General features: G+C 49.3%; 3 protein-coding genes and 1 pseudogene across 15 annotated transcripts in view; 1 reads left to right on the top strand and 3 right to left on the bottom strand.

Moving 5' to 3' along the window:
• IHO1 (interactor of HORMAD1 1) overlaps window positions 1-36,826 on the bottom strand; it is an 85,095-nt gene extending 48,269 nt beyond the window's left edge. For 2 of the 13 annotated variants that reach the window (XM_071091714.1, XM_071091715.1), the window contains exon 1: window positions 1-389. This exon is cut by the window's left edge and continues 787 nt beyond it. Coding sequence is in view for 7 of the 13 variants with exons in the window: in XM_011739312.2 (XP_011737614.1) it covers window positions 23,928-23,983 (56 nt within the window). In the remaining 6 variants the exon portion in view is untranslated. The other 11 variants (XM_071091710.1, XM_011739312.2, XM_071091711.1 and 8 more) reach the window with 11 other exon arrangements.
• A 4,914-nt stretch (window positions 36,827-41,740) lies between these two features.
• Window positions 41,741-59,756, top strand: CIMIP7 (ciliary microtubule inner protein 7). Its single transcript, XM_011739302.2, has 4 exons — window positions 41,741-42,535; window positions 44,132-44,245; window positions 58,533-58,589; window positions 59,333-59,756. Exons 1-4 carry the CDS (start codon window positions 42,509-42,511, stop codon window positions 59,747-59,749), a joined length of 615 nt encoding a protein of 204 aa, XP_011737604.1. The 5' UTR covers window positions 41,741-42,508; the 3' UTR covers window positions 59,750-59,756.
• LOC139361966 (cytochrome c oxidase subunit 6A1, mitochondrial pseudogene) lies at window positions 53,950-54,555 on the bottom strand (annotated as a pseudogene).
• Window positions 59,757-60,890: 1,134 nt separating the features above from the next.
• Window positions 60,891-67,799, bottom strand: LOC105480430 (kelch domain containing 8B). The gene is made up of 6 exons (XM_024792346.2): window positions 66,014-67,799; window positions 64,550-65,059; window positions 63,283-63,447; window positions 62,720-62,944; window positions 62,523-62,624; window positions 60,891-61,772 (listed from the first exon to the last, which is right to left on the bottom strand). The coding sequence occupies exons 2-6, from the start codon at window positions 64,923-64,925 to the stop codon at window positions 61,576-61,578; spliced, it is 1,065 nt and encodes a 354-aa protein (XP_024648114.1). The 5' UTR covers window positions 64,926-65,059; window positions 66,014-67,799; the 3' UTR covers window positions 60,891-61,575.
• Window positions 67,800-70,192: the final 2,393 nt, after the last annotated feature.

The raw sequence follows: 70,192 nt of genomic DNA, 5'->3' as shown, positions 1-70,192 counted from the left end.
TCAGCTGAACATAGTGTGGCCATGGCATGCTGACTGAGAGGTGCAATTCAAGCTAAACATCTCCTTAGGGGACCAATCAATAATGATTCCATAGGAATCATTGCACAGCACCTCTGCCTGTTCTGCAATGCAATCTTCCCAAATAAGTACATTCATTATTTCTGGCCAGGTCCAATTCTGTTTACAAATAGGTTTTTGAGGGCAGTATGCCTCAATTATAGGAGCATATTTATTATGGTAAATACTGAGACCAGAAAGTATGTGTAAATGTGTCATAGAGTGATCACATCCAGGCATTATTGCCAGCCAAAACTGATAAATATGCCCAATCAGTATAATTGTTCTGTGTCAGCCCTTGTTGAAGGAATACTCACAGCAATGGTGATCACCACTATCATAGCTATCATTGAATTACTAACTGTGACTGGTGTCCTGCTTTCCTAAGGTTTTCTTCTGCCATCTGTGACAGCTTCTTGATCTGTCCCCAGGTAGGTGGCTGTGTTCAACAGGTGTTGCTCGTGACACTTGGGGTCCTCCTCAGCATCAGTCTCAACATGGCTGCAACTGGTGGGTTTTGGGATCCTCCCCAAACCTCTTCCTGGGTATCTGGCTCATAGTTAAGACTTCAACTGTCTCAAAGGCACCCAAATTGGCTGTTGATTCTGTCCTGGAGAAACACAAGCATAACCTCTACCCCAAGTTATTATTTTACCTATTTCCCAACTTTTTCTTATCAGATCTCTCCACCAAACCAGTTGTTCTGCTTCTGTCTTTGCAGCTAGTTTCTTTTTTTTTTTTTTTTTTTTTTTTTTTTTTTGAGACCGAGTCTCGCTCTGTCGCCCAGGCTGGAGTGCAGTGGCCGGATCTCAGCTCACTGCAAGCTCCGCCTCCTGGGTTCACGCCATTCTCCTGCCTCAGCCTCCCGAGTAGCTGGGACTACAGGCGCCCGCCACCTCGCCCGGCTAGTTTTTTGTATTTTTTTAGTAGAGACGGGGTTTCACCGTGTTAGCCAGGATGGTCTCGATCTCCTGACCTCGTGATCTGCCCATCTCAGCCTCCCAAAGTGCTGGGATTACAGGCGTGAGCCACCGCGCCCGGCGGCTAGTTTCTGTAGATGTTGTTCAGGGGCTGATACCATCTGGCCTTTAGGCAGGCTCAAAAAAATTTAAAGTCAATAATGCTAGATTAAATTGTATATGGGGTGACCCATAGTCCCTGTTTCTCCCCTTTTGCTTTTGCAACTACTGCTTCAGGGAGAGATTCATTCTTTCTACTATGGCTTGTCCTTGAGAATTATATGGAATGCCAGTAATGTGTTTAATATTCCATAGAGAGAAGAATGTAGCTAGAGCTTGGCTAGTATAGCCTGGGCATTATCTGTTTTAATAGAAGCTGGAATGCCCATCACTGCAAAATACTGCAAAAGGTGACGTTTAACACAGGCAGAAGACTCTCCTGATTGGCATGTAGCCCAGACAAAGTGAGAAAAGGTGTCCACACATACATGTGTATAAGATAGTCTCCCAAATGAGGAAACATATGTGACATCCATTTGCCAAAGAGAATTAGGTTCCAATCCTTGAGAATTAACTCCTGTAAAAGATGAGGAATGTACCATTTGGTAAGTTGGGCATCACTGCATGATAGCTTTAGTTTCTTTCCAGGTAATGCTGTATCTGTGTTTGAGACCAGAGGCATCAACATTGGTTAAATTGTGAAAGTGTTTGGCATTCGATATTGCAGTAGCAACTAGGCAATCAGTCATTTGATTCCCTTCAGTTAAAAGTCCTGGGAGAGGCATATGAGCCCTAATATGAGTGATGTAAAAAGGGTTCCTCCTACTCCTAACTGCTGTTTGTAATTGGGTAAATAAAGTTATCAGTTGTTCATCTGTATGAAATCGTAACTGAGCATTTTCAATTAATTGTCTGGAATGAACCACAAAGAATCCAAAATCACATTAATAAGCATATCATAAACAGTCAATACCTCAATTACAGCTACAAACTCTGCTTTTTGAGGTGAAGTATAGGGCATCTGAAAAACTTTACCTTTCGAGCCAGAATAAGTTGTTTTACCATTTGTAGACCCATCTGTAAAAACATTCCCAGCACCTTCAATTGGTTTAAATTTAGTTATTTTAGGGAGAATCCAATTAGTTAATTTCAAAATTTGAAACGGTTTTGTTTTAGGAAAATGATTATCAAGAATACCCACAAAGTCAGCTAAATGGGTTTGCCAAGTAAGACTATTTATAAAAGCTTGCTGTATTTGTGCCTTAGTGAGAGGGACAATAATTTTTCCAAGATCATATCCATGTAATTTAACAATCCAAGTTCTCCCATTTCCCATCATAGTAGCGATTTGATCCAAATAAGGAGTTAGAGTCTGTGAATTAGTATGTGAAAGAAAAAGCCATTCTACTAAGTCGTGCTCTTGGGCAGTAACACCAGTAGGTGAATGATGAGTTGGAAAAATTAGCAAATCTAGAGTCTTCTCTGGATCTATTCTATTTATTTGAGCCTTATGGACTTGCTTTTCAATCAGCTGTAACTCTGTCTCAGCCTCTGTTAATTGTTGAGGGCTAGTGAGACTAGGATCTCCTCTGAAGGTAGAAAATAGATTACTCATGGCATAGGTAGTAATGCCTAGAGCAGGTCGTACCCAATTAATATCCCCTAGTAATTTTTGAAAGTCATTTTATGTTTTCAATTGATCCCTACATATGGTTACTTTCTGTGGCACAATAGTAGTGTCATTTGCTAAGGTCCCCAAGTAGGAGTAAAGGGTATTAGTCTGAATTTTGTCAGAAGCTATAAATAAACCAGTGTGAGAAATTGAATTTTGCAAGCAATCATAACATTGGAGTAATATTTCTTGAGTGGGGGCAGCACAAAATATATCGTCCATACAATGAATAATGTAACACTGAAAATTTTTTATGAGTAGGTTCAATTGCTTGCCCTACATAAGTCTGGCAAATTGTTGGACTGTTTAACATGCCTTGTGGCAACACTTTCCAATGAAAACGCTTAGCAGGCTGCAGGTTGTTTACTGCAGGAATTGTAAATGCAAACCGTTCACAGTCTTGCTCAGCTAAGGGGATAGTAAAGAAACAGTCTTTTAAATCTATGACTATTAAAGGCCAGTTTTTTGGAATCATAGCAGGAGAAGGCAATCCTGGCTGTAATGTCCCCATAGGTTGTGTAACTGAATTAATGGCTCCTAAGTCAGTTAATATACTCCATTTACCTGATTTTTTCTTAATAACAAAGAGTGGAGAATTTCAAGGGGAAAATGTTGGAGTTATGTGTCCTTTTTTCTAATTGTTCAGTAAGCAAGTCCTCTAAAGCCTCCAGTTTCTCTTTACTTAGTGGCCATTGTTCTATCCAAATTGGCTTATCTGTTAACCATTTTAAAGGTATAGGTTCTGGAGGCTTAACAATGGCCGCCATCAAAAATGATATCCTAAACCTTGGCAGGAACTTTGTCTTTCCGCTTGAAGTGGTTCCTTCAAACCTTGCAAATTCTTTCCTAGTCCCATACCAGGGACATACCCTGTTTCATGCATCATACGTTGACTTTGAGGGCTGTATAATTGCTCAGGAATTAGAACCTGTGCTCCCCATTGTTGTAATAAATCTCTTCCCCATAAATTTATAGGTACAGAAGTTATAATTGGTTGAATAGTCCCGGGTTGTCCATTGGGCCCTTCACAATGCAAAATATAACTGCTTTGATATACTTCAGGGGCTTTACCAACTCCAACTATGTTAAATTGAGCAGGCTGAATTCGCCACGTGGACGGCCAGTGCTGTAGAGAAATGATTGAAATGTCTGCTCCTGTATTTACCAAACCTTTAAATTTTTTCCCTGAATAGTTATTTCACAGGTAGGATGTTTAACAGTAATTTGATTCACCCAATAACCTGCTTTGCCTTATTTGTGCTTCCAAATCCTCCTGTTCATTTAATTTCACTTTTCCCCATTTCTGCATACAGCACAATCAGGAGTTGTGCTATACGCTCTCCTGGCTCTGCTTTCCAGGGAACAGAAGTAAATACAACAATTTGAATTTCCCCATTGTAATCTGAATCAATGACTCCTGTTTGTACTTGCATTCCTTTTAAATTTAAACTAGATCTACCTAGAAGTAATCCTATCATCCCCGCTGGCAAGGGTCCACAGACCCGTTGGAACTTTTTGCAGGGGTTCCCCAGGCAGAAGGCTCACAGCTTTTGTGCAGCATAAATCTGAGAGGTGAAGCTAGCTGAACTTCCTGGGTTGAGTGGGGACTTGGAGAACTTTTCTGTCTAGCTAGAGGATTATAAATGCACCAATCAGCGCTCTGTGTCTAGCTAAAGGACTGTAAATGCATCAATTGGCACTCTGTAAAAACACACCAATCAGTACTATGGGTCTAGCTAAAGGATTGTAAACACACCAATCAGCACTCTGTGAAAATGCACCAATCAGCACTATGTGTCTAGCTAAAGGATTGTAAACGCACCAATCAGCACTCTGTATAAATGCACCAATCAGCACTCTGTGTCTAGCTAAAGGATTGTAAATGCATCAATCAGCATTCTGTAAAATGGACCAATAAGCACTCTGTAAAATGGACCAATCAGCACTCTGTAAAATGGACCAATCAGCTCTCTGTAAAATGGACCAATCAGCAGGATGTGGGTGAGGCCAAATAAGGGAGTAAAAGCTGGCCACCTGAGCCAGCAACAGCAACCTGCTTGGGTCCCCTTCCATACTGTGGAAGTTTTGTTCTTTTGCTCTCCACAATAAATGTTGCTGCTGCTCACTCTTTGGGTCTGCACCACCTTGAAGAGCTGTGACACTCACCACAAAGGTCCATGGCTTCACTCCCAAAGTCAGCAAGACCATGAACCCACCAGAAGGAAGAAACTCCAGAGACATCTGAACATCTGAAGGAACAAACACCGGACATACCATCTTTAAGAGTTGTAACACGGCCGGGCGCGGTGGCTCAAGCCTGTAATCCCAGCACTTTGGGAGGCCGAGACGGGCGGATCACGAGGTCAGGAGATCGAGACCATCCTGGCTAACACAATGAAACCCCGTCTCTACTAAAAATACAAAAAAATTAGCCAGGCGAGGTGGTGGGCGCCTGTAGTCCCAGCTACTCGGGAGGCTGAGGCAGGAGAATGGCGTAAACCCGGGAGGCCGAGCTTGCAGTGAGCCGAGATAGCGCCACTGCACTCCAGCCTGGGCGACAGAGCGAGACTCCGTCTCAAAAAAAAAAAAAAAAAAAAAAAGAGTTGTAACACTCACCGTGAAGGTCCATGGCTTCATTCCTGAAGTCAGTGAGACCAAGAACCCACTGGAAGGAATACATTCTGGACACATTTTGGCGCCCAATGTGGGGCCTTCGCCAAGCGATGAGTACCATCAGACCCCTTTCGCTTGTTACTCTGTCCTATTTTTCCTTGGAAATCAGGGGCTAAATACCAGGCACCTGTCTGCCAGTTAAAGGTGACTAGCATGGCCACCGGAATAAGGACATGGGTGTCAGGCTTTCTAGGAAAGGGCTCTTTAACAACCCCTGACTCTTTGGAGTGGGGAACATTGGTTTGCCTGGAACCAGCTTCTGCTTTTCCTGTACTTCTGGGCTGAGCCAACAGTTGACAGAGATAAAAGTCATTCAGCTCTGGGGTCCTGACAAGTTGGTTGACCCAGCGGCCATGAGTGGAACCCTCAAAGTCATGTCGCCCAAGCAAGACTCGCCCATCTAACCTATCTATCCTGACCCTTTCCTCCTGGGTCCTAATGCTTGTCAGATAAACTTTCTCTAGCCTCTCTTCTCTGAGGCTAGTCCTGCTTCTAAAAACTACTCCCTGTCTCTGGTGTTTTTCTAGTTTCTCCTGTAAGAATGATTTCTAGTATAAACTCCAGGACTCTATTCCCTTCTTAAGGCATCCAGGCTCACCAATCAGAAAGACATAATTTTTGCCCAAAGTCCTGCCATAAGGGGTACTATCTGGAATTTTAGGATCTCTCTTCAGACTAGCAGGCCTAACAAAAGCTATTCCTGAAGCTAGGATATGGGGAGCTTCAGAAATGATATCCTTTCTATTCAAGTAAGGATAAAAGGCGTCACTCTTCCAAACCTGGAGATCCCTCCCTTCCCTCAGGATATGGCCATCCACTTCATTTTGGAGGCTTCACATCTTTGGGTTTTTTTTTTTTGAGACGGAGTCTCACTCTGTTGCCCAGGCTGGGGTGCAGTGGCTGGATCTCAGCTCACTGCAAGCTCCGCCTCCTGGGTTTACGCCATTCTCCTGCCTCAGCCTCCCGAGTAGCTGGGACTACAGGTGCCCGCCACCTCGCCTGGCTAGTTCTTTGCATTTTTTAGTAGAGATGGGGTTTCACCGTGTTAGCCAGGATGGTCTTGATCTCCCGACCTCGTAATCCACCTGTCTCAGCCTCCCAAAGTGCTGGGATTACAGGCTTGAGCCACCACGCCCAGCCAGGGCTTCACATCTTTATAGGATGGGGTAAAGTCCCAGTACTAACAGGAGAATGCTTAGGACTCTAACAGGTTTTTGAGAATGTGTTGGTAAGGGCCACTAAATCCGATTTTTCTCAGTCCTCTTTGTGATCTAGGAGGACAGGCAAGGGTGCAAGTTTCCAAGAATGTGTGGGTAAGGGCCACTAAATCCAACCTTCCTTGATCCTCCTTATGGTCTAAGAGGAAAACTACTGTTTCTACTGCTGCGTTGGTGAGTGCAATTATTCCGATCAGCAGGGTCCAGGGACTGTTGTGCGTTCTTGGGCAAGAGGTGTTTCTGCTGTGCATTGGTGAGCGCAACTATTCCAATCAGCAGGGTTCAGGGACCATTGCAGGTTCTTGGGCCGGGGGTAGCAACAAACAAATGAAAACCATGGGCAGTTTTGTCTTTCAGATGGGAAACACTCAGTCATCAACAGGCTCACCCTTCAAATGCATCCTAAGCCATTGGGACCAATTTGACCTGCAAACCCTGAAAAAGAGGTGGCTCATTTTTTTCTGCACTATGGCCTGGCCCCAATATTCTCTCTTTGATGGGGAAAAATGGCCACCTGAGGGAAGTATAAATTACAATACTATCCTGCAGCTTGACCTTTTCTGTAAGAGGGAAGGAAAATGGAGTAAAATACCTTCTGTCCAAGCTTTCTTTTCGTTGAAGGAGAATACACAACTATGCAAAGCTTGCATCCCACAGAAGGACCTCCATATCCTAGCCTCCCTATAGCTCCCCTTCCTATTAATGATAAGCCTCCTCTAATCTCCCCTGCCCAGAAGGAAACAAGTAAAAAAATCTCCAAAGGACCACAAAAATCCCCAGGCTATCGGTTATGTCCCCTTCAAGCTGTAGGGGGAGGGAAATTTGGCCCAACCCGGGTACATGTCCGCTTCTCCTTCTCTGATTTAAAGCAGATCAAGGTCATTCTAGGGAAGTTTTCAGATGATCCTGATAGGTATATAGATGTCCTACAGGGTCTAGGGTAAACCTTTGATCTCTCTTGGAGAGATGTCATGCTATTGTTAGATCAAACACTGGCCTTTAATGAAAAGAATGCGGCTTTAGCTGCAGCCCGAGAGTTTGGAGATACCTGGTATCTTAGTCAAGTAAATGATAGAATGACAGCTGAAGAAAGGGACAAATTCCCTACCAGTCAGCAAGCCATCCCCACTATGGATCCCCACTGGGACCTCGACTTAGATCATGGGGACTGAGTCACAAACATCTGTTGATCTGTGTTCTAGAAGGACTAAGGAGAATTAGGAAAAAGCCCATGAATTATTCAATGATGTCCACCATAACTCAGGGAAAGGAAATCCTTCTGCCTTCCTCGAGCGGTTATGGGAGACCTTAAGAAAATATATTCCCCTGTCACCCGACTCACTCGAGGGTCAATTGATCCTAAAAGATAAGTTTATTACCCAATCAGCCACAGATATCAGGAGAAAGCTCCAAAAGCAAGCCCTGAGCCCCGAACAAAATCTGGAGGCATTATTAAACCTGGCAATCTCAGTGTTCTATAATAGGGACCAAGAGGAACAGGCCCAAAAGGAAAAGCGAGATCAGAGAAAGGCCGCAGCCTTAGTCATGGCCCTCAGACAAACAAACCTTGGTGGTTCAGGGAGGACAGAAAATGGAGCAGGCCAATCACCTGATAGGACTTGTTACCAGTGTGGTTTGCAAGGACACTTTAAAAAAGATTGTCCAATGAGAAACAAACTGCCCCCTCTCCCATGTCCACTATGCCAAGGCAATCACTGGAAGGTGCACTGCCCCAGAGGACAAAGGTTCTCTGGGCCAGAAGCCCCCAACCAGATGATCCAACAATAGGACTGAGGGTGCCTGGGGCAAGCACCAGCTCATGTCATCACTCTCACTGAGCCCCGGGTACATATAACCATTGAGGGCCAGGAAATTGACTTCCTCCTGGACACTGGCACAGCCTTCTCAGTGTTAATCTCCTGTCCCAGGCAACTGTCCTCAAGGTCCATTACTATCCGAGGAATACTGGGACAGCCTGTACCCAGGTTTTTCTCCCACCTCCTCAGTTGCAATTGAGAGTTTCATATGCCTTTCTTGTTATGCCTGAAAGTCTCACACCCTTATTAGGGAGGGATATATTAGCCAAAGCTGGAGCTATTATCTACATGAATATGGGGAACAATTTACCCATTTGTTGTCCCCTGCTTGAGGAGGGAATCAACCCTGAAGTCTGGGCATTGGAAGGAACAAACTCAAGCTCCAGCCTTAAGCCATCCCACAAGACAAAACTTCTCTTTATACATCAGAGAGAGCAGGGATAGCTCCTGGAGTCCTTACTCAGACTCGCGGGACAACCCCACAACCAGGGGCATACCTAAGTAAACAACCAGGGGCATACCTAAGTAAAGAAATTGACGTAGTAGCAAAAGGCTGGCCTCACTGTTTACAGGTAGTTGCAGTAGTGGCAGTCTTAGTGACAGAGGCTATCAAAATAATACAAGAAAAGAATCTCACTGTCTGGACTACTCATGATGTAAATGGCATACTAGATGCCAAAGGAAGTTTATGGCTATCAGACAACTGCCTACTTAGATACCAGGTGCTACTCCTTGAGGGAACAGTGCTTCAAATACGTACGTGCCATCAACCTTGCCACTTTTCTCCCAGCAGATGGGGAACCAATCAAGCGTGACTGCCAACAAATTATAGTCCAGACTTATACTGCCCGAGATGATCTCTTAGAAGTCCCCTTAGCTAATCCTGACCTTAACCTATATACTGATGGAAGTTCATTTGTGGAGAATGGGATATGAAGGGCAGGTTATGCCATAATTAGTGATGTAACTGTACTTGAAAGTAAGCCTCTTCCCCCAGGGACCAGCGCCCAGTCAGCAGAACTAGTGGCACTTACCCAAGCCTTAGAACTGGGAAAAAGAAAAAGAATAAATGTGTATACAGAAAGCAAGTATGCTTATCTAATCCTACATGCCCATGTTGCAATATGGAAAGAAAGGGAGCTCCTAACCTCTGGGGGGAACCCCCATTAAATACCACAAGGAAATTATGGAGTTATTACATACAGTGCAAAAACCCAAGGAGGTGGCAGTCTTACACTGCCAAAGTCATCAGAAAGGTGAAGGAGAAAAGACAGAAGAAAACTGTCAGGCAGATGCTGAGGCCAAAATTGCTGTCAGGTGGAACATCCCATTAGAAATACCTATGGGGCCAGGCGCGGTGGCTCACGCCTGTAATCCCAGCACCTTGGGAGGCCGAGGTAGGCGGATCACGAGGACAGGAGATCGAGACCATCCTGGCAAACACGGTGAAATCCCGTCTCTACTAAAAATACAAAAAATTAGCTGGGTGTGGTGGCAGGCACCTGTAGACCCAGTCACTCGGGAGGCTGAGGCAGGAGAATGGTGTGAACCTGGGAAGTGGAGTTTGCAGTAAGCCAATATTGTGCCACTGCACTCCAGCCTGGGCGACAGAGCAAAACTCCATCTCAGAAAAAAAAAGAAAAAAAAAAAAGAAATACCTACGGAAGGACCCTTGGTATGGAACAACCCCCTCCAAGAGATTAAGTCCCAGTATTCCCCGACTGAAACAGAATGGGGACTTTCACGGGGGCATGGTTTTCTCCTCTCAGGGTGGTTAACAACAGAAGAAGGAAAGGTACTTATACCGGAAGCCAGTCACTGGAAAATACTTAAAACCCTCCATCAAACTTTACATACAGGTATTAAAAACACTCATCAGATGGCCAAATCCCTATTTACAGAGCCAAATCTCCTCTGGACCATCCGACAGGTAGTCAAAGCCTGTGAGATGTGCCAAAGGAATAATGCTTTGGTCCATCATAAGGCTCCTTTGGGGGAACAAAGAATAAGTCACTATCCCGGAGAAGACTGGCAGTTAGACTTCACCCATATGCCTAAGTCAGAGGGATTTCAATACTTGTTTGTGTCTGTGTTGATATCTTTACAAATTGGATAGACACTTTCCCCTGCAAGTCAGAGAAGGCTCAGGAAGTGATTAAAGTCCTAACTCATGAAATAATTTCTAGATTTGGGCTTCCCCAAAGCTTACAGAGCAAAAATGGTCTGGCTTTTTTTTTTTTTTTTTTTTTGAGACAGAGTCTCACTCTGTTGCCCAGGCTGGAGTGCAGTGGCACGATCTCAGCTCACTGCAAGCTCCGCCTCCCAGGTTCATGCCATTCTCCTGCCTCAGTTGGGACTATAAGCACCCGCCACCATGCCGGGCTAATTTTTTGTATTTTTAGTAGGAGACGGGGTTTCACCATGTTAGCCAGGATGATCACAACGATCTTGTGATCCGCCCGCATCAGTCTCCCAAAATGCTGGGATTACAGGCGTGAGCCACTGCACCCGGCCAATGGTCCAGCTTTTAAAGCCACGATAACTCATGGAATTTCCACCTTCACTGTGCCTGGAGGCCACAATCCTCAGGGAAGGTCGAGAAGGCAAATGAAACACTCAAGAGGGACTTAAGGAAACTAACACAAGAAATTCATCTCCCATGGCCTACTCTTTTGCCCACGGCCCTGTTGAGAATCCGAAATTCTCCTCACAATATGGGGCTCAGTTCATATGAAACGCTGTATGGACAACTTTTTCTCACAAATGACCTCCTACTTGATCAGGAAACGGCCAACTTGGTCAAAGACATAACTTCTTTGACAAAATATCAATGAAACCTTAAAAATCTACCTGAAGGATGTCACAGAGAAAAGGGAACAGAGTTGTTTCAACCAGGAGATCTAGTGTTGGTCAAATCTCTCCCATCTACTTCCCCATCTATGGATTCTTTGTGGGAAGGACCATACTCGGTAATCCCCTCTACCCTCACTGTAGTTAAGGTGGCAGGAGTGGAATCTTAGATTCACCACACCCGAGTTAAATTTTGGACACCCCCTGAGGAACCTGCAGGACTGTCAGCTCAGGAGTCCCAAGATCAGCCAGATCAGTCTCGATATGCCTGCAAACCGTTGGAGGACTTGCATCTCCTATTTCAGAAGGAAACATCCCAGACTAAAAAGGCTCCTATAGCTGATCCTGAGGAAAAACCCCTTCCTCTTTAAAAAAGTTAAGTGAAGGCCGGGCGCGGTGGCTCAAGCCTGTAATCCCAGCACTTTGGGAGGCCGAGACGGGCGGATCACAAGGTCAGGAGATCGAGACCATCCTGGCTAACACGGTGAAACCCCGTCTCTACTAAAAAATACAAAAAAAAAACTAGCCGGGCGAGGTGGTGGGCGCCTGTAGTCCCAGCTACTCGGGAGGCTGAGGCAGGAGAATGGCATGAACCCGGGAGGCGGAGCTTGCAGTGAGCTGAGATCCGGCCACTGCACTCCAGCCTGGGCAACAGAGCGAGACTCCATCTCAAAAAAAAAAAAAAAAAAAAAGTTAAGTGAAAACCTACATAATCTTTAACACTTCTCCTTGCCCCTTTAATGGAATCCTTTTACTATTTCATCATATTATTAAGCAGCATACTAACTATACTCTTTGTGATAGAACTACATACTATAGCTCCTGCCAAGACGAAAATCATAATCACATCAACCTTTTTTCTATCTTCCTTCCTTCTGACAGCAATTTACTCCTACCTTTAACTCAGACTAGATAAAATGATCTCGTCTTCTGGAACACCCTCTTTACCTTCCTATTTACTCTTTGCCTATCCATCCCTCCTGCTTCCTCAGGCACCTCATACAATTGCCCCTCCCCTTACACTAGCTCCTAATTACCTCTTCAAGATTCTCAACTTAACCCACTCTCTGTTAAACCAGTCCAATCCTTCCCTGGAAAATGACGGTTGGCTTTGTAGCTCTCTATCTATCAGCACAGAGCCATAAAACTAATACCCCTACTTATAGGGTTAGGAATGGCTACTGCTATAGGAACCAGAATAGCCGGTTTATCTACTTCATTATCCTACTACCACACACTCTCAAAGGATTTCTCAGGCAGTTTGCAAGAAATAATGAAAACTATCCTTACTCTACAATCCCAAATAGACTCTTTGGCAGCAGTGACTCTCCGAAACCACTGAGGCCTAGACCTCCTCACTGCTGAGAAAGGAGAACTCTGCACTTTCTTAGGGGGAGTGTTGTTTTTACACCAACCAGTCAGGGATAGTACAAGATGGGTCCACCCAGCGTTTACAGGAAAACGCTTCTGAAATCAGACAATGCCTTTCAAACTCTTATACTAACCTCTGGAGTTGGGCGACATGGCTTCTCCCCTTTCTAGGCCCCATGACAGCTGTCTTGCTATTACTCGCCTTTGGAACCTGTGTTTTAACCTCCTTGTCAAATTTGTTTCCTCTAGAATCGAAGCCATCAAGCTACAGATGGTCTCACAAATGGAACCCCAAATGAGCTCAACTAACAACCTCTACCGAGGACCCCTAGATCAACTCACTGGCTCTTTGGCAGGCCTAGAGAGTTCCCCTCTGGAGAACACTACTGCTGCAGGGCTCCTTCTTTGCCCCTAACCAGCAGGAAGTAGCTAGAGTAGTCATTGCCCAATTCCCAACAGCAATTGTCCTGTTTAGAGGAGGGATTGAGAGGTGAAGCCAGCTGGACTTCCTGGCTTGAGTGAGGACTTGGAGAACTTTTGTGTCTAGCTAGAGGATTGTAAATGCACCAATCAGCGCTTAGTAAAAATGCACCAATAAGCACTATGTGTCTAGCTAAAGGATTGTAAACGCACCAATCAGCACTCTGTAAAAACACACCAATTAGCACTCTGTAAAAACGCACCAATCAGCACTCTGTAAAATGCACCAATCAGTTCTCTGTAAAATGGACCCATCAGCAGGATGTGGGCAGGGCCAAATAAGGTAATAAAAGCTGGCCACCTAAGCCAGCAGCGGCAACCCACTCGGGTCCCCTTCCACACTGTGGAAGCTTTGTTCTTTTGCTCTTCACAATAAATCTTGCTGCTGCTCTCTTTGGGTCCACATCACCTTTTTTTTTTTTTTTTTTTTTTTTTTTAAGACAGAGTCTTGCACTGTCACCCAAGCTGGAGTTCAGTGGCGCTATCTTGGCTCACTGCAAGCTCTGCCTCCTGGGTTCATGCCATTCTCCTGCCTCAGCCTCCTCAGTAGCTGGGACTACAGGTGCCCACCACCACACTCTGCTAATTTTTTGTATTTTTAGTAGAGATGGGGTTTCACTGTCTCAGCCAGTATGGTCTCAATCTCCTGACCTCGTGATCCACCCACCTTGGCCTCCCAAAGTGCTGGGATTACAGGCATGAGCCACCGTGCCCAACCAGGTCCATACCACCTTTAAGAGCTGTGACACTTGCCACAAAGGTCTGTGGCTTCACTGCTTAAGTCAGCGAGACCACGAATCCACCAGAAGGAAGAGACTCCAGACACATCTGAACATCTGAAGGAACAAACTCTAACACTAACCGCAAAGGTCGGCGGCTTCATTCCTTAAGTAAGCAAGACCAAGAACTCCCTGGAAGGAATAAATTCTGGACACAAATCTACTGTGGCATTACCGGGTATGGTGGGGGACAGGCATTATACAGGGATGAGGGAATGGCCTGAGCCAGAAATGCCCTGGTTTGGAACAGAGCCTGGGATGGGACCCTCATGGCATTTCCCAAAATTAAAAGGAAAAGGCTCAAATGTAGCTATAATATTTCCCTGTTGATCTAGGGGGTGTATCCTAACAGGTAACTGCCAAGCCTCTATATCACACTCGTGTCTAGCTCACTGAATTCCTGCGTGAATAGAACTGAGAGGGGTTGCTCAAGGCACTGCTGAGTCACTGGGGCAACCACTTTTCACCCAGTGTCCTCTGGAAAAGAAAGATCTGGGGCCGGGCACGGTGGCTCAAGCCTGTAATCCCAGCACTTTGGGAGGCCGAGACGGGCGGATCACAAGGTCAGGAGACCGAGACCATCCTGGCTAACACGGTGAAACCCCGTCTTTACTAAAAAATACAAAATCCTAGCCGGGCGAGGTGGCGGGCGCCTGTAGTCCCAACTACTCGGGAGGCTGAGGCAGGAGAATGGCGTGAACCTGGGAGGCGGAGCTTGCAGTAAGCTGAGATCCGGCCACTCCAGTCTGGGCGACAAAGCGAGACTCTGTCTCAACAAAAAAAAAAAAAAAAGAAAGATCTGGAGGGTCAGGCCACTCTTTTTCTTCAAAATAAGGAGGGGGTGCAGAAGAGTAGGGATGAACCTCTTCCTCCTTTGCCACTTTAGCTTTAGCTGGCAAACAAACCTGCTCTGTTACCTCTTCTGTTACTCCTCATGATTAGTGTGAAAAGGTTCCAAGATGGAATGAACCAGAGCCCACACTTGTCCCATTGTTGCCCTGATGCTTCCGAGCTCCCCTTCTTACTCACCACAGGGATTGCTTAAGAGTACTCAGGTGTCCTCCAGCTTAGTTCCACATTCTCCAACTGTTGCTATGGCGACCCTTTGGCCAGGATTCGAGCCCCACGTATGGGCACCACTTGCTGAGACCAGCTCAGTTGTTGAGACCCTAACCCAGTGGTGCTAGAGGAATTAAAGACACACACAGAAATATAGAGTGTGGAGTGGGAAATCAGGGGACTCACAGGCTTCAGAGCTGACAGCCCCGAACAGAGTTTGATCCACATATTATTGACATCAAGCCAGTGATAGGCATTATTTCTACAGATTATAGATTAACTAAAAGTATTCCTTAAGGGAAGCAAAGGGATGGGCCAAAACAAAGAGAGGGGCTCTGGCTAGTTATCTGCAGCAGGAACATGTCCTTAAGGCACAGATCACTCATGCTATTGTTTGTGGTTTAGTATTGCCTTTAAGCGGTTTTCTGCCCTGGGTGGGCGAGGTGTTCCTTGCCCTCATGCCAGTAAACCCACAACCTTCAGTGTGTGCGTCAAGGCCATCACGAACATGTCACAATGCTGCAGAGATTTTGTTTATGGCCAGTTTTGGGGCCCATTTATGGCCAGACTTGGGGGTCTGTTCTCAACAATGGGGTTTCACCATGTTGGCCAGGCTGGTCTCAAACTCCTGACCTCAAGTGATCCACCTGCCTCGGCCTCCCAAAGTGCTGGGATTACAAGCATGAGCCTCTTTTTTTTTTTTTTTTGAGACAGATCTTGCTCTGTCGCCCAGGCTGGAATGCCATGGCATGATCCCATCTCACTGCAACCTCTGCTCAGGTGATCCTCCCAACTCAGCCACCCTAGTAGGCATGCACCACCACACCCAGCTAATTTTTTTATTTTTTGTAGAGATGGGGTTTTGTCATTGTAAGGTACATGGATGTGCTTTAGTCAAGGAATAGGAAGAGGCAGATATTCAGGCCTGCATGACTCAGTGAGTTTGGTGTGCAAGCGCATAACTCTACTTGTTATATAACCTGTTTGTGTAAGTTCATACTTGGCTCTATGCCGCTATTGTCTGAAAAAGGTATAACTGCAGCCAGGTGCAGGGGCTCATGCCTATAATCCCAGCACTTTGAGAGGCCAAGGTGGGTGGATCATAAGGATAAAGTCAGGAGCTCAAGACCAGCCTGGCCAACATGGTGAAACCCCATCTCTACTAAAAATACAAAAATTAGCCAGGCATGGTGGCACGTGTTTGTAATCCCAGCTACTTGGAAGTCTGAGGCAGGATAATCGCTAGAACCCAGGAGGCAGAGGCTGCAGTGAGCCAAGATCACACCACTGCACTTCAGCCTGAGTGACAGAGCAAGACACTGTCTCAAAAAAAAAAAAAAAGGTATAACTGTCCTGCTGACATTGTACAGGGATCTCTTGGGGGTTTGGCTTGGCTTGGCTCAACATGACTTGACATGGTGGGCATGCTGGTGCCCAGAGAAAGAGAGAGAGCCGGAGCTGTCCTTTGCAGACTGACAGGAGCGAACCAGGATACACCTCAGCTTGCTTGTGCCAAGAGAAAGAGTTAAGCTGCTGACCCTGAAGGGAAGGGAGAGCCAGCTGCACAGCTGTGCATGGAGGCAGCCAGCTCAAGCAGACAAGACAGGGCGGACAGTGTGAAAGTAAGCTGCTAATAAGAAAGCCAGTGTGAGAGTAAGCTGCTAATCAGAAAGCTGCAGAATAAAACCATATTCATCTGTCTACAGACTCCAAAATATTCTTTCTGCTTATCCACCAACTCCCCTTGGACTTCAGCATGGGCTGTACCCAGACCCCGGGAACTGACAGCCATGTTGCCCAGGCTGGTCTCAATAATATTACTATCTGAGCTCTGCCTTCTGTCAGATCAGTGCCAGCATTAGATTCTCACAGAAGCACAAACCCTATTGTGAACTGCACAATGCAAGGGATCTAGGTTGTGCACTCCTTATGAGAATGTAATGCCTGATGATCTGCCACTGTCTCCCATCACCCCCAAATGGGACCATCTAGTTTCAGGAAAACAAGCTCAGGGCTCCCACTAATTCTACATCACAGTGAGCTGTATATATTTTTTCTTTTTTTTATATTATACTTTAAGTTCTAGGATACATGTGCACAACGTGCAGGTTTATTACTTATGTATACATGTGCCATGTTGGTTTGCTGCACCCATCAACTCGTCATTTACATTAGGTATTCCTCCTAATGCTATCCCTCCCCCAGCCTCCCACCCCCCAACCAGCCCTGGTGTGTGATGTTCCCCGCCCTGTGCCTATGTGTTCTCATTGTTTAACTCCCACCTGAGTGAGAACAAGCGGTGTTTGGTTTTCTGTCCTCCTGATAGTGTGTCCAGAATTGGTGGGTTCTTGGTCTCACTGACTTCAAGAATGAAGCCACAGACCCTCGCAGTGAGTGTTACAGTTCTTAAAGATGGTGTGTCCGGAGTTTGTTCCTTCAGATGTTCACATGTGTCTGGAGCTTCTTCCTTCTGGTGGGCTCGTGGTCTCGCTGTCAGGAGTGAAGCTGCAGACCTTCGTGATGAGTGTTACAACTCTTAAAGGCAGTGCATCTGGAGTTGTTCATTCTTCCCAGTGGGTTCGTGGTCTCGCTGGCTTCAGGAGTGAAGCTGCAGACCTTCGTTGTGAGTGTTACAGCTCTTAAAGGCAGCGTGGACCCAAAAAGTGAGCAATAGCAAAATTTCTTGTAAAGAGTGAAAGAATAAAGCTTCCACAGTGTGGAAGGGGACCCGAGCAGGTTGCCACTGCTGTCTCGGGCAGCCTGCTTTTATTCCCTTATCTGACCCCACCCACATCCTACTGATTGGCCCGTTTTACAGAGGGCTGATTGGTCTATTTTGACAGAGAGCTGATTGGTCCATTTTACAGAGAGCTGATTGGTCCGTTTTACAGAAAGCTGATTGGTCAGTTTTGACAAAGTTCTGATTGGTGCGTTTACAATACTTGAGCTAGACATAAAGGTTCTCCAAGTCCCCACTAGACTCAGGAGCCCAGCTGGCTTCACCTAGTGGATCCTGCACTGGGGCTGCAGGCAGAGCTGCCCACCAGTCCCGAGCTGCACCTGCACTCCTCAGCCCTTGGGGGGGGTCAATGGGACCGGGTGCCACGGAGCAGGAGGCAGTGCCCATCGGGGAGGCTCGGGCTGCACAGCAGCCCACCCCTGAGGGGGGGCTCAGACATGGCAGGCTGCAGGTCCCAAGCCCTGCCCCGTGGGGAGGCAGCTGAGGCCTGGTGGGAACTCAAGCACAGTGCCAGTGGGCCAGCGCTGCTGGGGGACCCAGCACAATCTCCACAGCTGCTGGCCTGGGTGCTAAGCCCCTCACTGCCTTGGGCTGGTAGCGCCCGCTGGCCTCTCCAAGTGTTGGGCCCTCCAAGCCCCCACCCGTGCCCGCCAGAACTCATGCTGGCCTGTGAGCACCATGTGCAGCCCCGGATCCCACCAGCACCTCTCCCTCCATACCTCCCTGCAAGCAGAGGGAGCTGGCTCCAGCCTCGGCCAGCCCAGAGAGGGGCTCCCACACTGCCGTGGCAGGTTGAAGGGCTCCTCAAGCACCACCAGAGTGGATGCCGAGGCCAAGGAGGCATCAAGAGTGAGGGCTGCTAGCATGTTGTCACCTCTCAATAGTTTCCTTAGAATGATGGTTTCCAGCTTCATCCATGGACATGAAGTCAGCCTCTTTTATGGCTGCATAGTATTCCATGGTGTATATGTGCCACATTTTCTTAATCCAGTCTATCATCGATAGACATTTGGATTGGTTCCAAGTCTTTGCTATTGTTAATAGTGCCACAGTAAACATACATGTGCATTTGTCTTCATCGTATAATGATTTATAATCCTTTAGATATATGCCCGGTAATGGGATTACTGGGACAAATGGTATTTCTATTCTAGATCCTTGAGGAATCGCCACAGTCTTCCACAATGGTTGAACTAATTTACACTCCCACCAACAGTGTAAAAGTGTTCCTATTTCTCCACATCCTCTCCAGCATCTGTTGTTTCCTGACTTTTTAATGATGGCCATTCTAACTGGCATGAGATGGTATCTCATTGTGGTTTTGAGTTGCACTTCTCGGATGACAAGTGATGATGAGTATTTTTGCATATGTCTGTCGGCTGCATAAATGCCTTCTTTTGAGAAGTGTCTGTTCATATCCTTTGCCCACTTTTTTTTTTTTTTTTTTTTGAGACGGAGTCTCGCTGTGTCTCCCAGGCTGGAGTGCAGTGGCGTGATCTCGGCTCACTGCAAGCTCCGCCTCCCGGGTTCACGCCATTCTCCCGCCTCAGCCTCCCAAGTAGCTGAGACTACAGGCGCCCACCACCATGCCCGGCTAGTTTTTTGTATTTTTAGTAGAGACGGGGTTTCACCATGTTAGCCAGGATAGTCTCGATCTCCTGACCTCGTGATCCACCCGCCTCGGCCTCCCAAAGTGCTGGGATTACAGGCTTGAGCCACCGCGCCCGGCCCTTTGCCCACTTTTTGATGGGGTTGTTTTTTTCTTGTGAATTTGTTTCATTTCTTTGTAGATTCTTGATATTAACCCTTTATCAGAAGTGTAGATTGCAAAAATTTTCTCCCATTCCATACGTTGCCTGTTCACTCTGATTGTGTCCGGAATTGGTGGGTTCTTGGTCTTGCTGACTTCAAGAATGAAGCTGCGGACCCTCGCGGTGTGTTACAGTTCTTGAAGATGGTAGTCTGGGAGTTTGTTCCTTCAGATGTCCAGATGTGTCTGCAGTTTCTTCCTTCTGGTGGGTTTGTGGTGTCGCTGACAGGAGTAAAGCTGCAGACCTTCGTGATGAGTGTTACAGCTCTTAAAGGCGTCGTGTCTGGAGTTGTTCGTTCTTCCTGGTGGGTTTGTGGTCTCGCTGGCTTCAGGAGTGAAGCTGCAGACCTTTGCAGTGAGTCTTACAGCTCATAAAGGCAGCGTGGATCCAAAGTGTGAGCAGCAGCAAGATTTATTGTAAAGAGCCAAAGAACAAAGCTTCCACAGTGTGGAAGGGGACCCAAGCAGGTTGTGGCTGGCTGGCTCAGGCAGGCTGCTTTTATTCCCTTATCTGGCCCCACCCATATCCTGCTGATGGGTCCATTTTACAGAGAGTTGATTGGTCCATTTTACAGAGAGCTGATTGGACCGTTCTGACAGGGTGCTGATTGGTGCATTTACAATCCCTGAGCTAGACACTGAGTGCTAGACAGAAAAGTTCTCCAAGTCCCCACTAGGTTAACTAGATACAGAGTACCAATTGGTGTATTTACAAACCCTGAGCTAGACACAGAGTGCTGATTGGTGTATTTACAAACCTTGAGCTAGACACAGAGTGTTGATTGATTATTTACAATGCCTTAGCTAGACATAAAAGTTCTCCAAGTCCCCACTAGATTCAGGAGCCCAGCTGGCTTCACCTAGTGGATCCCGCAAAGGGGCTGCAGGCAGACCTGCCCACCAGTCCCAAGTTGCGCCTGCACTCGTCAGCCCTTGGGCGGTCAACAGGACTGAGCCCAACGGAGCAGGGGGCGGTGCTTGTTGGGGAGGCTCAGGCGGTGCACCGGGAGCGGTTCAGGCATCGCGGGCTGCATGATGATAATTTCTTTTGCTGTGCAGTTCTTTAGTTTAGTTAGATCCCATTTGTCTATTTTGGCTTTTGTTGCCATTGCTTTTGTTGTTTTAGTCATAAAGTCTTTGCCCATGCCTATGTCCTGAATGGTATTGCCTAGGTTTCCTTCTAGGGTTTTTATGGGGTTAGGCCTTACATTTAAGCAATTCTCGTGCCTCAGCCTCCTGGGTAGCTGGGATTACAGGAGCCCACCACCACACCCGTCGAATTTTTGTAATTTTTTGGAAAGACAAGGTTTTGCCATGTTGGCCAGGCTGGTTTCAAACTCCTGACCTCAAGCAATCTGCCTGCCTCGGCCTCCCAAGGTGCTGGGATTACAGGTGTAAGCCACTGTGTCCGATCATAATTATTTCATTATATATTACAATGTAATAATAGAAATAAAGTACATGATAAATTTAATGCACTTCAATCATCCCAAAATCATTTCTCCATATCCTGGTCTGTGGAAAAATTGTCTTCCTCAAAACTGGTCCCTGTTACCAAAAAGTTTAGGGACTGCTGCATTAAAACACACACGCGAATCATTCCTTTATCAAATGTTAAATTTAAAGCAATTAGATAACATATAAGTACATATTCTGAGCCAAAGAAACCTTTATAATATTAATACAAACTACTTGTTTCTATTTTGATATAAACATACTATTTTTAAAACAAAAAGAAACTCTAATAGTTCAGGATAGAGAAGGGTGATTATTTTTACTCAGAAATGAAACCAGCCCCAGTCCCATACACAGGTGTTTTTGGATAAACATAGAAATTGACCCTTCTCCCGTTAAAGCTTGAAACTCCCATTTGTTTTTTCTGAGTTCCTTCCTCAGGAAAGGACCTTCAGGCCTCTCAAAAAAGTATCAAAGAACTGAAACTCACCAGATCACTGCACCAGATGCCTCCTTGCTCCTGCTAGTTCTTGTTTTCTTACAAATTGTTACATTTCCTCCCAGCTAAATAAACCCTTAATTTTAGTTAGGGAGAGGGATTTGAGACTAAGTTCCCATCTTCTCTGCTGCCAATTAAAGCCTTCTTCCTTGGTAATATTCCTCATCTCATGATTGGCTTTGTGTGTGGTGAGCAGCAGGACCTAGACTGAACCCCTGGTGTTTTGGTAACAGAACTATTTCCTGAGGTAAACTAAGAAATGGGTTACAGGCCGGGCGCGGTGGCTCAAGCCTGTAATCCCAGCACTTTGGGAGGCCGAGACGGGCGGATCACGAGGCCAGGAGATCGAGACGATCCCGGCTAAGACGGTGAAACCCCGTCTCTACTAAAAAAATACAAAAAAACTAGCCGGGCGAGGTGGCGGGCGCCTGTAGTCCCAGCTACTCGGGAGGCTGAGGCAGGAGAACGGCGTAAACCCGGGAGGCGGAGCTTGCAGTGAGCTGAGATCCGGCCACTGCACTTCAGCCTGGGTGACAGAGCAAGACTCCGTCTCAAAAAAAAAAAAAAAAAAAAAAAAAAAGAAATGGGTTACAAACATATAATATGGGTAACATAATCATTGTTCAAAATAGTTCTCTGTGATTTTCCTTTTGGGCCAAAGAGAATAATTAGCTGGGCTTGGTAGGCCAGGAACAGTTTTGTGAGCCTACTGAAATTATGTAGGATTTATATCTTTATGAAGGCCAGGCACGGTGGCTCACACCTGTAATCCCAGCATTTTGGGAGGCTGATGCCATTGGATCACCTGAGGTCAGGAGTCCGAGACCAGGCTGGCCAACATAGCGAAATCCCGTCTCTACAAAAACTACAAAAATTAGCTGGGTGGCACATGCCTGTAATCCCAGCTACTGGGGGGCACTGAGGCAGAAGGATTGCTTGAACCTGGGAGGCAGAGGTTGCAGTGAGCTGAGATCGTGCCACTACACTCCAGCCTGGGCAACAGAGTGAGACTCTGTCTCAAAAAAAAAAAAAAAAAAAAAAAACCAGAAGGCAAAAGCTTCATGACACTGGATTTGGCAATCTTGGATATGATACCAAAGGGACAAGCAGCAACAAAAACAAAAAAGTCCAACAGACAAATTGGACTTAATGAAGATTTGCTGGGCATGGTGGCTCATGCCTGTAATCCCAGCACTTTGGAAGGCCAAGGAGGGCAGATCACCTGTCAGTTGAGACCAGACTTTCCAACATGGTGAAACCCCATGTCTACTAAAAATACAAAAATTAGCTGGGCATGGTGGCGGGCACCTGTAATCCCAGCTTCTTGGGAGGCTGAGGTGAAATAATCACTTGAACCCAGGAGGCGAAGGTTGCAGTGAGCTGAGACCACACCATTGCGCTCCAGCCTGGGCAACAAGAGTGAAACTCCGTCTCAAATAACAAAAAAAAACAAAAAACTATGATCTGGAAGTAATGATAGTTTTTCACTACTCCCTACCAACTGTAAGCATTTTTTTTTTCTTTTTCAGAAATTAAAAAAAAAAAAAAAAAAGCAGTGCTCTAGTTTCTGATCAATTGATAAAACTTCAGGAAGGTGTTAAAGAGGAAAGAAACTATCCGGTGATAAAAGCATACCATAAGCAATTACAAATCCCTTAAATACACACTACTTCTCAGGCATACTCACCAAGTTAGCAGTGACAGGCTTATTGCAGGATGGTAGACACCAATGTTAAGTACCTTAGTGGAGTAGTTGAAAGGGCAATACCTCAATGAGCCTTGTCAATACCTAGAGTGGCTCTTAATCTCCACAGTACCTATAAATTGCACTGTACAACTGAACATATATCTGAACATTGTCTCGATTTTGCTCCTTGCTATTTCAGTAGCAGTTGCTGCAACTGGGCTGAGTATCCAGATGTTGGACCTTCTCTGACACTAACTGGCCCAATGCTGGATACAAAGTCATTACTCAGTTAACACACAGAGCTGGATTGGTACCATTTTTGTAATGGACAGAATAAAAAAAAGCACAAGAAGATGCAGCAGAGACAGAGAAGAGGAAGAGAAGAAGAGGCTGTATAGGGTACCTCCATTATTATAACCTAATAGGAAGGGAACCCTCTTTTTTTTTTTTTTTGAGATCGAGTCTCACTCTGTCGCCCAGGCTAGAGTGCAGGGGCGCAATCTTGGTCTACCACAAACTCCACCTCAAGCAATTCTGCCTCAGCCTCCCCAGTAGCTGGGATTACAGGGGCACACCAGCTCCCCCGGCTAATTTCTGTAGTTTTTTAGTAGAGACGGGGTTTTGTCATGTTGGCCAAGCTAGTCTTGAACTCCTGACCTCACGTGATCCACCTGCCTCGGCCTTCCAAAGTGCAGGATTTACAGACATGAGCCACCACGCCTGGCCAGGAACGCTTTTTCTATGAAATCAATGAAACTAGAAAATCCTCTTAAGGATCAGAGAATATAACCAGAAAACTTACCCAGAGCCTGAAGGAATACTGAGCATCTCTTTGATATTCCAGACATTAAAATTCATTTCTTACAGTTATACCTATTAGAAAGAAAAGATGAATATTAAGAAAGTTAATAATTTTTTCCAAATATTACTAGTGACTATTATGTGTACATGAGGACATTCCAGCAGCTATATTCCCATCCAATTTGTGGAAAAAAAATTTTTTTTTGAAATGGAGTTTTGCTCGTCACCCAGTCTGGAGTGCCGTGGCTCGATCTCAGCTCACTGTAACCTTTGCCTCCTAGGTTCAAGCAATTCTCCTGAGTAGTTGGGATTACAGGCACCTGCCACCATGCCCGGCTAATTTTCGTATCATGCCACTGTCTCAAAAAAATTAAATAATAAATGGAAACACAAAACCATTTATATTTGCACCCCCAAAAAAGAAATACTTAGGTATAACAGTGACAAAATATATACAACATATATATGAGGAAAACTACAAAACTCTGATGACAGAAATCAAATTAGAACTAAATGGAGAGGCCGGGCGCAGTGGCTCATGTCTGTAATCCCAGCACTTCGGGAGACCGAGGCAGGCGGATCACTAGGTCAGGAGATCAAGACTATCTTGGCCTACACGGTGAAACCCCATCTCTACTAAAAATACAAAAATTACCCAGGCATGGTGGGACGTGCCTGTAGTCCCAGCTACTTGGGAGGCTGAGGCAGGAGAATTGCTTGAACCCGGGAGGCAGAAGTTGCGGTGAGCCGAGGTTATGCCACTGCACTCCAGCCTGGGGCGACAGAGTGAGACTCCATCAAAAAAAAAAAAAAAAAGCCAGGCGCAGTGGCTCACACCTGTAATCCCCGCACTTTGGGAGGCAGAGGCAGGTTGATCATCTGAGGTCAGGGGTTTGAGACCAGCCTGGCCAACATGAAGAAACTCTGTCTCTACTAAAAATACAAAAAATTAGCCGAGCGTGGTGACAGGTGCCTGTAATCCCAGCAACTCAGGAGGCTGAGGCAGGAGAATTGCTGGAACTGGGGAGGCGGAGGTTGCAGTGAGCCAAGATCTCTCCACTGCACTCCAGCCTGGGCAACAAGAGCAAAACTCCGTCTCAAAAAAAAAAAAAAAAAAAAAAATTTATATAATAGAGATGGGGTCTTACCACATTTCCCAGGCTCGTCTCAAATTCCTAAACTCAAGGGATATGCCTGCTTTAGCTTCCCAAAGTGCTGGGATTAGAGGCCTGAGACACCTCACTCAGCCCCTTTATACTTTTTTTTTTTTTTGTAGAGACAGGGTTTCACCATGTTGACCAGGCACACTTTTTAAGTAGCATACAAAATTGTGTGTGTGTGTGGCCGGGCGCAGTGGCACATGCCTGTAATCCCAGCACTTTGGGAGGCCAAGGCAGGTGGATCACGAGGTCAGGAGATTATCCCGGGTAACACGGTGAAACCCCGTCTCTACTAAAACTACAAAAAAATTAGCCAGGCATGCTGGTGGGCACCTGCAGTCCCAGCTACTCAGAAGGCTGAGGCAGTAGAATGGCGTGAACCCAGGAGGCAGAGCTTGCAGTGAGCCAAGATTGCGCCACTGTACTCCAGCCTGGGCGACAGAGCAAGACTCCCTCTCAAAAAAAAAAAAAAAAAAATTGGCCGGGCGCGGTGGCTCAAGCCTGTAATCCCAGCACTTTGGGAGGCCGAGACGGGCGGATCACGAGGTCAGGAGATCGAGACCATCCTGGAGAACACCGTGAAACCCCGTCTCTACTAAAAAATACAAAAAACTAGCCGGGCGAGGTGGCGGGCGCCTGTAGTCCCAGCTACTCGGGAGGCTGAGGCAGGAGAATGGCGTAAACCCGGGAGGCGGAGCTTGCAGTGAGCTGAGATCCGGCCACTGCACTCCAGCCTGGTGGACAGAGCGAGACTCCGTCTCAAAAAAAAAAAAAAAATTGTGTGTTTGTGTGTATATGTTCCATTAATTTTTTTTTTTCTTTTTTTTTTTTTTTTTTTTGAGACGGAGTCTGGCTCTGTCGCCCAGGCTGGAGTGCAGTGGCCGGATCTCAGCTCACTGCAAGCTCCGCCTCCCGGGTTTACGCCATTCTCCTGCCTCAGCCTCCCGAGTAGCTGGGACTACAGGCGCCCGCCACCTCGCCCGGCTAGTTTTTTGTATTTTTTAGTAGAGACGGGGTTTCACGGTGTTCTCCAGGATGGTCTCGATCTCCTGACCTCGTGATCCGCCCGTCTCGGCCTCCCAAAGTGCTGGGATTACAGGCTTGAGCCACCGCGCCCGGCCCTTTTTTTTTTTTTTTTTTTTTAGACAGAGTTATGCTCTGTCACCCAGGCTCTGTCACCCAGATTGCAATGGTGCAATCTCGGCTCACTGCTACCCCGCCTCTGAGTTCAAGTGATTCTTGTGCCTCAGCCTCCCGAGTAGCTGGGATTACAGGGATTACAGGTGTGTGCCACCATGCCCAGCTAATTTTTTGTATTTTCAGTAGAGATGGGGTTTTGCTATGTTGGCCAGGCTTGTATCAAACTCCTGGCTTCAAGTGATCCGCTGAGGCAGGAGAATCGCTTGAACCTGGGAGGCGGAGGTTGCAGTGAGCCGAGACTGTGCCACTGCACTCCAGCCTGGGCAATCGAGTGAGACTCCACCTCAAAAAAAAAAAAAAAAAAAAAAAATTAGCAGGGTGTGGTGGCACAAGCCTATGGTCCCACCTACTTGGGAGGCTGAGATGGGAGGATCATTTGAGCCCAGGAGGTCAAGGCTGTAGTGAGCTAAGATTGTGCCACTGTTCTAGCTTGGGTGACAGAGAAAAAAAAATCTCAAAAAATTATCTCTCAAACTATGTCAAAAAATTTTAAAAAATTTATTTATTTATTTTTTTTGAGACAAAGTCTCGCTCTGTTGCCCAGACTGGAGTGCAGTGGCACGATCTCAGCTCACTGCAAGCTCCGCCTCCCGGGTTCACGCCATTCTCCTGCCTCAGCCTCCCGAGTAGCTGGGACTACAGGCGCCTGCCACCACACCCGGCTAAATTTTGTTTTTGTATTTTTAGTAGAGACAGGGTTTCACCGTGTTAGCCAGGATGGTCTCGATCTCCTGACCTCGTGATCCGCCCGCCTCGGCCTCCCAAAGTGCTGGAATTACGGGCCTTGTGAGCCACCGCACCCAGCCAGAAAATAATTTAAATAAATTTAAATAAACAAACAAGCTAGACATAGTGACATACACCTGTAGTCTCAGCTACTCGGGAGGCTGAGGCGGCAGGATCACTTGAGCCCAGGAGTTCAAGGCTTCAGTAAACTATGATCCCAAAACTTCACTCCAGTCCAGGCAACAAAGCAAGACCCTGTCTCTAAAAAAAAAAAAAAAAGAGAGAAAAGAAAAGAAAAACCTCAACAGAAAGAAAAAATGCTCTGAGAACACAGGGCTGGCTGATGCATGATCTAGTTTCAACATGAAACAAGGTAACAAGGTAATAACATAACCAGTCATCAAGTAACAAACTAAAGCAGATGAGCTTTGCTTTTCCTACCCCCTTTCATCTGTCCACCTGTATTCCACACATTTTTTGTCAGAGGCATTTTTTTTTTCTTTTTTTGAGACAGAGTGTTGCTCCGTCACCCAAGGTGGAGTGCAATGGCACAATCTCGGCTCACTGAAACCTTTGCCTCCTGGATTCAACTGATTCTCCTGCCTCAGCCTCCCAAGTAGTTGGGATTACAGGCATCTGCCAGCACATCTGGCTAATTTTTGTAGTTTTAGTAAAGATGGGGTTTCACCATGTTGGTCAGGCTGGTCTTGAACTCCTGACCTCAGGTGATCCACCCACCTTGGCCTCCCAAAGTACTGAGATGACAGGTGTGAGCCACTGCGCCCAGCGTGTCAGAGGCATTTGAACCAGAGCAACTCTATCTTGAATAAGAGCTAGGGAAAATGAAGCTGGGACCTGAGCTGCATTCTCAGGAGGTTAGTCATTCTTAGTCACAGGATGAGACAGGTCAGCAACGATACAGGTCACAAAGGCCCTGCTCATCACAAAGAATGCATTAAGTAGCTGGCCAAAATTTGACAAATCCAAGATGGCAATTAAAGTGACCTCTGGGCCCGGCACAGTGGTCATACCTGTAATCCCAGCACTTTGGGAGGCCAAGGTGGGTGGATCACTTGAAGTCAGGAGTTTGAAACCAGCCTGGCCAACATGGTGAAACCCCGTCTCTATTAAAAACACAAAAATGAGTCCAGGCGCCGGAGGCTCACGCCTATAATCCCAGCACTTTGGGGGGCCGAGACGGGTGGATCAAGAGGTCAGGAGATCTCGGCCGGGCGCGGTGGCTCAAGCCTGTAATCCCAGCACTTTGGGAGGCCGAGACGGGCGGATCACGAGGTCAGGAGTTCGAGACCATCCTGGCTAACACGGTGAAACCCCGTGTCTACTAAAAAAATACAAAAAACTAGCCGGGTGAGGTGGCGGGCGCCTGTAGTCCCGGCTACTCGGGAGGCTGAGGCAGGAGAATGGCGTAAAAACCCGGGAGGCAGAGCTTGCAGTGAGCTGAGATCCGGCCACTGCACTCCAGCCTGGGCGACACAGCGAGACTCCGTCTCAAAAAAAAAAAAAAAAAAAAAAAAAAAAAGGTCAGGAGATCTAGACCATCCTGACTAACATTGTGAAACCCCGTCTCTACCAAAAATACAAAAAATTAGCCGGGCATGGTGGCGGGCGCCTGTAGTCCTAACTACTTGGGAGGCCGAGGCAGGAGAATGGTGGGAACCTGGGAGGCAGAGCTTGCAGTGAGCCAAGATCGTACCACTGCACTCCAGCCTGGGCGACAGAGCGAGACTCCATGGAAGGAAGGAAGGGAAGGAAGGAAAGGAAGGAAGGGAGGAAGGAAAGGAGGCAGAGAGGGAGGGAGGGAGGGAGGGAGGGAGGGAGGAAGGAAGGAAGGAAGGAAGGAAGGAAGGAAGGAAGGAAGGAAGGAAGGGAGGGAAAGGAAAGGAGAAAAGGAAGGAAAAAGAAAGAGAAAGAAAGGAAAGAAAGAGGAAGGAAGGAAGGAGAAAGGGAGAAAGAGAGAAAGAGAGAAAGAAAAGAAAGAAAAGAAAGAAAGATAGATTAGCCGGACGTGGTCGCACGTGCCTGTAGTCCCAGCTACTCAGGAGGCTGAGGCAAGCGAATCGCTTGAACCCAGGAGGCAGAGGTGGCAGTGAGCTGAGATTGCACCACCACTGCACTCCAGCCTGGGCAACAGAGCGAGACTCCATCTCACAAAAAAAAAAAAAAAAGGCCGGGCGCGGTGGCTCAAGCCTGTAATCCCAGCACTTTGGGAGGCCGAGACGGGCGGATCACGAGGTCAGGAGATCGAGACCATCCTGGCGAACACCGTGAAACCCCGTCTCTACTAAAAAATACAAAAAACTAGCCGGGCGAGGTGGCGGGCGCCTGTAGTCCCAGCTACTCGGGAGGCTGAGGCAGGAGAATGGCGTAAACCTGGGAGGCGGAGCTTGCAGTGAGCTGAGATCCGGCCACTGCACTCCAGCCCGGGCTACAGAGCGAGACTCCGTCTCAAAAAAAAAAAAAAAAAAAATTGACCAGGTGTGGTGGCTCACTCCTGTAATCCCAGCTACTCAGGAGGCCGAGGCAGGAGAAAACCTTGAACCAGGAGGTGGAGGTTGCAATGAGCGGAGATCGTGCTACTGTACTCCACACTCCAGCCTTTGTAACAGAGCAAACTCTGTCTTAAAAAAAAAAATTACGGCCAGGCATAGTGGTTCATGCCTGTAATCCCAGCACTTGAGATCAGCAATTCGAGACCAGCCTGGTCAACATGGCGGAACCCCATCTCTACTAAAGATATACAAAAATTAGCCGGGCATGTTGGCACGCGCCTGTAATCTCAGCTACTCAGGAGGTTGAGATGGGAGAATCGCTTGAAACCAGGAGGCGAGGTTGCAGTGAGCAGAGATCGCACCACTACACTCCAGCCTGAGTGACAGAATATCAAAAAAAAAAAAAAAAAAAGTGACCTCTGGTCATCCTCACCACATGTCATAGCTAATTATAACGCATTAGCATGCTAAAAGACACTCCAGCCAGCACTATGACAGTTTACAAATGTCATGGCAACATCCAGAAGTTACCCTATATGGTCTAAAAGGAAGAGGAACTCTGTTCTTGGAAATCTCCACCCCTTTCCCAGAAACTTGATGAATAATCCACCCCTCATTTAGCATATGATCAAGAAATAACCATAAAAATAGCCAACCAGCAGCTTTTGGGGCTGCTCTATGGAGTAGCCATTCCTTTAGTTCTTTTTATTTTATTTATTTTTTTGAGACGGAGTCTCGCTGTGTCGCGCAAGCTGGCGTGCAATGGCGCGATCTCAGCTCACTGCAACCTCTGTTTTCTGGGTTCAAGTGATTCTTCTGCCTCAGCCTCCTGAGTAACTGGGACTACAGGCACCTGCCACCACGCCCGGCTAATATTTTGTATCTTTTTTTTAGTAGAGACAGGGTTTCACCATATTGGCCAGGCTGGTCTTCAACTCCTGACCTTGTGATCTGCCTACCTTGGCCTCCCAAAGTGCTGGGATTACAGGCGTGAGCCACCGCGCCCGGCTCAGTTCTTGACTTTCTTGATAAACTTGCTTTCACTCTACTCTGTAGACTTGCTCCCAATTTTCTTGTGAGAGATCCAAGAACCCTTTCTTGGAGTCTGGATTGGGACCCCTTTCTGGTAACATCTTCCCCAAAAAAGCATAATTTCTTTTTTTCTTTTTTTTTTTTTTTTTTGTTGAGACAGAGTCTTGCTTTGTCGCCCAGACTGGAGTGCAGTGGCCGGATCTCCGCTCACTGCAAGCTCCGCCTCCCGGGTTCACGCCATTCTCCTGCCTCAGCCTCCCGAGTAGCTGGGACTACAGGCGCCCGCCACCTCGCCCAGCTATGTTTTTGTATTTTTTTAGTAGAGACGGGGTTTCACCGTGTTAGCCAGGATGGTCTCGATCTCCTGACCTTGTGATCCGCCCGTCTCGGCCTCCCAAAGTGCTGGGATTATAGGCTTGAGCCACCGCGCCCGGCCAAAAAGCATAATTCATCTGTGTTACTTTCCTCCATAAACTCTCAGAAAAAGCCCCTTTCAGATTATAGCTCTTCATCACCAAAATTCTTTCAGAAGGAAAGTATAAAATTTTGGGGTGATCCCTTCACACAACTAGTAATCATTAACCTCAGTTAAGGGAACTACAGTTGTCCCTCTGCATATGTTGGGGATTGGTTCCAGGACACAGCCCGATCCCAACAATATACCAAAATCTACACACACTCAAGTCCAGAAGCCAGCCCTGCAGAACTAGCATATATGAAAAACTGGGCATCCGTATATGCAGCTTTCACATGCTGAATCCACATAGCTGAATGCTATGGTTTAAATGTCCCCTCCAAAAACTTATGTTGAAATTTAATTACTGTTGTGATAGTATTAAGAGGCAGCATTGTTAAGAGGTGATTAGGCCATGAGTACTCCAGCCTCATGAATAGATTAATGTAAGTGGGTAAACTAGAGTGCATTCAGAAGTGAATTCATTATCACTAGAGTGGGTTGCTATAAAAGTGAGCTCCAGATACTGGTACCTTGATATTGAACTTTCCAGCCTCAAAAACTGTGAGAAATAAATTTATTTAAGTCACCTAGCTGTGGTATTCAGTTATAGCAACACAAAATGGACTAAGACAATGTTCAAAGCCAAGATCCTCATAATTTCCCCTAAACACTCTCCTCCTGTGGTCTTCCCGTTTTATTTAAGGACGATTTCATCTTCCAGGTGCTTAGGCCAAAATCTAAGTCCTCCTCAATTCCCTTTTCTTAGTCTCACATCCAGTCTGTCAGCAAATACTAAACTAATTCCTTCAAAATATATCTAGAATTTGACCACTTCTCACTCCCTCCTTTCTGGCAACTGGAGGGTTGCCAGATAAAATAGAATACCAAGTAAAATTTGAATTTCCCAATGTTAGATGAGACATACAAAAAATATTGTTTACCTGAAATTCAAATTTAACTGGGTGTCTTGTATTTTTATTTGCTAAATGTGGCAACCCTACTCCACTGCCACCAGCCTGGATTATTGCAATGGCCTCCTAACCACTCTCCCTGATTTCACCCTTGTCCCACGTCAGTCTCTTCCCTACAAAGCAGTCAGAGTTACAGTAACCCTAAGTCAGATCACATCGTCCCTCTACTCAAATCCTCCACTGCTCTTACCCTACTCAAAATAAAAGCCAGAATTCTCTATGATTATCTACAGGGGCATCTGTAATGTCCCCATAGCCCTCCACCATTCCCATCTATACCCTGTTGCATGCCTCTTACGGGGCTCCTCACTGTTGTTCTCCCTTGCTGGGCACAAGCAGTTTCATGTCGCTTTTGCACGCTGCACCCTCATTTTGGTGCACTCCTCCCTCAGATATCAGCATGACAGACAACTCCATCTCCTTCAAATTACTTATTCAAACTTATAACCTCTAGAACAGGCATGGTGGCTCACACCTGTAATTCTAGCACTTTGCAAGGGCGAGGCAGGACGACTGTCTGAGCTCCGGAGTTCGAGACTCACCTGGGCAACATGGTGAAATCCCATCTCTACTAAAAAAAATACAAAAAATTAGCTGGACGTGGTGGCGCACACCTGTAGTTCCAGCTACTTGGGAGGCTGAGGCAGGAGAATCGCTTGAACCCAGGAGGCGGAGGTTGCAGTGGGCCGAGACTGCGCCATTGCACTCTAGCCTGGGTGAGAGAGCGAGACCCTGTCTGAAAAAAATAAAAAAAAAAAAATAACTGGCTGGGCGTGGTGGCTCACGCCTGTAATCCCAGCACTTTGTGAAGCTTATGTGGATGGATCATGAGGTCAGGAGATTGAGACCATCCTAACACAGTGAAACCCCATCTCTACTAAAAATACAAATATATATGTGTGTGTGTGTATACATATATATATATATACACACACAAAAAAAAAATTAGCTGGGCATAGTGGTGGGGCGCCTGTGGTCCCAGCTACTTGGGAGGTTGAGGCAGGAGAATGGCGCGAACCCAGGAGGCGGAGCTTGCAGTGAGCGGAGATTGCGCCACTGCACTCCAGCCTGGGCGACAGAGCGAGACTCTTGTCTCAAAAAAAAAAAAAAAAATTAAGAAAAAGTAACCTCTTGCCAATCACTATGGCTCTCCTGTGCTTTTTTCTCTGCCACACATCATCATTCTAATACACTATATATTCTGTTAACTTGTGTTTTCTGTCTCTACAGATATCCATGTTTACTAGAATGTAATATTAAGCTCTTCTGAGGACAAGAATTTTTGCTTTATTTACTACTATAGCCCTAGAACCTGAAAATCATTCCTGGAACATAATAGCTCAGAAAACATTTATTGTTTAATGAGTTAAAAACTTGAGAACTAAATTACAACTAGATTTTGTGGAGCAAAATATGCCAAGTAGTCACAAATTTAAAATATATGATTTTCTTTCCTTTTGAGATGGGGCTTCACTCTATTAACCAGGTTGGAGTGCAGTGTTGCGATCTTGGCTCACCACAACCTCCACATACCAGGCTCAAGCAATCTTCCCACCTCAGACTCCTGAGTAGCTTGGACACAGGCACACGCCATCATACCTGGCTAATTTTTCTTTTTTTTCTTTTTTTTTTTTTTTTTTTTTGAGACGGAGTCTTGCTCTGTCACCCAGGCTGGAGTGCAGTGGCCGGATCTCAGCTCACTGCAAGCTCCGCCTCCCGGGTTCACGCCATTCTCCTGCCTCAGCCTCCAGAGGAGCTGGGACCACAGGCGCCCGCCACCTCGCCCGGCTAATTTTTTGTATTTTTTAGTAGAGACGGGGTTTCGCCGGGTTAGCCAGGATGGTCTCGATCTCCTGACCTTGTGATCCGCCCGTCTCGGCCTCCCAAAGTGCTGGCATTACAGGCTTGAGCCACCGCGCCCGGCCAGCTGGCTAATTTTTCATATTTTTGGTAGAGACAGAGTTTTACCATATTGCTCAGGCAGGTCTCACACTCCTGAGCTCAAGTGATTCACTCGCCTCCACCTCCCAAAGTGCTGGGATTTACAGGCATAAGCCACCACACCCGGCCCAATTTTCTTTGAGACGGAGTCTCACTTTGTCGACCAGCCTAGAGTGGAGTGACATGATCTCAGCTCACTGCAACCTCCATCCACCAGGTTCAAGTGATTCTCCTGCCTCAGCCCACCAAGTAGCTGGGATTACAGGTGTGTGCTACCACACCTGGCTAATTTTTGTATTTTTAGTAGAGACAGGGTTTTACCATGTTGGCCAGGCTGGTCTTGAACTTCTGACCTCAGATGATCCACCCGCCTTGGCCTCCCAAAGTGCTGGGATTACAGGTGTGAACCACCACGCCCGGCCAATCCAGCCCTTTTTTTTTTTTTTTTTTTTGAGACAGAGGCTTGGTCTGTCGCCCAGGCTGGAGTGCAGTGGCCGGATCTCAGCTCACTGGAAGCTCCGCCTCCCGGGTTCCCGCCATTCTCCTGCCTCAGCCTCCCGAGTAGCTGGGACTACAGGCGCCCGCCACCTCGCCCGGCTAATTTTTTGTATTTTTTTAGTAGAGACGGGGTTTCACCGTGTTAGCCAGGATGGTCTCGATCTCCTGACCTTGTGATCCGCCCGCCTCGGCCTCCCAAAGTGCTGGGATTACAGGCTTGAGCCACCGCGCCCGGCCCCCAATTTTTTTTTTTTTTTTTTTTTTTTTTTTTTTTTTTTTTTTTTTTTTTTTGAGACGGAGTCTCGCTCTGCCGCCCAGGCTGGAGTGCAGTGGCCGGATCTCAGCTCACTGCAAGCTCCGCCTCCCGGGTTCCCGCCATTCTCCTGCCTCAGCCTCCCCAGTAGCTGGGACTACAGGCGCCCGCCACCTCGCCCCGCTAGTTTTTTGTATTTTTTAATAGAGACGGGGTTTCACCATGTTAGCCAGGATGGTCTCGATCTCCCGACCTCGTGATCCGCCCGTCTCGGCCTCCCAAAGTGCTGGGATTACAGGCTTGAGCCACCGCGCCCGGCCTGGCCCCCAATTTTTTTAAATTGTAGTAAGCGGCCGGGTGCAGTGACTGAAGCCTGTAATCCCAGCACTTAGGGAGGCCGAGGCAGGCGGATCACGAAGTCGGGAGATCAAGACCATCTTGGCTAACACAGTGAAACCCCGTTTCTACTAAAAATACAAAAAATTAGCTGGGCGTGGTGGCATGCATGCCCTTGTGATCCCAGCTACTCGGGAGGCTGAGGCAGGAGAATGGCGCGAACCTGGGAGGTGGAGCTTGCAGTGAGCGGAGATGGTACCACTGCACTCTAGGCTGGGCAACAAAGCGAGACTCCGTCTCAAAAAAAAAACAAAAAACAACAACAAATATGGTAAGTACACCCTTATTCTCAATATGTCTAAGAACCAGCTGGGGCTTAATGTACTCAAATTCAGGTTCTTTTGTGCATGTATTTATCTCCACGCTACCTGTATAGGCTTTTAAATTCCCAGAGGATGGAAATCCCATCTCCCTAAAGCTCTCTTTGAAGATACCAGTAAGAGGTATTCATTATAAGGTGGAACACCGGTCATTCCAAGGTAAATGAAAACTGAAATACACAGATTAAAAACTTTCACCTCTCACTCACTTTCCTATTAAAGGAAGCATAAAAGGGGAGAAAAAGTTGAGTGCATAGAAGGAATGGAACTGCGTACAAGGGAAGGGCCCTGGCAGGGTGGGTAACAAGGGAGGAACACGTGAGGGGGAGAGAATCACCCCCAGTGGCATGGACTACCCCATCTGACCAATCTTTTCTAATTTTTTTTTTTTTTTTTTGAGACTGAGTCTTGCTCTGTCGCCCAGGCTAGAGTGCAGTGGCGCGGTCTCGGCTCACTGCCACCTCCGCCTCCCGGGTTCTAGTGATTCTCCTGCCTCAGCCTCCCAAGTAGCTGGGATTACAGGCATGCGCCACCACGCCCGGCTAATTTTTGTATTTTTGGTAGAGACGGGGTTTCGCCATGTTGGCCAGGCTGGTCTCGAGCTCCCGACCTCAGGAGATCCACCTGCCTCAGCCTCCCAAAGCGTGGCGTGAGCCTTCGCCGACGGCCTACTGCAAGAATCTTGAGGCTGCGATATGAGGCCCTCCAGGTGCCCCTCCCATTCCTCCACTGCAGAAAGTTCTAGCAGAATAAAGCAGGTCTCTTACTCAGACGTCAGGCCCCCTGTGGCCCCCGCCAGGCCCGCATCAAACACCAATGGCCGGCAGTCCTCTCTAATTTTCCGCCTCTTCTCTACCTGGAGACACGCTCTGAGCTCTTAGATCAAATCCTTCTCATGTCTTTCCAGAGGCCTCACAGGGTTTTCCCTACTCATAATCAAAGAGAAATCCCAGCGGGCTTCTCTGGGTTTCCGCTCACTCTGGCCCCTCCCCCCCCGGGCCGACGCGGTCTCAACTCCAGGCGGGGATCTGGACAGGAGGTCGCAGAACCCTGTGAATCGAATGAAAACTGCTCTCCAAAGATAAGCGCGGAAGTGAAGCCTCCTTCAAGAGCCAGAGCTGCCATCGCCATTCGGAAAGAAACGGCAGGGGAGGGACTATAAGACCAACGTCCCGGGAAAGCCCGGGAGGACCCCTGGAATCCTGAACCCAGACCCACGGCCCCATCCGGCTTCTCAGCCCCTCCCCCCGCCTTCCCCCAGCCCACCCTACCCAAACCCCTCCTGTCCCCACCTCTTGCTGCTGGCGCGCGCCCGACCTGGGGCTGCCCTGACGTGGCTTCGAGGTGGCCGCGTCCAGCTGCAGCTGCCACAGCACGCGCGGCCCCGCCCCCAGGTCCTCTTCTGACCAATAGGGATTCCGTCCCGTCCCAGGGCCCCGCCCCGCCACGACAGGCAGCTAACGGTTTTAACTGTCCTAATGGCAGCACGCGCGGCCCCGCCCCCGGTGTCTCGACCAACTGGGATTCCTTCCCTTCCCTGGGGCCCCGCCCTCGCCGCGACAGGCAGTTAACGGTTTTAACCGTCCTAATGGTCTCAAATGCGCTGATCGTGGGCCCCGCCAAGCCACCTGCCTGGTGCCACACCGCCGCATGCCACACCCAGCCCACATGCACCCCATGCAACGTTCCCTCACACCCCCACACTGACACCGGAATGGCCACCCTCGGCCCACCTGGCGTGCAGACCTGCTCACTTGTCGCTCGATCTACACCCCATTGTGTATGACCAGAACAAGGAGGCCCTGGTCCCCAAGAATGGCGAGGCGCCACCTGTGAGGACAGCATGTGGGGTGGACCTGGTGGCCAGGGGCCAGAGCACGGATGATGCTCGGGTGGTCTGAGCAAGGGCAGGACAGGAGGAGCAGCTGGGACGAGAGGCGCTGTGGGCAGATGGGGACATCGAACGGGGCCCCTGGAGGAGAGAGAAAAGAGGCAAGAAATCGTCTGAGGTTCCTGGCCCGCCGGATGCTGGAGTGGCCTGAGGGCAGGGACAGTGGGGGTAGGCAGGAAGCATCTATGAAACTCTGCCTCTGGTGCTTATTAGCTGACTTTGAAAGCAAAAAACATGCTTGAGACCAGTCTGGGCAGCATGGCGAAACCCCAGCTCTACAAAAAAATTAGTCCGGCGTGGTGACACGTGTCTATGGTCCCAGCTACTCAGAGGCTGAAGCGGGAGGATCGCTTGAACCCGGGAGGTAGAGGCTGCAGTGAGCCGAGATCGCGCCACTACACTCCAGCCTGGGCGACAGAATGAGACCCTGTCTCAAAAAACAGGATGCGATCACCAATGGAGTATAAATGGAAAAGAGATTGGATTGAGCACCAGGACACACCAGTTTAGAGGCCTTTGGAGATGAAGGAAAAGCAGCCAAGGAGTTGGAGCAAGCCTGGTCGGGAGACGGGGAAAGAATACCATGAGAATGAGGCATTCTGGAAGGCACCTGGAACTGCTTCAAAGACGAGGCAGAGATCAGCTATGACAAATGCTGCGGATGTGTTCAGGAAAGACAAAGACTGGTTAGAATTAACGTTGGGTGACCTTGGTAGGAGCAGTTACAGTGATATAGTGACAATAAAAACCTGATTTGTGGGCCGGGCGCGGTGGCTCAAGCCTGTAATCCCAGCACTTTGGGAGGCCGAGACGGGCGGATCACGAGGTCAGGAGATCGAGACCATCCTGGCTAACATGGCGAAACCCCGTCTCTACTAAAAAATACAAAAAACTAGCCGGGCGAGGTGGCGGGCGCCTGTAGTCCCAGCTACTTGGGAGGCTGAGGCAGGAGAATGGCGTAAACCCGGGAGGCGGAGCTTGCAGTGAGCTGAGATCCGGCCACTGCACTCCAGCCTGGGCTACAGAGCGAGACTCCATCTCAAAAAAAAAAAAAAAAAAAAAAAAAAACCTGATTTGTGTTTGGATTAAAAAAATCAGGAGGAGAGATTTGGCATATCCATACAATGGAAAACTACTAAGCAATAAAAAGGAATGAACAATGGATACAACAACATGAATAAATTTCAAAATAATTATGTTGAGTGAAGGCCAAACACAAAAGAACACATACTGTAGGATCCCATTTACATAAAATTCGAGAAAATGCAAATTAATCTATAGTGACAGAAAGCAGAGGTGTGGCGTTGCCTGAGGCAAATGAGTGCCATAAGGAAAGACTGCGACTAGGCAGAAGGAAACTTGGGGTGATGGACGTATTTACTATCTTCTTCTTTTTTTTTTTTTTTTTTTTTTTTGAGACGGAGTTTCACTCTCGTTGCCGAGGCTGTATTTATCTCCATGCTACCTGTATAGGCTTTTAAATTCCCCGAGGATGGAAATCCCATCTCCCTAAAGCTCTCCTTGAAGACGCTAGTACAGCATCTTTTGAACCTGGGAGGCTGAGGTTGCAGTGAGCCGAGATCGTGCCACTGCACTCCAGCCTGGGCAAAAGAGCGAGACTCCCTCTCAAAAAAAAAAAAAAAAAGTAAAAACGTGGCCAGGCGCAGTGGCTCACGCCTGTAATCCCAGCACTCTGGGAGGCCGAGGCGGGCGGATCATGAGGTCAGGAGAGAGATGGAGACCATCCTGGCTAACACGGTGAAATCCCGTCTCCACTGAAAACACAAAAAATAGCCGGGCATGGTGGTGGGCGCCTGTAGTCCCAGCGACTCAGGAGGCTGAGGCAGGAGAATGGAGTGAACCCCAGGAGGATCGCTTGAACCCGGGACGCGGAGGTTGCAGTAAGCCGAGATCTCGCCACCGCACTCCAGCCCGGGAGACAAAGCGAGACTCCATCTCAAAAAAAAAAAAAAAAAAAAAAAGAATACGAGGCATTAGCCAGGTGTGGTGGCGCACGGCTGTAATCCCAGCTACTTGGGAGGCTGAGGTACGAGAATCACTTGAACTCAGGAGGCGGAGGTTGCAGTGAGCAGAGATCATGCCATTGCACTCCAGCCTGGGCGACAGAGCAAGACTTCACCTCAAAAAAAAAAAAAAAAAGGCCGGGCGCGGTGGCTCAAGCCTGTAATCCCAGCACTTTGGGAGGCCGAGGCGGGCGGATCACGAGGTCAGGAGAGAGATGGAGACCATCCTGGCTAACACGGTGAAACCCCGTCTCTACTAAAAAAAAAAATACAAAAAACTAGCCGGGCGCGGTGGCGGGCGCCTGTAGTCCCAGCTCCTCGGGAGGCTGAGGCAGGAGAATGGCGTGAACCCAGGAGGCGGAGCTTGCAGTGAGCTGAGATCCGGCCACTGCACTCCAGCCTGGGCGGCAGAGCGAGACTCCGTCTCAAAAAAAAAAAAAAAAAAAAAAAAAAAAGCCGGGTGTGGTGGTGGACACCTGTAGTCCCAGCTACTTGGGAGGCTGAGACAGGAGAATGGCTTGAACCCAGGAGGAGGCAGAGGTTGCAGTGAGCCTAGATCGCGCCGTTGCTCTCCAGCCTGGATGACAGAGTGAGATTCTGTCTCAAAAAAAAAAAAAAAAAAAAAAAAAAAAAAAGGCCGGGCGCGGTGGCTCACGCCTGTAATCCCAGCACTTTGGGAGACCGAGGCGGGTGAATCACAAGGTCAGGAGATTGAGACCATCCTGGCTAACACGGTGAAACCCCATCTCTACTAAAAATACCAAAATTAGCCAGGCATGGTGGCGGGCGCCTGTAGTCCCAGCTGCTCGGGAGGCTGAGGCAGGAGAATGCCGTGAACCTGAAGTGAAGTCCAGTGAGCTGAGACCGTGCCACTGCACTCCAGCCTGGGCGACAGAGCGAGACTCCGTCTCAAAAAAAAAAAAAAAAGGCCGGGCGCGGTGGCTCAAGCCTGTAATCCCAGCACTTTGGGAGGCCGAGACGGGCGGATCACAAGGTCAGGAGATCGAGACCACCCTGGCTAACCCGGTGAAACCCCGTCTCTACTAAAAACTACAAAAAAACTAGCCGGGTGAGGTGTCGGGTGCCTGTAGTCCCAGCTACTCGGGAGGCTGAGGCAGGAGAATGGCGTAAACCCGGGAGGCGGAGCTTGCAGTGAGCTGAGATCCGGCCACTGGACTCCAGCCTGGGCTACAGAGCGAGACTCTGTCTCAAAAAAAAAAAAAAAGTAAAAGCTTTACAGACAGAGTTCAAGCTCCATTCTGTCCTCCCTGATACCGTTCCCCTTGCTCCCCTCCCCAGGTGATTCCTTTTCTTTTCCTGCCATTCTCCTGCCTTAGCCTCCTGAGGAGCTGGGACTACAGGTGCCCACTACCACACCCAGCTAATTTCTTATTGTATTTTTAGCAGAAACGGGGTTTCACCGTGTTAGCCAGGATGGTCTTGATCTCCTGACCTTGTTATCCGCCCGCCTCGGCCTCTCAAAGTGCTGGGATTACAGGTGTGAACCACTGCACCCGGCCGCCAGTCGATTTATATCCTATATTTGTTTCCCATCATTCCTATGCATGCTTTTTTTTTTTTTTTTTTTTTTGAGATGGAGTCTTGCTCTGTCGCTTAGGCTGGAGTGGAATGGCATGATCTCGGCTCACTGCAACCTCCGCCTTCCAGGTTCAAGCAATTCTCCTGCCTCAGCCTCCCGAATAGCTGGAACTACAGGTGTGTGCCACCATGTCTAGCTAATTTTTGTATTTTTAGTAGAGATGGGGTTTCACCGTGTTAGCCAGGATGGTCTTGATCTCCTGACCTTGTGATTCACCCGCCTTGGCTTCCAAAAGTGCTGGGATTACAGGTGCATGCCACCATGCCCAGCTAATTTTTTTTGTATCTTTAGTAGAGACGGGGTTTCACCATCTTGGCCAGACTGGTCTTGAACTCCTGACCTCAGGTTATCTGCCCACTTTGGCCTCCCAAAGTTCTAGGATTACCGGCGTGAGCCACTGCAGCCAGCCCATGCTTTTTATTTTTAATTATTATATTTTAAAAATTATTTATGTAAAAATAGAGACAGCGTCTCATATCGACCGGGCTGGTCTTGAACTCATGTACTCAAGCAACCTGCCCGCCTTGGCCTCCCCAAGTGCTAGGATAACAGGAGTGACCCACCACACCCAGCCAGTTCATATGTTTGTATCCATAAATCATAGCATTGTTTTGTATATTTGTATTATTTATTTATTTATTTGAGACAGGGTCTCATTCTGTCTCTCAGGCTGGAATACAGTAGCACAGTCATGGCTCACTGCTGCCTCGCCGTCCTGGGGTCAAGCAATCCTCCCACCTCAGCCTCCTGAATAGTTGAGACCACAGGTGCGCATCACCACGTCTGGCTAATTTTTGTATTTTTTGTAGAGATGGGATTTCACCATGTTGCCCAGGCTGATCTTTAACTCCTGGGCTCAAGCAATTCGCCCACCTCAGCCTCCCAAAGTGCTGGGATCACAGGCATGAGCCACCATGGTTACTAAAGGGGGTGAACTGTTTAAGTCCCTCTTTTACAAATAAGAGAGAATTCAGTCAATAATTTGTCCAAGGGTAGCTCAGAATGGAACCATAATGTCAAATCTTTGCAAGTTCCTTCTCTATTCTTCTGTTATACTCTATTCCTTTACTCGGCCCTTGAAACATTCACCTGTCATGATTAGCATTCCCAGTCACCACAAACTCCTAAGAGATAAATTGGCAAAGCCTATTCTGAAGCAGTAATTTTATCCTAAAAGCCACCAAACTCTTTAACATTTCTTCTGACTCCATGGAATGCTTTCTAAATTTATATTCCTGGCAGTATGAATGCATAGGTTTTTAAATGCAGGATTTGCCCGCATTTAAAATGTTCTTTGAATATTTCATTGGCTGCGAATCCATTAGACTCTACCATGGAGCCCTGTGTGTTTCTATACATAAGGGCTCTTTCAGGCTGTTAATGCCAAGGGGCAGGTTTTTCTCATAGAGAAGAACTCGGGCAGCAAGGACAAAGGGGCAACAGGCCATGTGCTGCCTCAACAAACAGCAGCAGCATTATGCAGTCACAACCTTCCCTTGTCACTAAGCAACAAAAGAATTGACCTCCAGAGATTCTCTTTCCTGAAGACATCCTCCAAAAAGACAAGAGGGAAGTTTGCCTTTTCTGCTCCCTTCTTGGAAAGATGCAAAGTGCGTTAGTAGGCTCCTGGGTAAGAGTGCACTTTATGTTAATCCTGGCCCCGGCCCTCTGATTGTACCCAAAATCTGACTGAGTCATGACAGTGAAGTGAAGAGGTTTTCATCTGGCATCTAACCTGGAATAGGACCCTGAGCTTCCCACTTCCTCTCCACCATCTTGAGGTCACCCCTGGAAGCTGCCTAGTCTTCCTAACACTTTGCCCCCTTCCATGCATCATGGTCTCCTGCAAGCTAGTGGAAACTCCTAGTCCTCTAGCCACCCCATTTATTCCTAGTTAATTGTTTGAGCCACTCAAACTTTTGGAGTTTGGCTGCTCTCTAGTCTGGGAACATTTTGAGGGCAAATACTGTGTTTTTGTCCATCTGTATTTCCCATGCTCAGCCCCATGCCTGGAAGACAATAAAGGTTCGATAAATACTGTTGAACTAACCTGAATAGAGAGTGAGGGGTTTCTGACAGAGAAGGATAGACAGACAAAGTGATCCATGTCTTTGGATGGAAAGATATGAGGCTTTCTAGTCCTGTTAAATAGCCCATTGTCATGGCCAGAGGGCAGGCTTAGGACGGGTTCTTCTGCTCAGGGTTATAATTGTAGAGGGCCAGACACACCCATCCTCTCCAGGGAGAACTTAGGACAAAGAGGCTGGGCCATAGGAGTTCCCAGACATGATCATCCACAGAGTGTCCACGTAATGACATCAGCACAGTACAGCCCCTTTCTTGAACCTCTGATAGTTGCTTATTTCTGTCTCCTGACAGTTCCTCTCTCTGAAATCCCCTCCAGGCCAGGCGTGGTGGCTCATGCCTGTAATCCCAGCACTTTGGGAGGCCAAGGTGCGCAGATCACGAGGTCAGGAGTTCGAGACCAGCCTGGCCAACATGGTGAAACTCTGTCTCTACTAAAAATACAAAAATTAGCCAAGTGTGGTGGTGGGCACCTGTAATCCCAGCTACTCGGGAGGCTGAAGCAGGAGAATTGATTGAACCAGGGAGGCAGAGGTTGCAGTGAACTGAGATCACACCACTGCACTCCAGCCTGGTGACACAGCAAGACTCCGTCTCAAAAAAAAAAAAAAATCAGCCTGGCATGGTAGTGGGCGCCTGTAGTCCCACGTACTTGGGAGGCTGAGGCAAGAGAATGCCTTGAACCTGGGAGTCAGAGGTTGCCGTGAGCTGAGGTTGTGCCACTGTACTCCAGCCTGGGCAACAAAGCAAGGCTCCGTCTCAAAAAAAAAAAAAAAAAAAAAAACTGTGGGGAGAACAACAAAGGGGATTTCTTCTCCGGCTCTTTAGGGAAGGACCACACCCCTGATCAGTGGCCCTGCCCACAACTCTCTCCTCTGAATGAATGGCACTCCTTCCCTACACATGCATAGCCCAAGTGGGTCATTACAGCTGAGTTCAACTGTCCCAATGATGGATGAAGACACTTCTATACTGGCCCATCTCCAGGAGTGTCCTAACTCCTTAGATTCTTTCTATTCTGTCAGGAACTTCCAGAAGGGGCTTCTGGTCTGGCTTTCCTGGAACCCTCAGTTGGGGACCTGAGGTCTAGGACTCATGGTCGAGATTTGAGTGAGTTATCCTCATTCCTGTCTTGTTATAGCACAACAATGGCTTCTATGGGCACTACAGAAGCCAATTCAAGAGTGAAAGTGCTAGAGAATACCGCCTTGCAGCCAAGCCCCAGCCTCCAGCAGTGTTCCTGCAGCGATGTCAGGTACAAGGCAGACCTGAAGGCAGTGGGGGTGACTGGACCAGTTCTTGCCTCTCCCAGAACCCAAGAGCATCATCCCATCCCTTCCATGGCTGTATTGACACCTATCCCTGGGACGAGCTTTACCTTTCTTCTCTGAGATGTCAGATCTTTCCCCTACAGACAGGGTAGAAAAGAGTGAGTGCCAAACTGAATCGTCTTGCTCACTGCCCTTTCTAGATGGACAAAGGGTAAGGGCCTAGCTGGGGTGGGTAGCTACAGGCAGACAGCCTCTAGAACCCAGGAAGTAAGCTTTGAGTTTTGCTGACAACTATCTTCACATTCAGATTCCTTAATGCTAAGAAAGCCCATGGTCCATCCCACAGCCAGCTTCACAGTCCAGGGCCTTGGAAATTAGTAGGAGGCCTCCTCTGGTCAGGGAAGTAGTACAGGAGGCAGCTGGGTACTGGCCTACACATTTGGCCAGGGAATACTGGAAAGGAGTGATGGCACAGGTAGCCTGGAGTGGCTATAACAGGCTTCTGGAGAACAGGAAAGGGATACAGGGCCATAGGCCCTTTACTACTTACAGGCCTGGAGACAAGGAAGGGGCACCGTGTATCATAAATCAGGGTCATGGCTGGGCAAGGTGGCTCATGCGTGTAATCCTAACACTTCGGGAGGCCAAGGCAGATGGATCACTTGAGGTCAAGAGCTCGAAACCAGTCTGGCCAACATGGTGAAACTCCATCTTTACTAAAAATACAAAAAAAAAAAAAAAAAATAGGCCAGGCACAGTAGCTCACGCCTGTAATCCCAGCACTGGGGTGGATCACCTGAGGTTGATAGTTCAAGACCAGCCTGACCAATATGGAGAAACCCCATCTCTACTAAAAATACAGAATTAGCCTGGCTTGGTGGCACATGCCTGTAATCCCAGCTACTCAGGAGGCTGAGGCAGGAGGCTGGCTTGAACCCAGGAGGTGGAGGTTGCAGTGAGCCAAGATCAGATAGTGCCATTGCATTCCAGCCTGGGCAACAAGAGCAAAACTCCGTCTCAAAAAAAAAAAAACAAAATTAAACCGGGCATGGTGGTGCACACCTGTAATCCCAGCTACTCAGGAGGCTGAGGTAGAGAGAATTGCTTGAACCCAGGAGGCAGAAGTTGCAATGAACCAAGATGGCACCACCACACTCCAGCCTGGGTGACAGAGTGAGACTCGGTCTGAAAAAAATGAAATAAAATTTAAAAATCAGAGTCATAATAGTAAAAAGCATACTCAGCAGAACTCAGAAGGTTATGTTTACAAAGGATTGCTTGTGACAGCCTCAGATAAAGGCAGTCCCACAGGCTGGTAGCAACCAAGTGGTTAGTACTACTGAGCAAAAGGGACAAGGGGGAGGCATGACTTCTAGAATCGAGAAGGAGACAAAGGTATGGAAAGGGTCATCCTGGCAGGAGCAGTAATCCTAGGTAGAGAGACATAACCAGGTGGGAAGTGCCTAGGAGGGAGCCAAGAGAAGAAACACTTCCTCTCTCTTTTCCTCCATCTCCTCCCAGGGCTCCCTGGTGGCCAGAACAAAGGGAGTGTAGTGTTGAGTGCAGTCAGGTCGGCCTCCAGAGCAACAGCTGGGTAGAAGAAGGCCCAGAAGGACGTGAAGGGGTGCCTGAAACAGGTACCACCCACTGCACCTTCTTGCTTCCCAGGCTTTTGCCAGGTCCTATTTGATCTGCCATCTGGATTTTCTATGAATTGCTTTCCCAAGCTGAGACTAGGGTCCTGGAAGCTGCTATTTTATGGAAACTGAACTTCCTCAGCATATGCACTTGCAAGGGCTGCCTGCTACAGCCTACCAAGCCAGGCCCAGATGCAGCTCCAGACTGTCAATCCAGGGCTACCTCCCTTTTGAGACTGATGGGATGTGGGAAGTACAGAAAGAGAAGCAACCCAGAGACTTCCTGTTGTATGTTTGTCATTGCCCTCAGTGGCAGCTCTCCTCCCAGAGATTGGAACATCCTATCAATCTGGTAAACTCATTCCTCAGAGGCCGGGCGCGGTGGCTCAAGCCTATAATCCCAGCACTTTGGGAGGCCGAGACGGGCGGATCATGAGGTCAGGAGATCGAGACCATCCTGGCTAACACGGTGAAACCCCATCTCTACTAAAAAAATACAAAAAACTAGCCGGGCGAGGTGGTGGGCGCCTGTAGTCCCAGCTACTCGGGAGGCTGAGGCAGGAGAATGGCGTAAACCCGGGAAGCAGAGCTTGCAGTGAGCTGAGATCCGGCCACTGCACTCCAGCCTGGGCGACAGAGCGAGACTCCATCTCAAAAAAAAACAACAAAAAAAAACTCATTACTCAGAAACAGACATGTAAGGGACATGTTTTGGCTGCAGATCAATGTAAGGATATTCTACACAAAAAATTTACTAGCATTAGCAGCAGCCCCAAGTAGCGTAATCTGTGTCTTGGATTCAGGTTATATAAATGTCAAATATCATGGTTCTTCCTAGGTCTAAAGTTGTTTTAATTAATAGGACTGCTCAGAGAAGTTGCACATTTTCATTTTGCATTGACTGAGAGGTACCAGGTTTCAGCTGGCAGATTCTAGCTATCGTTTTTTTCTTTTTTTTGAGACAGAGTCTCACTCTGTCGCCCAGTCTGGAGTGCAGTGGCTCGATCTCTCCTCACTGCAAGCTCTGCCTCCCAGGTTCACGCCATTCTCCTGCCTCAGCCTCCCAAGTAGCTGGGACTACAGGTACCCACCACCATGCCTGGCTAATTTTTTTTGTATTTTTAGTAGAGACGGGTTTCACAGTATTAGCCAGGATGGTCTCAATCTCCTGACCTTGTGATCTGCCTGCCTCGGCCTCCCAAAGTGCTGAGATTACAGGCAGATTCTAGCTATTGTTTAAAGCCTTTCTAAGATGTAGCATCCACTCTCCTTTGGTTTGTAAAATTTTTGTCCATGACATACAGATGCAAGAAAATTATTTTTTCTTTTTTTTCATTTTTTCTTCTAAAGCAGATTAATCTCTTTCCAGCCTTCAACTGCCTGATTCTTGGGAAATATAATTCTGGTCCTCTTAGTTCCTCAGGTTGGACAAGAGTTCTGTCTGGTTGGGTGCAGTTTCTTCACCTACAGTGCCATGATTGCTAGGCCCCTGCTGCCATCCCATCCCTCAGTTTACCAAGGAGCCTCCTCTCTTAGTGCAGACTGCCCAGCCCGCACAGGGGCTCTTAGCCCTACTACATGCAAATACTGCCCCTTCCAAGGAAACCCACCTCTCTTCCAAGGCTTCTTTTTTTTTTTTTTTTTTTTTTTTTTTTTTGAGACGGAGTCTAGCTCTGTCACCCAGGCTGGAGTGCAGTGACCAGATCTCAGCTCACTGCAAGCTCCGCCTCCCGGGTTCACGCCATTCTCCTGCCTCAGCCTCCCGGTAGCTGGGACTACAGGCGCCCGCCACCTCGCCCGGCTAGTTTTTTGTATTTTTTTTAGTAGAGACGGGGTTTCACTGTGTTAGCCAGGATGGTCTCGATCTCCTGACCTCATGATCCGCCCGTCTCGGCCTCCCAAAGTGCTGGGATTACAGGCTTGAGCCACCGCGCCCGGCCCCAAGGCTTCTTAAGATGGAATCCCAATCCTAGCTCTACCTTTTCAGAAACCATGGATTTTACCACCTCGATGGAAAAGGAGCCTTGAATGATTAAGAAACAAAGATGCTAGTGATCATTCTTTGCAGGGCAAGAATACCCAGAATTGCCTGGGTAGAGAGGAAATGATTGTGCTTCTCACCAAGCTCCCACAGTTTTGAGAGAACAAAACTCACTGGGCGTCAATAAATTATCCTGCCACTATAGGAATAGTGAATTTCCAGTCAGAGGTGCCTCCGACAGGAAAGACATATACATTCTAGGGCTAAGTGCAATTTGGTAGCTGAGGATAGACACGGGAGAAATTTGGGGGTCAATTGAAACTTGCCCCAGACTCCTAGATTTTAATTGAAACTTTCATTGAAATAATTATCAATTCATAAGCAGTTGTAAAAAATAATAGAGATTTCTTCTACACTTTGCCTGGTTACCTTCAATGGTAACATCTTGCAAAGCTATGGTATAATATCACAACCAGGACACTGACATTGATTGATATAAGCACTAAGGTTCATTCAAATTTCCCTAGTTTTACTTGTACGTGTGTGTGTGAGTGTGTGTGTGTGTGTGTATTAAGAGCTATAGGCTGGGCACAGTGGCTATGGGCAGGGCGCGGTGGCTCACGCCTGTAATCCCAGCATTTGGGAGGCCAAGGCGGGCGGATCACAAGGTTAGGAGATCAAGACCATCCTGGCTAACATGGTGAAACCCCGTCTCTACTAAAAAAAAAAAAAAATTAGCCAGGCATGGTGGCGGGCACCGGTAGTCCCAGCTACTAAGGAGGCTGAGGCAGGAGAATGGAGTGAACCCAGGAGGCGGAGCTTGCTGTGAGCCAAGATGGCGACACTGCACTCCAGACTGGACGATAGAGCGAGACTCCATCTCAAAAAAAAAAAAAAAAGGGGCTATAAAATTTGCCGGGCGCGGTGGCTCACACCTGTAATCCCAGCACTTTGGGAGGCCAAGGTGGGCAGATCACCTGAGGTCAGGAGTTCAAGACCACCCTGACCAACATGGTGAAACCCCATTTCTACTAAAAATACAGAATTAGCGGGGGTGGTGGCACAGGCCTGTAATCCCAGCTACTTGGGAGGCTGAGGCAGGAGAATCACTTGAACCCAGGAGGCAGAGATTGTGGTGAGCCAAGATTGCTCCATTGTACTCCAGCCTGGGCAACAAGAGCAAAACTCTGTCTCAAAAAAAGAAAAAACAAACAAACAAACAAAAAGAGCTATAAAATTTTAGCTGGGCGCCCAGCACTTTGGGAGGTTCAGGTGGGCGGATCATGAGGCCAGGAGTTTGAGACTGGCCAACATAGTGAAACCCTATCTCTACTAAAAACACAAAAAATTGGCAGGGCATGGTGGCAGGCACCTGTAATCCAAGCTACTTGGGAGGCTGAGGCAGGAGAACAGCTTGAACCCAGGAGGCAGAGGTTGCAGTGGACTGAGATCGAGCCACTGTACTCCAGCCCGGGGAACAATATGACACACTGTCTCGAAAAAAAAAAAAAAGAGCTTTAAAATGTTATCGCCAATGTAGTTTTGTGTATCTAACACCACAGTTGACTGTGGTGGTAGACCAACATCACAAGGGATCCCTGGTGCTGCTCTGTTTTTGTTTTTGTTTTTTTTCAAGTTTCGCTCTTGTTGCCGGGGCTGGAGTGCAATGGTGTGATCTCGGCTCACTGAAACTTCTGCCTCACGGGTTCAAGCAAATCTCCCGCCTCAGCCTCCCAAGTAGCTGGGATTACAGGTGCCCACTACTGTGTCCAGCTAATTTTTTTGTATTTTTAGTAGAGACGGGGTCTTACCATATTGCCCTGGTTGGTCTCAACCTCCTGACCTAGGGTGATCTGCCTGCCTCAGCTTCCCAAAGTGTCAGGATTACAGGTGTGAGTAACCCCGCCTGGTCTATGTAATTTTTTTTTTTTTTTTTTGAGACGGAGTCTTGCTCTGTCACCCAGGCTGGAGTGCAGTGGCCGGATCTCAGCTCACTGCAAGCTCCGCCTCCCGGGTTCACGCCATTCTCCTGCCTCAGCCTCCGGAGTAGCTGGGACTACAGGCGCCCGCCACCTCGCCCGGCTAGTTTTTTTATATGTTTTAGTAGAGACGGGGTTTCACCGGGTTAGCCAGGATGGTCTCGATCTCCTGACCTCGTGATCCACCCGTCTCGGCCTCCCAAAGTGCTGGGATTACAGGCGTGAGCCACCGCGCCCGGCCTTTTTTTTTTCTTTAAGACAGTGTTGTTCTGTCACCTAAGCTGGAGTGCAGTGTCATGATCTCGGCTCACTGCAACCTCTGCCTCCCGGGTTCAAGCGATTCTCCTGCCTCAGCCTCCTGAGTAGCTGGGATTACAGGTATGCACCACCACACCCGGGTAATTTTGTATTTTTAGGAGAGACGGGGTTTTTCCATGTTGGTCAGGCTGGTCTTGAACTCCTGACCTCAGGTGATCAACCTGCCTTGGCCCCACAAAGTTACAGGCGTGAACCACTGTGCCCGGCCCCCACTTCTTTTTTTTTTTTAAGATGGAGTCTCACTCTTTCACCCAGGCTGGAGTGCAGTGGCGCTATCTTGGCTCACTGCAAGCGCAGCCTCCTGGGTTCACGCCATTCTCCTGCCTCAGCCTCCCGAGTAGCTGGGACTACAGGCACCCGCCACCATGCCTGGCTTTTTTTTTTTTTTTTTTTTTTTTTGTATTTTTTAGTAGACACAGGGTTTCATTGTGTTAGCCAGGATGGTCTCGATCTCCTGACCTCGTGATCCACCCGTCTCAGCCTCCCAAAGTGCTGGGATTACAGGCGTGAGCCACCGCGCCCGGCCCCCATTTCTAAATCAATCTCCCATTTCTAAAATTTTGTCACTTAAAAATGTTACAGACAGGGTGCAGTGGCTCACCTCTGTAATCCCAGCACTTTGGGAGGCCAAGGTGGGTGGATCGCTTAAGGCCAGGAGTTCGAGACCAGCCTGGCCAACATGGTGAAACCTTATCTCTACTAAAAATACAAAAAATTAGGCCGGGCGCGGTGGCTCACGCCTGTAATCCCAGCACTTTGGGAGGCCGAGGTGGGCGGATCATGAGGTCAGGAGATCGAGACCATCTTGGCTAACACGGTGAAACCCCATCTCTACTAAAAACACAAAAAAATTAGCTGGGCTTGGTGGCAGGCGCCTGTAGTCCCAGCTACTCGGGAGGCTGAGGCAGGAGAATGGCGTGAACCCAGGAGGCGGAGCTTGCAGTGAGCCGAGATCGCGCCACTGCACTCCAGCCTGGGCGAAAGAGCGAGACTCCGTCTCAAAAAAAAAAAAAAAAATTTAGCTGAGTTTGGTGGCTCACGCCTGTAATCACAGCTACTCGGGAAGCTGAGGCAGGAGAATCGCTTGAACTGGGAGGCAGAGGTTGTGGTGTGCCAAGATCACGCCACTGCACTCCAGCCCAAGTGACAGAGCAAGACTCCATCTCAAAAAAAAAAAAAAAAATTGCATAGGCCAGTTGTGGTGGGTCATGCCTGTAATCCAAACACTTTGGGAAGACAAGGCAGCAGACTGCTGGAGGTCAGGAGTTTGAGACCAACCAGGGCAATATGGTGAAACTCCGTCTCTGGTAAAAATACAAAAATTAGTCAGTGTCGTGGCACATGCCTGTCATCCCAGCTACTTGGGAGGCTGAGGCATAAGAAGCTCTTGAACCTGGGAGGTGGAGGTTGCGGCAAGCCAAAATCAAGCCACTGCACTCTAGCCTGGGCGACACAGTGAGACTCCGTCTCAAAAAAGTAATTATTTTATTTTATTTTATTTTTTGAGACGGAGTCTCGCCTGTCGCCCAGGCTGGAGTGCAGTGGTGTGATCTCGGCTCACTGCAAGCTCTGCCTCCCGGGTTCACACCATTCTCCTGCCTCAGCCTCCCGGTAGCTGGGACTACAGGCGCCCGCCACCTCGCCCGGCTAGTTTTTTGTATTTTTAGTAGAGACGGGGTTTCACCGTGTTAGCCAGGATGGTCTCGATCTCCTGACCTCGTGATCCGCCCGTCTCAGCCTCCCAAAGTGCTGGGATTACAGGCTTGAGCCACCGCGCCTGGCAAAAATATAATTAAATTAAATTAAAATGTTATATAAAGCTGGGCACAGTGGCTCATGCCTCTAATCCCAGCACTTTTGGGAGGCCAAGGCAGGAGGATTGCTTGAGCCCAAGAGTTCAAGATCAGCCTGGGCAACATAATGAGAACTCATCTCGAAAAACAGTTAAACAATTAGCCAGGCATGGTGGCATGCACCTGTGGTACCAGCTACTCGGGAGGCTGAGGTAGAAGGATTGCTTGATCCCAGGAGGTCAAGGCTGAAGTGAGCCATGATTGTGTCACCACACTCCAGCCTGGCAACAAAGTGAGACCCTGTCTCAAAAACAGTTACGTAAATAGAATAATACAATATGCACTCTTTGGACACTATTTTTGCAGCATAATTTCCTAGAGATTCATCCAAATTAGGCCAGATGCGGTGGCTCACACTTGTAATCCCAGCACTTTGGGGGGCCGAGGCGGGCAGATCACAAGGTCAGGAGATTGAGACCATCCTGGCTAACACGGTGAAACCCCGTCTCTACTAAAAATACAAAAAAATTAGCCGGGCGCCGTGGCGGGCGCCTGTAGTCCCAGCTACTCAGGTGGCTGAGGCAGGAGAATGGCATGATCCCGGGAGGCGAAGCTTGCAGTGAGCCGAGATAGTGCCACTGCACTCCAGCCAGGGGGACAGAGCAAGACTCCGTCTCAAAAAAAAAAAAAGAGATTCATCCAAATGATTGTGTTTATCAATAGTACATTTATTTTCATTACTGAGTAGTATTCCTTGGTACCAACTTACCAGTTTGTTTAATCATTCATCTGTTAAAGGATATCTGACCTGATTCCAGTTTTTGGCTCATACAAGTAAAGCTTTTAAGAATATTTGTGGGCCAGGCGGGCTCAAGCCTGTAATCCCAGCACTTTGGGAGGCCGAGACGGGCGGATCACAAGGTCAGGAGATCGAGACCATCCTGGCTAACACGGTGAAACCCCGTCTCTACTAAAAAATACAAAAACCTAGCTGGGCGAGGTGGCGGGCGTCTGTAGTCCCAGCTACTCGGGAGGCTGAGGCAGGAGAATGGTGTGAACCCGGGAGGCGGAGCTTGCAGTGAGCTGAGATCCGGCCACTGCACTCCAGTCTGGGCGACAAAGCGAGACTCTGTCTCAACCAAAAAAAAAAAAAAAAAAAAGAATATTTGTGTATAAATTTTTGGTTGAACATAAGTTTTTGTCTCTCTGGGATAAATGCCCAGGAATACAATTGCTGGGTCACGTAGTAGTTGCATGTTTAGTGTTATTGTTTTGTTTTGTTTTGTTTTATTTTGTTTTGAGACAGAGTCTCGCTCTGTCGGCCAGGCTGGAGTACAATGGCACAATCGCAGCTCACTGCAACCTCCGCCTCCCGGGCTCAAGCAGTTCTCCTGCCTCAGCCTCCTGAGTAGCTAGGATTACAGGTGTGTGCCACCACGCGTGGCTAATTTTTGTATTTTTAGTAGAGACAGGGTTTCACCATGTTGGCCAGGCTGGTCTTGAACTCCTGACCTCAGGTAATCCACCCACCTCAGCCTACCAAAATGCTGGGATTACAAATATGAGCCACCGAGGCTGGCTGCATGTTTAGTATTTTTGTTGTTGTTGTTGTTTTGTTTGTTTGTTTTTTGAGATGGAGTCTCACTCTGTAACCCAGGCTGTAGTGCAGTGGCACCATCTTGGCTCACTGCAACCTCCGCCTCCCAGGTTCAAGCAATTCTCCTGCCTCAGCCTCCCGAGTAGCTGGGATTACAGGAGGCTGCCACCACGCCTGGCTAATTTTTTTTTTTTTTTCTGTATTTTTTAGTGGAGACGGGGTTTCACCATCTTGGCCAGGCTGGTCTTGAACTCCTGACCTCGTGATTCACCTACCTTGGCCTCCCAAAGTGCTGGGATTACAGGCATGAGCCACCACTCCCAGCCACATGTTTAGTTTTTGTCTGTTTGTTTGTTTGTTTGTTTTTAAGTTTAAGTTATTTATTTAAGCCATCCCCTGCCACAAGCAAAGGGATGGAAGACCAGTATACCAGTCGTCATTTGATACAAGAAGATGAGCTTAAGGTCCCGTATACTTTTTCTGATCCATGTGCAGAGTAATGGTCCAAACCAGTGCTGTGGTCCCTGGTGCCCAGGTAGTGGTCCAGATTCTCTTTATTCATCTTCGTAGCCAGTTGGAAGTGGATTCACATGAGGGTTATGGAATAGAGTATGGTTACCATCTCCCCAGGGAAACGGCTTGGTCCTGATGCGGAGATGAGGGTAGGCGATGAGGGTAGGGTCTCTCGTGCTCTCCGTGGTGTGACTTCAGGTACACATTCAGCATGCTGACTGCCACCCCGGGGAGCGCGACGAAGAAGGTGAGGGTCTTCCACACGCGAGCTGATTCCTCTTCACCATGGGCACCACTCAACATAGGCCACCCCAGCTGTGGGCCGGACTGACCCAGCAGCCAAGAAACCCAGGACACACCAACTGCCGCCATTTTCGACCTGGACTACTCTACATGTTTAGTTTTTAAAAGAAACTGCCAAACTGTTTTCGAGAGTGGCTTTATCATTTTATATTCCCACCAGCAATGCATGAATGATCTGGTTTCTCTGCATTCTCACCAATACCTGGTGTTGTCTCTATTTTCAACTGGAGCCATTCTGATAGATGTGTAGTGATATTTTGTTGTGGTTTTAATTTGCATTTCCCTGATGTTTAATGATAAATATCTTTTCATGTGTTATTTGTCATCTGTATATCTTCTTTGGTTAGATGTCTTCATGTTTGCCAATTTTCTAATTAGACTGTGATTTTACTGTTGAGTTGAGAGGGTTCCTTGTATTTTCTAGTCCTCTGTTAGATATATGGTTTATAAATATTTTCTCCCAGTCTGTAGCTTGGTTTGCAGTGGCACGATCATGGCTCATTGCACTCTTGATCTCTTTTTTTTTTTTTTTTTTTTTTTGAGACAGAGTCTTGCTCTGTCACCCAGGCTGGAGTGCAGTGGCTCAATCTTGGCTCACTGCAAGCTCCACCTCCCAGGTTCACACCATTCTCCTGCCTCAGCCTCCCGAGTAGCTGGGACTACAGGTGCCCGCCACCACGCCCAGCTAATTTTTTCTATTTTTTAGTAGAGACGGGGTTTCACTGTGTTAGCCAGGATGGTCTCAATCTCCTGACCTCGTGATCCACCCGCCTCAGCCTCCCGAAGTGCTGGGATTACAGGCATGAGCCACTGCGCCTGGCTGCACCCTTGACCTCTTAAGCTCACGTGATCCTTCCACTTCAGCCTTATTAGTTGCTGGGACCACAGGTATGCAACACCACGCCTGGCGTTTTTTTAATTTTTTTGTAGAGACAGTATCTGGGAGCCTTGCCATGCTGCCCGGGCTGGTCTTGAACTCCTGGGCTCAAGCAATCCTTCCTCCTTGGCCTCTCAAAGTCCTGGGATTATGGGTGTGAGCCACTGCACTCGGCCTCAGCTTGCTTTTTTTTTTTTTTGGAGACAGAGTCTCTCTCTGTTGCCAAGGCTGGAGTGCAGTGGCGAGATTTCAGCTCACTGCAACCTCTGCCACCCAAGTTCAAGCAATTCTCCTGCCTCGGCCTCCCAGGTCGCTAGGATCACAGGCACCCGCCGCCATACCCAGCTAATTTTTGTATTTTTAGTAGAGACGAGGTTTCACCATGCGGCCAGGCTGGTCTCGAACTCTTGGCCTCAAGTGATCTACCTGCCTCTGCCGCCCAAACTGCTGGGATTATAGGCGTGAGCCATTGTGCCCAGCCTCAGCTTGCATGTTGAGGAATGAAAGCTTCCCACCTTCTTGGAGTTTTCATTCTGCTTGAAGACTACCATCGGACTGTCTAAGGCAGGCGGTTCTAAAAAGGGAACTCTTAAATACATATACAATAAATTCTACCCTGAAGATTCTGGCTCAGGGATCTAGAATGGATTTTTTTTTTTTTTTTTTTTTTGAGACGGAGTCTTGCTCTGTCACCCAGGCTGGAGTGCAGTGGCCGGATCTCAGCTCACTGCAAGCTCCGCCTCCCGGGTTTAGGCCATTCTCCTGCCTCAGCCTCCCGAGTAGCTGGGACTACAGGCGCCCGCCACCTCGCCCGGCTAGTTTTTTGTATTTTTTTAGTAGAGACGGGGTTTCACTGTGTTAGCCAGGATGGTCTCGATCTCCTGACCTCGTGATCCACCCGTCTCGGCCTCCCAAAGTGCTGGGATTACAGGCTTGAGCCACCATGCCCGGCCTAGAATGGATTTTATCTGGGGACCTGCTGTCAGCCATTACCTATACTCCCAAGCCAGCCAAGCCTGACCTCACCAGATCTGGCCACTTCAGGTCTACAGCAGGAGAAACTGAGTGGCTGGGTATGGCTCTGAGGGCAGAAGCCAGTCACAAAGGCAAGAAGGTGGTCTTGGGACAGATTCCTGCTGAAGCCTGCAGGCCTAAAAGATGGTCTTTCTCTGCCTGGGAGTGGAGCAAGGCTCTAGCTCCAACTGAGCCAAAGTAAATTCCCTTGGGCCAGGACCTTCTGTCCCTGTTCATTAATTTTTTTTTTTTTTTCCTGTCGCCCAGGCTGGAGTGCAATGGCACGATCTCAGCTCGCTGCAAACTCTGTCTCCCAGGTTTAAACAATTATCCCGCTTCAGCCTCCTGATTAGCTGGGATTACAGCCAAACATCACCACACCCAGCTAATTTTTTTGTGTGTTTTAGTAGAGAGGGGGTTTCACCATGTTGGCCAGGTCGGTCTTGAACTCCGACCTCAAGTGATCTGCCCGCCTCAGCCTCCCAAAGTGCTGGGATTACAGGCGTAAGCCACCACACCCAGCCTAATTTTTGTATTTTTAGTAGAAACGGGGTTTCAGTATGTTGGCCAGGCTGGTCTCAAACTTCTGACCTCAGGTGATTCACCTGCCTCGGCCTCCCAAAGTGCTGGGATTACAGGTGTGAGCCACCGTGCCCAGCCTGTTTATTGATTTAACAGCAACATTTATTGAGCAGTGCTGGAGTTATAGATATGAGCAAGACAGACTACCTTTGCCCACAAGAAGCTTATGTTCTAATGGCGGGGCATGCGATGTTCTCATCGGTGGGGGGAACATCATATAGAACAATATAGTATGTTAGCAGGTGAAAAATGCACAGTTAGAGTGATGGAACCATTGGCCTAGTGCTCAAGGAAGGAAGAGGGAGGTGTGAGGGAATTATCTGGCCAGGAGAAGGAACAGGTGGTGCAAAGCCCTAAGTGGGAGCACCTGGTATGTCTGAGGAGCAGTGGAGAAATCAGTGTGGCTGGAGGTAACAGAAGGACCAATATCGTGTGAGTCTCACAGACCACTATGATGACTTTGGCTACCACAAATAGGAGGAACTGTTGTGAATTTTCAGCAAATGAGATGTGCTCTCATTTATGTACTAACAGAATTATGCTGGCTGCAAAGTGGACAACAGACTGGAGGGGCAAGTTTGAAAGCAGGGACACCAGGCAGGAAGCTCTTGCAATAATTCAGGCAAGAGGCCGGGCGCGGTGGCTCACGCCTGTAATCCTAGCACTTTGGGAGGCCAAGCCGGGTGGATCACAAGGTCAGGAGATCGAGACCACGGTGAAACCCCGTCTCTACTAAAATTACAAAAAATTAGCCAGGCGCGGTGGCAGGCGCCTGTAGTCCCAGCTACTCGGGAGGCTGAGGCGGGAGAATGGCCTGAACCCAGGAGACGGAGCTTGCAGTGAGCCGAGATCGTGCCACTGCACTCCAGCCTGGGGGACAGAGCGAGACTCTGTCTCAAAAAAAAAAAAAAAAAAAAAAAATTCAGGCAAGAGAGGAATGTGGCTTGGATCGGGGAAAACAGTGGGCATGCTGAGACGTGGTCTGTTCCTGGGCACATTTTGACCACAGTATCAACAGGATACTGGCACATTCAATGTGGGGTATGAGAGAAGAGAATCTAGGGGACTCAAGGTGTTTGACAGGATCTGGCTGCCGTAGTCTGAGCTGGGGGAGGCTGTAGGTGGAGTGTGTCTGGGACGACCCAAAGCTCAGTCATATGTTTGGAGATGCCCAATTGGGCATTTACGTGGAGATGTGGAGTAGGCAGTTGTCTACTGAGCCCAGAGTTCAGGAGAAAATTTGAACTGGAGATAGAAATTCCAGTTTTCAGATGGCATTTAGGGCCAAGAGTCTGGGTATGTTGATGGGGGAGTAAGTGTGGATGCAGGGGAGGAGAGGACTCAAGTGCTGGGCAATCAGAGTTAATGCCCAGCTTGAAACTCAGGCACTGCTCCCCTGATGGGAGGATGTCCTAGCAGATGCCTCCTTATTGAGGACCCTCCTCAATAAGGGTTCCACGGTCTTCTGCTTCAGGGAAAGTCCCAGGTTGAGATATCCCAGGACTGAAGTGTTGCTTTAATTAGTCTCTGTCCTCTGTCTGTTGGCAGTTTAGCAGCTTAGGGGCAGTGGCTCCTGGTGACTTCCCTCCATTAGGGACCCTGAGGCAGTTATCCGGGTAAGGGCGGGTAAATAAGCATCATTTTCCCTATTCACTTTCTTTCTCACTATCTTTCAAGGAGCCGGCGCAGCAACACTTCTTCTCCAAGCATGACAACCGTACTTCCTTTGACAAAGTGAGTGCCGAAGAGAGGAAGAATGGCAAGCAGTCCCCCAGCCTAAGTTGAAGTCTGGACAGAGCAGGTGGTAGGGTGGAGGGGATGACACTGAGGGAGGGCTCCTTATGAAGGCAGAGGAGTGGCTATCTTCCCCCACAAACTTTTTCCTCTGGGAAACAGCCTATTCCCCCAAACAGAGACATCTCTATGTTGGTTTCCTCTGCCAGCTTGCCAGACAATGTGCAAGTATCCTGTGGGCCACTAACTTTCTGGGTGCTTCACCTTAGAATGAAAGACATCACAGCCGGGCGCGGTGGCTCACGCCTGTAATCCCAGCACTTTGGGAGGCCGAGGCGGGCGGATCACAAGGTCAGGAGATCGAGACCACGGTGAAACCCCGTCTCTACTAAAAATACAAAAAATTAGCCGGGCGCGGTTGTGGGCGCCTGTAGTCCCAGCTACTCGGGAGGCTGAGGCAGGAGAATGGCGTGAACCCGGGAGGCGGAGCTTGCAGTGAGCCGAGATCGTGCCACTGCACTCCAGCCTGGGCGACAGAGCGAGACTCCGTCTCAAAAAAAAAAAAAAAAAAAAAAAAGAATGAAAGACATCACTGGGGAGACAGGCCAGGCCAAGGAGGCCAGGGTACAGGCCAAGACAGCCTGGCCTAGGACAGGCATCACCAAGCAGACTTGGGGTTAGGAGGGGTCCAAGAAGGTGCTTGGTGCCAGGAATATGGGCCAATGGCCCGTACCGTTGAGGAGGGCCCCTACTGCCTGCTGCAGGGAATTGGAAGGCGGAAGGACCTGGAGCGCCTGTGGCAGCGGCACACCTTCCTGCGCTGGGCACCCTGTGAGATAGAGTTGCGCCAGCAAGGGCCCCTGGAATCTTCTTACCAGGCTGATTTCCGACCAGGCCCAGGACTCAGTGGCCTCCCCCAGCGCCTCGTCCACTTTGTGCAGGTCCAGCCTTCCCATGCCAGGACCACCTACCAGCAGAACTTCTGCTACCCATCCCGGGGTGGCCACTGTGGCAGTTACAAGGTAGGGCCCCAGGCGCCAGTCACAGACATACTGCCTGACCTCCCAGTGATCCCAAGACCCAAGCTGCTGCAGCACTACCTTCATGCTGGGGTCTCTGAGTGTCTAAACTGGTCCAGAGCATTAAACAAGGACAGCTGACACAGCAGCCTGTGCTTGCAGCCCACAATGGGATGCAGCCCAAGAGGATGAAAGGTAGTAATGGGCTGCCAGGTCCTGTGCCTGTCTTCCATGGCACTTGTGCCCATGGTGTTTGTGTGCTGGGCATGGGAGGTGCTGCTCTGGGATCCCTGCCACTAAGTGAGAAAGGGGAGGCTAAGAGTCCAGGAGGGTTGCCATAGCCACAGCAGGTGGGTTCCAGGGTCCCAAGTACTACTCTGTTCTTGTAGCAAACCCAGCTGTAGAAAGGAAGATTAGAGGGCAGTCCCCAGCCTAAGTTGAAGTCAGGACAGAGCAGGTGGTAGGGTGGAGGGGGTGACACTGAGGGAGGGCTCCTTATGAAGGCAGCAGAGTGACTATCTTCCCTACAACCTTTCTCTTCTGGGAAACAGCCTATTCCCCCAAACAGAGACGTCTCTGTGTTGGTCTCCTCTGCCAGCTTGCCAGACAATGTGCAAATATCCTGTGGGCTGCTGACTTTCTAGGTGCTTCACCCTAGAATGAAAGGCATCACTGGGGAAGCAGGCCAAGTATTCAGTGTAGCTATGGGGAAAGCAGACCCCAGAGACCTGTACTAGCAGGCAACAAAGGCTGGAAGAAGGAAGAGTTAGCAGCTTTCTCAGGAGGCAGCTGCCTTCGAGGGGTTTGTTGGATGGCCACACAGTCCTGTCCAAGAGACGGCTGCCCCACAGCTGAGGCAGAAGGAGACTACCCTGGGCCACAAAACCCACTGAACCACCCCTCCCTGTGGGGGTGAGCAGAGACCCTAAGGAGACACTCTGTAACTTGGATCTGGAGGTCTTCCTAACCCTGTGGTATTTTGTTGTTGTTTTCTGAGCACTTCTCTGGTCATCCTATCCCACCATCCTTTGGTGACATGTGACAGCCCTTCCTTACTGTCCTAGTGCTCTCTAATCCCCATGACAGTAAGGAGGTGCTGTCATCACATGTTGCCAAAGAATAAGCTCTGGCTTAGATGGAACAGAAATACCAAATCACTTTGGGAACACCGACCAGATCCAAGAGGCTCCTTCTGGACCCTCATCCCTAGGAGCATTGAGACCCCCAAAGGAAGGCAGGGGCAGTGGAAGCAACAAGGGAGTTCACACCAGGGTCCACACACTAGGTTTTAGCAGCACTTTTACTTCCACATCCAAACTCCCTGGGTCCTCACAACAGCCCTGTGAGGTAGGTAGGGTAGGAAGGTTTCAGAGATCCCCATTTATAGATGAGGATGCTGAGGCACAGAGAGGTGAAGTGACTTGTCCAAGGTCATACAACCAGCAGTGTAGAGGGCCCAAAGCCAGCATTCCTCTGCTTGAACTCCTGCGCTCTGGCCCTCTGGCAGGTCCCACATCCTCTCTATTCTCTCTGTGTCCCCCACCCTCTCAACTCTCCTGGGTCTACAGGGACCCTAAAGGCAGCCTGGCATCTGGGATTTTTCAGGAATGGCAACTGGGGTGGGCCTGGTCAACTCCAGATAGGAACTGATCCTGAAGAACATGAGGCCAGCTTTCCTTCTCCCCATTTCCCAGTTGGATGGAAGGCCTAGTAGGTCCCAGGGCAAGGATGGAGCTAGGCATGATTCATGAAAGAATAGTGATAAAGGTAGGTGTAAGCATATGTGTGTCCTGCACTAAAGGCAAAGGCTCCCCTAACCCAAGGCCCCAAGGCAGTGTCTCAAGTGCTCACCCCTGTGCCTCTCTCATCCCACAGAGCCACAGTGAGTGTCCTCAGCAGCAAAAGGAGCCATAGAAATAGCTGCCTCTGGCAATGAGCTGCTCCAGTGGACAGCTCCCACCAGGCCTTCAGACCCCATCACGCAGACACAGTGCCTCCACGGCTTGACTGGGGCCCTGGGCCACACCCCCAATAACAAACAGCCGGGGCCCAGCCTGCAGACTAGAGCAGGAGCAGCGGGCAGTGGGCATGGCTGGCAATGCCTCCCAGCGCCTCCTTGCAAGGCTAAAGCTCTCCACAGAGCCCAAAGGACATGGCTGGTTTCCTGCAAGAAGGAGAGAGAAGGCTGTGAGAGGCACAGGCTGTAGGGACTCCAGGCCCTTCTGCTCCCTGAGCCCAGAGAATAGCCCAGTAGGTATCACCCTAGGATGAGCTATCAGTGCCTTGCTCTTCATTGCCTGTGTTCATCATTTGTTCATTCATTCATGTTTCTTTTTTTTTTTTTTTTGAGACGGAGTCTTGCTCTGTCGCCCAGGCTGGGGTGCAGTGGCCGGATCTCAGCTCACTGCAAGCTCCACCTCCCGGGTTTACGCCATTCTCCTGCCTCAGCCTCCTGAGTAGCTGGGACTACAGGCGCCCGCCACCTCGCCTGGCTAGTTTTTTGTATTTTTTAGTAGAGATGGGGTTTCACCGTGTTAGCCAGGATGGTCTCGATCTCCTGACCTCGTGATCCACCCGTCTCGGCCTCCCAAAGTGCTGGGATTACAGGCTTGAGCCACCGCGCCCGGCCATTCATGTTTCTATATGTCCTCTTGACTGTGCATACAGTGGTCATTTCTCCTGCTGCTGTCTCGTAGACCCTTGCTGGTGCTTGACAGAGCCCCCAGTCACTGAGGAACACCCTGAGTGCTGGGCCAGGGAGACCACATCCTGCCTGCTTCACAGATAGGGAAAAGAGCTCACAAAGCCCTGACCCCTGGAGTGCCTGGAGATGGGCAGAAGGTGGCACACATGCTGGGGGCTACTCTTGCCTGTCTTGGGACTCCCTCCTCTCCCCAGCCCCATAGAGACTTACCAAGGCCCCCAATGGCCACAATGTGGCCCCCAAGGGACCCAACCACAAAGTCTGCCCTCTTATCCCTCATGCGCAGGCTGCGGGGCAGTTTGGTCCAGGACCCTGCAGGAGAGGGGAGGTCAGATCTAGTGACGTATGCACTATGCCCCTCCATCCCACAGAGAGTGCCAGGACAGCCCAGGACAGCCACTGCTCACCATGCTCCAGGTCAAACATCTCCACAGTGTTGACAAAGTGTGGGCGAGAGTAGAAGTTGTGGGGCCCAGGCTGCTGCAGGCCACCCAGGCTAAAGACGCTGCCTTCAGCCATGGCGCAGCCAGCAAAGGCCCGACGGCTGGGTAGGCTTGGATGCCGGGTCCATGTACGGGCCTCCAGATCAAAGGCTTCAAAAGCAGTCACCGGGAGCTTGCCCTGGCGGCCCCCTGTCAATAGAATTGGGGTACCTGGGAAGGAGCCCAGGAGGCTTGGTGTGCTCCTTACTCACTAGGTTGCTGATCTGCCTGCCTCAGCCTCCCACATCCTGCTGTGTGCACACTTGCACATGAATCATCCACCCCACAGTCCCTCAGATACTGGGGTTTGGTTTTCCAACCACAGCAAGACCACCAGGGGTCAAAGCCTCAGAGCAGGCATGGATCACCCCAACAAAGCTTATTTTGTTCTGCCATCCTAGACTGAGCCCGATCCCTATCCCAGTCAACCTATGAGGATGAGGATTTCTAAACTCTGAGCCCCTTTCCCACATCCCCCAGGCCCTTACCCAGGACATAGATCTTGTTCCCATGCAGGAAGGTGGAGGCCCCATAGCAGGGTGTGGGCATGGAGGGTAGCGAAAGCCAGCAGTCCCGACGGGGCTCATACACACATACCTGGGCCTGGGGGGCCGTGTCAGGGCCCATTCCCCCCAGAGCATACACCATACCATCTGCATAGAAAAGAGTAGTTCAGATTGTACCCCAGCCTGCCAGGGTACCCCACCCTGACAGCTGCCCTGGTAAGGCCTGGCGGTGGCTGGAGACCCATGTGTTTATGGCATCCCTCGCCAGGAACAGACACTACTACCTGCCTGCAGTGGGGGCTGGGAGAGCTGGGATTCCTACTCTGGCCAGGGCCCCTCTGAGTAAAGAGCAGGAGGCAGCTGATCTAATTATAATCCGACTCTGTCTCCCTGGAGATGCTATGGCAACAGAGTCTGGCATCCAAGCAGGGCTGGCCTGGGCTGGTGGTCAGACTTGGAGGCCAGAAGGTGGGGACTCCCCTCGGGGAGGAACATGGGGGGATGGCTTAAGCCGGGGTGAGAAACATGGGGATCGATCGGCTTAGCACAGAGCTCAGTCTGGGGAGGGGGATTGGGGACCACCTGGAGTTGGAAATGGGGTTGGGAGAGGAATGGCTTGGGTCTGCTGGGTAAAGATACTGTCCACAAGCCTTCTGCCCCAGGATCCCTGCCAGCACCTGTGTGTGACACTCTTTCATTAGAGTAGGCTCTCACCCTCTGTTAAACCCTCAGAGTCAGCTATGATATGTCTGGGAGCCTTGGGGTAATGGGCCAGTCAGCTGGGGGCTTCCATGGGAACCATCCCAGGTCATTTGGCCTTTGTCCATATCAGGCTCTCTGGTGTGTGGGAAGGGTTGGGGGTGGGGCAGGAAGTCTAAGCACAGGCTCTGAGCGGAGGCCCTACTCCTCTCCCCAATCCCAGACTATTTATAACCCTGGGAGTCATTAGGCCATCCCACCCCCATCTCTTAGAAATGAGGAGTGGGGCAAGAACATGGCTAGGGTCTCCCATCATCCTGGGATTGGCTTGGGCTCTGCCTCCCACCTTAGCCAGAAAAGGCAGTTAATAGAAGGCTGCTGAAAGCCTAGCTCAAAGCTAGGCTGGAAAGGATACAGGGGATAAGGCCACATCCTGGGCACCCATGTAAAAATTACAGCTCTTGTTCAGTCTCTGAGGGTAAGGGACTAAGTCAGGAAATAATAAAAGGTGTTAGGGTACCTGAAGTGCCTTCCTTGGGACGCCACTCACCTCTCTCCACAGTTGCAACCCCCATGGCTGCTTGAGGGAGGGTGGCCCGACGCTCCCAGCGGCCCTCATCCATCAGGAAGGCCTCTACAGCAGCTACTGGGCTCTGGACCTCATCCACACCACCCACCACTAGCACCTGCTTGCCCAGAACTACCGCAGCTGCTCCAGCCCGGGCAGTGGGCAGGGGTGCCAGTGCCAGCCATGTGTGCGAGGCCATGTCCAGTGTCTCAGCAGTGTCCAAGGGCAGTCCAGCCCGGCCACAACCCCCCAACACCAGCAGGTGCCCATCTTGGTGTGCCACTGTGCCATAGACCCGGCAAGTGGGCATGGGGGGGAACACCTGCCAAGCAAAGGCCCGGCCACCTCCTGCAGACATGGTGTTCACTGCCAATGGCAGGCCATGCTGTCTGCTCAGACTGTAGGCCTCACTGGGGAGGCATGACAGGGCCTCATCTTGATTCTGCCAGGGCCACAAGAGGTATATGACCAGTCCAGGGACCTTGCCTTCACCTGGAGGAAACAGGGAAAACAGGGGTCAGGGCCACTGACCATCCCCTCAGGAAACAGATAAGCAGCCCATAGCTGAGGGCAGGGCTAGCCCAAAATCACTGGTGGGAAAGGCAGGGGGAGAACCCAACCCCTCTGGCTAGTACATCACTGTGGAGGCCCTCCTGGAGTGGGAAGGAGGGTAGACCCCAGGTACCCAGGAGCTTTTCCCCTTTCCCACTGGGGCATGAAGGATTCTGCTTCCCACCCACTACCCCAACCACTCAGCAACTGGGTCAAATCTGGGTCTAGGCGGGCGGTAGTAAGGTGATTAGAACAGGACTCTCCATCCAGGACCCTTCCTTTCCCCTCAACAAGCCTCACACTGGTCCTGCATGAGGGGAGTCCTACTATATCCTCCCCTTACTGGCTTCCAGAGTGCCCTGGGCAGCCTAGGGGTCCCCACGCCTACTGTCAGGGGTCAGACTCCAGAGTATCCTTACAACATCCTGGGGGCCATTCCACAGGGTTAAACTATTCCCACCAGTAAAAGGCCAGAGTCAGGCTGTGTTTCTGACTAGGGGAAGGACTGCACACCAGGGTTCCACACTCTCCTCTGGAGGTCCCCCACAGGAGTTTGCCCATTCCAAACCCCCCAGAAGCCAGATTTCCTGGTGTCCAGAAGTGGGATGGGGGGGCCGTTGGGGGAATCTCATGACCACAGGACTCCAGGGTCCGAGTTCAGGGCGTTTCCAGCAGGAATGGGCAGCTGGACTTCTGGGTTCCCTCGCAGCAGATCCCCAAGTTCTCCAGCCACCCCTTTCTCTTGAGGGCTACACTCCTGGACCCCTGGCAGGAGGGCCTCCTGGCCCCAAACTTCCAGTTCAAGGATGTGGTGGGCGGGTCTGGGCTAACGCGCTTGGGGTGCTACACCCCGCGCCCCAAACTTCCCCTGAGCGCGGTTCCCGCGGGACTCACCCGCCGGTGCTCCGATGCAGCTAGGGCAAGGGGTCCGCCGTTCGGCCTCCGCTGACGCTGGATCTGGCTGGGGCTGAAGTCGGGCTCTGGTGGGGCTCCGGCACTGCTCCGGCGCGGGGCGGGGCTGGGCCAGGTCCGCCCCTCGCCCCCCTCCCCCTGCGACTCAGAGAAACCTCCGCCCGCCTTAACCCTGCACATGCCGCAGCTGGAGCAGGGCGTGCCGATCCACGGTCACACGCAAACGGACAGATAAACGGACACGTGGACATTGGGCCTGACAGAATTTAGCGTCCGACCTCGGGCAGGAGTAGAAATGAGGCAGCGGCGAGCGACACAACACGTGTATGGCAAGGGGCAGTTCTGAGCCCTACCCAGCCTGGGTGCGCAGGCTGTGTAGAGCACGCCAGCCGAACCCGAGGGCTTGGGGGGCCGGCGCCTGCCCACCTCCGCTGAGCTCCCAGGAGCCCAATGACAGGCTTCCCGGCGGCGCCCCCTGGAGGCCACTGGGGGCATGGCCTGGGCCTCTGTCATGTGGGGGCAGCCTGGGTCGCCCTTACCTGGGCATAAAGCAGGAATAGGTCTTACAGTGTACACTGAGGCTAGCGGGGGTGGAGGAACAGAAAGTACCGACCCTTCTACAAACCTGGGTGGGGAGAATTCCTGGAGGGAGTGATACTGAGCAGAGGATGTGCTGGAAGAGTCAGAGACCAGGGGACCTCCCAAGTGGGTCACTCTGGCCTTATCCTGTAGGGCCTGAGAGACCTGGGCTACTATACATGTTTAGGATCCTAGGCTTGCCTCTAACCAACTCTGGGGTCAAGCAAGAGCAAACTGGTGTGACAGGGGCCCACCTATATCAGGCCCAGACCTTGGCCCTGCCTATCTTCTGAGCATTCAGAGTATTAGCTAAGTCTTCAAGCTGGGGGCCCATTTGTACAGGTCAGTGGTACCTGTGGGAAGAGGTCCTTGCAGTTGTCTGTGTCTGCTCACTGCCTTGTCCCCCTTTCATGGACAGTGCTTATCTTAGTTCCCCCAAAGTAGACCTGGACAAAGATATACATGCATATAGTTAGTATGGGAGGTGAGGTCAAGAAACACCAGCAGTGGCAAGGAGACAAGGAAAGCAGCCAATAAAGGAAGTGTCATCAAGCAAGCTACCACTGTGGGCAATTGGGACCAAATCCTGCTGGGGATTCTGGGAGCCTGCATAGAACATAGGCCTTACATTATTGCTGCCCCCAAGAGCAAGGGGAGCTGAGGTACTCATTCTCAAATCTCCATTAGTCATGGGTTGAGAGCTGTTTGGGGGCATTACCTATTAACTCCCTGGCCTGCCTCACATCTGGCCTTCCCAGAAGTCTATGGGTAGACCCTTCCCCATGACCAGAGAAGAGAGCCTTCGCCCTTTTCAGGGACTGTCAGTTGGATTCAGTCGGCCTGCACAGAAATGGTGGTGCCAAGACTGGTTACAGACTGCACAGACCCTGACTTGAAGGCCTCAATTCTCCTTGTCCCACTTCACCTTGGACTTGCTCTTCAGTGCCCTCACTTGGGGGCACTGTTGCCACCGTCTTGTGATTGCCAATAGGCTTCCAAGAGGCTCACACTGCCCTGCAGTCCCCTTCACATTTGCTACTGTTCCCTTTCCAAGCTCCTTCCCCCTACTTTCCAGCAATTAAGCACTTACAAGCCACTTGCCTTTAGATACCTCCCAACACCCCAAGTCCCTCTAGTCTCCCCTTCCTCCCCTCCAGTCAAACTCTTGAAGCCATCTGTCCTCACAGCCTCCACCTTCTTGTTACTTGCCACCTCAGTGTGCTGCCACTCCTCCCCAAAAATTGTTCTTGGAGGCCGGGCGCGGTGGCTCAAGCCTGTAATCCCAGCACTTTGGGAGGCCGAGACGGGCGGATCACGAGGTCAGGAGATCGAGACCATCCTGGCTAACACGGTGAAACACCGTCTCTACTATAAAAAAAAAAAAATACAAAAAAAAAACTAGCCGGGCGAGGTGGCGGGCGCCTGTAGTCCCAGCTACTCGGGAGGCTGAGGCAGGAGAATGGCGTGAACCCGGGAGGCAGAGCTTGCAGTGAGCTGAGATCCGGCCACTGCACTCCAGCCTGGGCAACACAGCCAGACTCCGTCTCAATAAAAAAAAAAATTGTTCTTGGAAAAGTCATCATGGAATACCATAGAGCTAAAACTATATGTGCCTGTGGTCCTTAACTAAATCTTGCTAGCATCTTCAAAGTTTTGCCCCTTGTGACCTCAACTTCCTCCTGCTGCTTGTCCTGCCTCTCAGAATCCTTTTTGTTTGTTTTTGTTTTTTGTTTTTTGAGACACAGTCTCACTGTCGCCCAGTCTGGAGTGTAGTGGTGCGATCTTGGCTCGCTGCAAGCTCCGCCTCCCAGGTTCATGCCATTCTCCTGCGTAAGCCTCCCGAGTACCTGGACTACAGGCGCCCGCCACCACGCCTGGCTAATTTTTTTTTTTTTTTGTATTTTTAGTAGAGACAGGGTTTCACTGTGTCCAGGATGGTCTCGATCTCCTGACCTCGTGATCCGCCCGCCTTGGCCTCCCAAAGTGCTGGGATTACAGGCGTGAGCCACCGTGCCCAGCCCACCTCTCAGATAAAAATATATATATAATATATATATATATAAAAAAATATATATATAGCACGATCTCGGCTCATTGCAACCTCTGCCTTCCAGTGGTTTCAAGCGATTCTCCAGAGTAGTCCCAGCCTCCTGAGTAGCTGGAACTACAGGCACGTGCCACCACGCCCAGCTAATTTTTTGTATTTTTAGTAGAAACGGGGTTTCACCATGTTGGCCAGGATGGTCTCAATTTCTTGACCTCGTGATTTGCCCACCTCGGCCTCCCAAAGTGCTGGAATTACAGGCATGAGCCACTGCACCCGGCCTAGAATCTTTTGCAGGCTCTGCTTCTTCTCCATCACCAGGAATTGGATCCTCAAGATTCAACCCTGGCTTTTCTCCCTGGCACACATATTTCCTCTTGAGGCAATACCTCCCAAGCCACTGCCTTCATTCACATCTAGATCTCCATCAGATCTCTCTGCTCAGACAGAGGTGGGTCCAGGATCCACTGAGAACCATATGAGGCTGGAGGAGCAGGTGGCTTACTCGTGTAATACTAGCACTTTGGGAGACTGAGGTGGGCAGATCACCTGAAGTCAGCAGTTCGAGACCAGCTTGGCCAACATGGTGAAACCCTGGCTCTACTAAAAATACAAAACATTGGCCAGGCGCAGTGGCTCACGCCTGTAATCCCAACACTTTGGGAGGCCAAAGTGAGTGGATCATTTGGGATCATTTGAGGTCAGGAGCTTGAGACCAGCTTGGCCAACATGGTGAAACCCCACCTGTACTAAAAATACAAAAATTAGCCAGGCATGGTGGCAGGCATCTGTAGTCCCAGCTACTCTGGAGGCTGAGGTAGGAGAATTGCTTGAACCGGGGAGGCAGAGGTTGCAATGAGCTGAGATCGTGCCACTGCACTCCAGCCTGGGCAACAAAAGAGACTCTATCTCAAAAAAAAAAAAAAAAAAAAGGAAGAAGGAAAAAAGAACCATATAAGATGCCAAATGGAAAGCAAGGACTGGGTCCTGGGATCACCCTGTGTTCTCTCTCATCTCATCCCGTCTGATCCCAGTTGTGCCTGTAGGCTCAGCATCCACTAGAGTCCAGGTAAAGTCAGACTGCACTCTGACGAGTGCTCCCAAAGAGTTCCATCTAGGGCATACTGGGCACCAGGAGGCAAAAAGTTAGGCCCTACCACCCCCAAAGGGAGCTAGGTACCCCATGATCCTTACCCCTAATCTCTATCATTTCCCCAGTTCTCATGTCTGGAGGGACACAGCAGAGCCAGAGGATTGGACCTACCCTTCCTCGTTCTCCATTTGCCCTAACTTCTGAGTTGAACATCACCAGAGAGAGGTCTGGATATACTTGCACTGGTGTCATCCCTGGAGGATGGGCTCTCACTCTCTATGGAAGGGGTTCCTGTTTGCACAGCCATGCCCACCTGCACACAGGAGGCCAACACTGCTGGCTTTGGAGAAGCTGTACAAGGCAACTGGTTGAATCGGTCCTGAGAGAGTGAACAGTCAATCCTCAACCATGGACAGGGCCAGAGACTGGACTCACCCACAGCTGG

Source organism: Macaca nemestrina, chromosome 2 (genome assembly GCF_043159975.1).
Source record: "Macaca nemestrina isolate mMacNem1 chromosome 2, mMacNem.hap1, whole genome shotgun sequence".
Lineage (NCBI taxonomy): Eukaryota > Metazoa > Chordata > Mammalia > Primates > Cercopithecidae > Macaca > Macaca nemestrina.
Note: the sequence above shows the minus strand (reverse complement) of the source record. Positions and strands in the feature narration are given on the sequence as shown.

Coding starts and splice junctions, on each gene's coding strand:
- LOC105480430 (XM_024792346.2), bottom strand. CDS start 64,925: ATGTCTGCAGGAGGTGGCCGGGCCTTTGCTTGGCAGGTGTTCCCCCCC. Junction 62,945..63,282: donor GAACAAGATCTATGTCCTGG/GTAAGGGCCTGG, acceptor TTCTATTGACAG/GGGGCCGCCAGGGCAAGCTC. Junction 62,625..62,719: donor GATGTTTGACCTGGAGCATG/GTGAGCAGTGGC, acceptor CCTCTCCTGCAG/GGTCCTGGACCAAACTGCCC.
- CIMIP7 (XM_011739302.2), top strand. CDS start 42,509: ATGCAAAGTGCGTTAGTAGGCTCCTGG. Junction 42,536..44,131: donor GTGCGTTAGTAGGCTCCTGG/GTAAGAGTGCAC, acceptor GTCTTGTTATAG/CACAACAATGGCTTCTATGG. Junction 44,246..58,532: donor TGTTCCTGCAGCGATGTCAG/GTACAAGGCAGA, acceptor CTATCTTTCAAG/GAGCCGGCGCAGCAACACTT.